The 62490-nt window shown below is 34.2% G+C and overlaps 5 protein-coding genes across 6 annotated transcripts; 2 read left to right on the top strand and 3 right to left on the bottom strand.

Moving 5' to 3' along the window:
• Window positions 1-6587: 6587 nt before the first annotated feature.
• On the bottom strand, window positions 6588-15643 carry LOC125830206 (uncharacterized). 2 transcript variants are annotated; one of them, XR_007443131.1, is made up of 4 exons: window positions 15460-15643; window positions 15332-15386; window positions 14403-14593; window positions 6588-7048 (listed from the first exon to the last, which is right to left on the bottom strand). XR_007443131.1 is itself a non-coding variant. In XM_049509410.1 (3 exons), the coding sequence occupies exons 1-3, from the start codon at window positions 15549-15551 to the stop codon at window positions 14492-14494; spliced, it is 249 nt and encodes an 82-aa protein (XP_049365367.1). In that variant the 5' UTR covers window positions 15552-15643; the 3' UTR covers window positions 14150-14491. The 2 variants fall into 2 exon arrangements, 1 of the variants encoding a protein (XP_049365367.1); XM_049509410.1 differs by lacking the exon at window positions 6588-7048 and having other exon boundaries at window positions 14150-14593.
• LOC125830169 (aspartyl protease family protein 1-like) lies at window positions 6659-10992 on the top strand. Its single transcript, XM_049509365.1, has 10 exons — window positions 6659-7008; window positions 7509-7644; window positions 8380-8615; window positions 8985-9209; window positions 9327-9462; window positions 9782-9855; window positions 9918-10017; window positions 10104-10164; window positions 10570-10641; window positions 10727-10992. The coding sequence occupies exons 1-10, from the start codon at window positions 6659-6661 to the stop codon at window positions 10990-10992; spliced, it is 1656 nt and encodes a 551-aa protein (XP_049365322.1).
• A 970-nt stretch (window positions 15644-16613) lies between the features above and the next one.
• On the bottom strand, window positions 16614-37809 carry LOC125830191 (ran-binding protein M homolog). The gene is made up of 10 exons (XM_049509388.1): window positions 37230-37809; window positions 32208-32354; window positions 31978-32064; window positions 27233-27278; window positions 26697-26773; window positions 22715-22877; window positions 20832-20900; window positions 19145-19204; window positions 18576-18662; window positions 16614-17148 (listed from the first exon to the last, which is right to left on the bottom strand). The coding sequence occupies exons 1-10, from the start codon at window positions 37661-37663 to the stop codon at window positions 16873-16875; spliced, it is 1446 nt and encodes a 481-aa protein (XP_049365345.1). The 5' UTR covers window positions 37664-37809; the 3' UTR covers window positions 16614-16872.
• Window positions 37810-38709: 900 nt separating this feature from the next.
• On the bottom strand, window positions 38710-45316 carry LOC125830193 (protein MID1-COMPLEMENTING ACTIVITY 1). Its single transcript, XM_049509390.1, has 8 exons — window positions 45230-45316; window positions 44229-45008; window positions 42240-42655; window positions 42009-42118; window positions 40523-40594; window positions 39552-39658; window positions 39163-39256; window positions 38710-38957 (listed from the first exon to the last, which is right to left on the bottom strand). The coding sequence occupies exons 2-8, from the start codon at window positions 44634-44636 to the stop codon at window positions 38905-38907; spliced, it is 1260 nt and encodes a 419-aa protein (XP_049365347.1). The 5' UTR covers window positions 44637-45008; window positions 45230-45316; the 3' UTR covers window positions 38710-38904.
• A 14241-nt stretch (window positions 45317-59557) lies between these two features.
• LOC125830198 (F-box protein At4g35930) lies at window positions 59558-61794 on the top strand. The gene is made up of 4 exons (XM_049509398.1): window positions 59558-60080; window positions 60966-61040; window positions 61129-61238; window positions 61319-61794. Exons 1-4 carry the CDS (start codon window positions 59694-59696, stop codon window positions 61578-61580), a joined length of 834 nt encoding a protein of 277 aa, XP_049365355.1. The 5' UTR covers window positions 59558-59693; the 3' UTR covers window positions 61581-61794.
• The last annotated feature ends 696 nt before the right edge of the window (window positions 61795-62490 follow it).

The raw sequence follows: 62490 nt of genomic DNA, 5'->3' as shown, positions 1-62490 counted from the left end.
ATTGTGTAAAGGGTGGAGTATAAACATACCTTATCCCTACCTCATGAAAGATAGAAAATTTGTTTCTAAAAGACGCAAGATGGAAGTGTGTGTACAATAACAACAACAACAATAATATATTCAATGTAATTCCATGCAGGAGACAATAAGAGTAAGGGAGGTTATGAGAACATGAAGAAACCTAAATAACCCCTCCTTATATTCCATTATTCTCCCACATCGTTTATAAAACACAAACATAGCCACTTTATAAGTTCTCAACTAGATGACAAGTATGCCGAGCTTGGTAACTCAAGCTTGTAACTCGAGTGAGGGCATTAAGGTGATGCGAACAAACTAAAAAAAAGTGTGACGAAGTCTCATGTGGGTGTTATATGGTGGACCAGCATAGATACTGGCTTGTCGTCGTTTGCAGTAGTTACCTACTGTGAGCATTCATGTCTTCCCTCCCTCTTGAATGAATGGACCTTGCTTAAGGTAGAGTTTGGTTTTAGAGGTGCTCATTTGTAGCATATAACCTTAAGCTGACTTCACAGAGCAGTGGCTCTTCCTTGCTTGGGGCAACAACTAAAATGTTGCTATCAAAGACCAGTTTGCTAACAAGTCCTAAACCCTAAATTGTCATCAAGGCTTCTCATAGTTTGGACCATCACCTTTTTTATATAGAGCCAGACATCAAAATTTTATAGGACTATACAAGACGTGTTTAATTACAATTAGGGTAAACGTTCTTGGAGGTTACTCAAATCCTAAACTCTAGTTCATGTCTAACTTATCCCAGGATTATAAGTTATCTCATACTTCATAAACAAACAAAAGAATTGAGGGGTACTAAAAACTTATTCCAGGATTATTCTTTTTTTATCACACCAAACAACCCCTAAGTGTAATCCTACACGTGGGATCTAAATATAATAGAATATACCCAGACCTTAGCTCTACTTCCCGATGATATGTAAAGAGACTATTTCCGAAGACCTAGATTACGTATGTTCAAGTACAACATGGGATACTGTCTCGCTGTGTGTGACATTGCATGAGGAGAGAGTTTGGTTTAGGTGCTCTTTCGTAGTTTGATCAAAGAGAACATTTGTGTATTATCTAAATTAATGTTTACAGAAAAATAGATAGATTTCATACTTAGCTTATTTTCTTATATTTGGTATGCAAGCAAACAATATATATTATGCTAAGAACATTTGTGTATAATCTAAACAAATACTATAGAAGATAGTGTGGAGGTGGGGTGATGGGGATAGGAACTATGGGGAACGTGGAGTGAAGATGAGGTGCATTGGCAATGTGGAATGCCATTTTTTAAAGAACTTGTTTTTTTAGTAGAAAATGTTTGTCATCATATCGAACACACCCTTAATAGTCAAAACATACCTAAACCATTCCTTTATCGTAGTTTCACAACTCTAGCTATCTGTTGTTCCTAAGTTTGCCTTCTCACATAATTTATAAAAACATCATATCCTAATGATTAGCTGAACCTAATTAAGAAAAACATTTTCTGGTCCATTTTACTGATTTCAACAAAAGGTGACCATTAAAAAGAGCTTTTTGAACGGTCTTTTAGGCCTTACCATTCAACCATGTATGTGAATTTGGTATTCCTTTTCGAACTTCTATTTCTTCTATTACAGTGAGAGACGTAGAATATCCGTTATTTCCCTTTTTTCAAACTGTTTTGTAATGTTTTTACTTTCCAAAGATCTTTCCGAAATAACATCTCGAGGTAAGGTCTGCATAGTCCTTAAACACGTCTTAAATGAGCTTCTGACGAGTTTAACAATAACATACTCAGTGTAATCTCACAAGATGTGGTCTGAGAAGAGTAGAATGTACGGGACCGTATCTCTCTGAGAGAGTATTTCCAAAAGAACCCCAACTCAAGTAACAACAAACACTAACATATTGTAGTACTAGCCGAGAGTTTTGCTCAAAGACAAGTTTGCTAATAAGTCCAAAACCCTAAAATGGCAAGACGGCTTCTCATAGTTTGGACCATTACCTTTTTATTTTAAAGCTTAGTGCCATATTGTAGTACTATTTCTTGAGAAGTAAACAACATATCTAGTGTAATATTACATGTGGGATCTAGGAAGGGTAGAGTGTACGGATATCCAGACCTTATCCCTATTTCTTGTAAAGACGGTGCGTGTGTTCAAAACAACAACATCATACTCAATGAAATCTAAAAAGAATATATAGAGTAAAGACAAACTATATCTTACCCCATTGTGAGGTAGAGAAGCTATTTCCGAAATACACTAGGCGCGAGAAGAGGGTGCGTGTATAACAACAACAACAACAACATATTCAATATAATCTCAAAAGGGTATAGTATAGACAGATCTTACCCTACCTCATGAAAGATATAGTCTGTCTTTTAGAAAGATAAATAAGTTGTTTCTAAAAGACGCTCGGTGCGAGAGTAATCTCATCAGTGGAGTCTAGGAAGGTTAAAGTATAGGCATACCTTACTCTTATGATCCCACAAAAGATAAAGATGGGTGGTTATGTTTCCGAACGATCCTCGGCACAAACGAGAGTGCGTGTGTACAAGTACGACATGGGAAGTCTAAATTACCCCTTACTTCCATTATCCCACATCGATTATAAAACACAAATAGAGCCACTTTATAAGTCTAAATTACCCCTTACTTCCATTATCCCACATCGATTATAAAACACAAATAGAGCCACTTTATAAGCTCTCAACTAAATAACAAGTATGCTGAGCTTGGTAACTCAAGCTTGTAACTCAAGTGAGGGCATTAAGGTGATGTGAACAAAACTAAAACAAATGGTGAAAGTCTCATGTGGGTGTTATATGGACCAGCATAGATAGTGGCTTGTTGTTTAGCAGTAGGAAGAGTTTGGTTTAGAAGATGCTCATGTGTAGCACATACCTCTTGCTGTCTTCACAGAGCAGCGGCACTTCCTCTTGCTCTCTCAAAGACCACTTTGCTAACAAGTCCAAAATCCAATCCAAAATGTACTTCCCATAGTTTGGACCATCACCTTTTTATACGTTTTTGGATGCTACTCAGCTCTAAATTCCAGTTCATTCATAATTTTATGGTTTATGGAACTCTACAAGATGTGTTCGTCTTGTCAATTCCAATTAGGGTACGTTTTTGGAGGTAGTTCATGCATAATTTTATGGAACGTGTTCGTCTTGTTTATTCTAGGGTACGTTTTTGGAGGCTACTCAACCCTAAACCCTAGTTCATGCATATATAAAGGATATTATTTTCACTTTAAAAGACATCTCGAATATTCCGTAAACTCTTGGAATATTCATAAGGAGGTCAAAATATGTCAAGACTTTTCTTGATAATCAAATATAAAGAAGATCCACAAATTATTTCATGGAGATCAAGTCCAAACCGTCCTAATTCGAGAAGTATGTCACTACTAATGATCCTCGAATCACGAAAAAATCTTAAGAGAGAAGAAATTTGAAGGGATAAATAGATTTGTACGCGCAATGTTTTATATTTCTTTATATTTTATTTGTGACTGTAATTTATTCTCTATCACTTTAAAATTTGTCGCAAACATAATTGTTTAGCCGTTATTTTGGATCACTTATAAGCATGTCTTAGTTTTTTTGGAACATCTCCTCTATTTTTTCTTGAAAAAAAGAGAGCAACTTTCACATGTAACAAACATAAAAATCATATTTGTATGTTATAGCTATAGTTTGCGTAATTGCGCTCCATAGCAAATTTTATGTTTGCTATGGAGTTTTTGATTTGTATAATTCGCTACAAACATCCAATTTTATACAAATTGTTCAGTTTTGTATAAAATCATTTATACATTGTAATTTGTATAAAGATCTGTATTTGTATAATTATAAGTGTATAGGATAAAAATATATGTATTTGTATTTGTACATACATTTTTCTCTCGCTTTATACAAACACGAACGCATTTTATACATTTTATACCGAAATGTATAAAATGGCTAATTGTATACCGAAAATGGCTAATTGTATATCGAATCAGATGGCAAAAAAGAGGATGTTTGCTGCGAATTACAATTAAAATAAACTATGGCTATAATATTTAATTTGAATTAATAATTTGCTATTTCATACAATACTAGTAATTAAATTTCAGCGTACCAACTTGGACCTTATACTATATGAAAAAATCTCATAATCTCGTTATAGTTGTTGTTATATTATTTTGTTTCTTATTAGATGGTTGATATTAGCTTTGAATCTTAGATTCACGTCAGGAAAGTCTCACTTCAGGAGGTAAATGACTTTCTTGTTAAAGGCGATCTTATTCTTAAGATTCGAAATTGGGTTGATTTAGGTTAAATATATAGTCAAAATTGAATATATAGGTTAATGACAGAAAATGATAACAACATTTTTTTAATGCAAATACTACAAAATAATCAATAAATAGCAGACTGTGTATATAATAATAACATACCCAATGTAATCTACAAGTAGGGTCTGGAAGAGTAGAATATATGAAAAATTAAGAGAGGTGATTTCCGCAAGACCCTCAGAGCAAGAAGAAAGTGTGTGTATGTACAACAACACACTCAATGTAATCTTACATGTGGAGCCTCGAGAGGATGGAGTGTATGCATACCCATACCTTACGCCTACTTCCTGAGAGGTAAATAGACTATTTTTGAAATACTTGAATAACGTTAAATGATTTATCAATTTCTTTCCATTTGTATTTGTTGAATATTTCCATTCAATTTAAGTAGAGGTCAGAACGTAGGAACATAACTGTTTTTGCAAGACCCTCGGTGCGAGAAGAGAATATATAACAATGTAATCCAATAGGTGAAGTCCGAAAAAAGTTACTATACGCAAAAAAGTTACTTATTTTTTAGTAGAAAATGTTTTCCACCGTACCAAACACACCCTAACATATCAAAACATACCTGAATAAGTTACCTTTTCAAAAAAAAAAACATACCTGAACCATCACTTTTTGTAGTTTCACAACTCTAGCTATCTATTGTTCCTAAGTTTGCCTTCTCACATAATTTAGAAAAACATTATATTATATTATGATTAGCTGAACCTAAGAAAATCATTTTCTGATCCATTTTACTGAGTTCAACAAAAGGTGACCATTAAAAAGGGCTTTTTAACAGTCTCTTATTATAGTGAGTGTAGAATATATGTTGTTTTCCTTGTTTCAACTGTTTTGGAATGTTTTTACTTGAGCTAAAGATCTAACATCTCCACCTTGTAGGGGTAAGGTCTATGTAAACACCACCCTCTCCAAATGGATTATGAGATTACACTGAATATATTATTGTATAATGAGTGCGGAGTACCTTTATTTTGAATTGTTTTTGCTTATTAAGCATTCAGATGATCACATGCAAATGCTTGTCACAGAATAAACTTGAAATTGCAGTATTAGACTCTTATGCTTAAATCCAGTTTTGTTATTAGGGATTTAAGCGCAAAGCACAATTAAAGTATAGGCTTTAGTTTTTTTTTTAAAAAAACAAGCAATAAAGGGAAAAAACAGAAATATAATATCCATAATATTTTCCTTATAAACAACTAAAATACACTTATTTGCTGATTATACACATCTTAAATGAACCTTTGTCGAGTTTAACAACAAACATACTCAGTGTAATCCCACAAGATGTGGTCTGAGAAGAGTAGAGTATACGGGACCATATGGACCTTACAAAGATAGAGAGACTATTTCCGAAAGACCCCAGCTCAAGTAACGCAAATCAATGAACACATAGAAGGAAACAAATAATTAAGCATGTACAAGAGGAAGCATCACATGACATACAACCAACAACAAAGTCAATCTTCCAATAATTCTCATCTCACTAGTTATTCTGGTAGGTACTACCACCCTCCCAAGTTCTCACATACACCATTAACATTAAAAACCTGGATCCCATTAACTCTGAGCCCAAAACATGTAACCCACTATGTCTCTCTCATTCTATCATTATTCCCCATTTGACAATAACCTACTACAACTTGTAGTAAAAGCTTCAGCTGGTGGGCACACCTTCCACATCCTCCACATTTCTATTCATATATCTTTATCAAACACCATTTTATTGATTCATAATTCTTCCCTTTTTGTTTCTCACACATTATATACATGTACTATACACTATGCATATATATATATATATATATATATATATATTCCAGTCTTTTTTGTTCATTTCATATCAATGTTCTATTGAGAAAACCTTGAGGAGTTCTTCCCGCAAACTGCTTCTGGTTGAATTACAACTACTTTTTCGCAGACATTCACTTGCATCACGTCATCTTCAACCAAACCTCCACCCTAGAAGCCCATGGGATTCAATGATATGTGCTTGTGGGTCGGAGTGAATATTATAGACCAACATATCTGGTAGTTGACAATCGTTCAGACTTGGTAAAGGTTATCACAACACCTATAGTAGGACAAGAGGACTTGTTAGCTCTGGAGATTGACTTAGGCAAATCTCATATTGGAATAAGAGGACAAACATAGGGCCTCCTTTATAAGGCAGAATCATCAGGAATTCAACTGTTGAGAAGTCTTCGCAAAATCGCAAGGCTCCAAAGATTAGACCAGAACAGACAATATCTTGACAATTGAACTGAGCCATTGGGTTGATTTGATTACAATGGATGATTTTTGTTGTACTGGTAACTTCATGGTATTTGTTATTTTCTTGGCTTTACTGTTGCATAACAGCAGTGAAGCATTTGGGACATTCAGGTTTGATATACACCACAGGTATTCTGATCCAGTAAAAGGTATTTTAGACCTTCCCTGGTTGCCTAAAAAAGGTAGTATTCAATATTATTCAGCTTGGACACAACGTGATCGCCATATCAACAGGCACCGGCTTACCAGCACCGTTGATACTACTCCCAACAGTCGCCGTCTTACCAGCACCATTGATCCTATTCCACTACCGCTCACGTTCGCCGGAGGAGGAAACAAAACAGTCCTACTCAGTTCGTTGGGATTGTAGGTTCCTTCTCCTTCTCTATATTAGTACTGCAATCACCTATGTGTCAAAAGAACTCTGGAACTTCTGCTTATGATTATCTGTTTTTGTTCATTTTGGGATATCCAATAAAATTGGAACGGTACAGAGAAATTAGTATGACCTTTGTGCAAGTATGGCACGTGTCTGTTTTCAATTTGACCGAGGTTTACTTGTCTATGTAATTTGGCAATGGAAGACAAAGTTTTGTAAGAGAAAGAAGTCGAGGTGGATTCAGGATTTATAATCAGAGGATGCATCTATGCTGAGATAGTGGGACCGGTAGACATGCATCCACTGCTTACGTGTAGGGGATCCTGGGAAGAGGGGACCTGGTACATTAGTTACAGGCTCATCTGAACTCAATAGCTTTGGTTCGAACTCTATATATATAGTTGTTAAATTGCATTACCTGTAGTCATGCAGCAACCAAGTACGTTCTTCCTTCAGGACTAACTAAATGTGTTTGTGTGAGTTTCAGTTTGCATTATGCAAATGTGACAGTGGGCACACCTGGGCTATCATTTCTGGTGGCACTCGACACTGGCAGCGACTTGTTTTGGCTACCATGTAACTGCAACAACTGCGCTCACACACTCCTGACAGGTTCTGGAAGAGTATGTCAATCGAACTTTAGTTTTGTGCATTAACTGTATATAAAAGATTTTAAGCTTAAGTTAACCTATAACAACAAGATACTCTTACCTATCAAAAAATGATGACATACCTATAAAATAGGATAAAAACTGGCCATAGCCAGTTAAATTGCACTTGTTATTTGATAAATTTGCAATTAAGCTTGAGATCTAGTATCAAAGAAGAAACTGCGCGGACAATTTTGAGGAACCAGTTGGAATTTGAATAATAATGTTTAAAAATATCACAGAATTAAGTATGTGCAGAAGTGAGATTTTATGCACGTCATATAGGATTGAAAAAAGAGTGATTGAATGATCAATGAAGCGGGAGGATAGACAAGAGGTCTTGGGTTCAAAATCCCAATGGAGGTGTAGAACACTAAGAAATTTCCTCCCATTCTGCCAAGTCTTGGTCGGCAGAGCTATACCTATACTGGTGAGAGATAGGAGGTACCAGATGGAATAATCAAGGTGCGTGCAATTAGGCCGAACACCTCCATCATGAAAAAATATGGTTGAAATGAAGTTTTGGATCACCATTCATTGAAAAATTGAGGTGCTTACTAGCATTAGGTTTGTGTGCTACTGTACTACACCAAAGTTGGCTTCATGGACTAGATTTCCTTATTTATGTTTTTTCTTCCCTTATTTCTGTTTATGTCATTGCTTGATGACACTTATCATAATTGTTTACAATTTACATTTTTGGAACAGCCTACAGACCTTAACATTTACAGCCCGAATACATCATCAACAAACAAAATTGTTCCCTGCAATGGCACTCTATGTGGGCAAGGAAGACAATGTTCAGTGGCACAAAGTGCATGTGCTTATAGAGTTGCATATCTCTCCCATAATACCTCATCTTCTGGGGTACTGGTCGAAGACATCTTGCACTTACAAACAGATAGTTCTCAACAAAAGGCTTTTGAGGCACCAATTACATTGGGGTGAGTGTGTATTATTTCGTGTTTCTCTTTGGAGAATATTAGGGTAATAACTAACACAGGCCAGTGCAAGAGGAAGTGCAAGCTCAAGGATCAGATGCGGATCTAAGGGTTCAACTTTCCATCTCAAACTATGCATACATGTGCTAAAAGACATTTACGATGTATACACATTATGAAATCAAACTGATTATGAACTTACTGACTCTAAATTTTTTGTTTGCCTCTTCCTAAAATACCTGTGAAATCAACTAGTCGAGTGATAATTTCAGAAAGTAGTTTCGATTTCCCAAATTTGATAAAGAAGCATTGGGTTGTCTAATGCTTTTTCTTGTCCACTACAATCTAAATTTACTAGTAGTCCTATTTCAGGTGTGGAATGAAACAAACTGGTGCTTTTTTGAATGGTGCTGCTCCCAATGGTCTATTTGGACTCGGTATGGGCAATATATCTGTTCCTAGCGTTTTAGCCAGCAAAGGTCTTGCTGCGAATTCTTTTTCTCTGTGTTTTGGGGCTGACGGTATTGGAAGAATAGATTTTGGAGACAAAGGGAGTCTGGACCAAGGAGAGACACCATTCAATCTTGAACAGACACAGTAAGCATTCACCTTGATTCAAAGTATTTAGCATTTTGATTCTGTTTCAAGCTTGATTAAGATGTGGGAATACAATCTAAACATCTATATTTCCTTCTTTTCCCTCTCTAAATGCAGCCAAACTTATAACATTAGTCTGACGGGAATAACTGTGGGAAACAAGAATATTGATGTTGATTTCACAGCCATAGTTGACTCTGGCACCTCATTCACATACTTAAATGATCCTGCTTACAAAGTCATTACAGAGAATGTGAGTCGGGAGCAAACACTATTGCAACTTATTTCACTATTCAACTAAGCAATTATTTTCGACACGTAATACAAATCTATCACATATAAACACTAAAATTCTATCATATATGTCTGAAAAAAACACTAAAAATTCAATAAATATAAACCATAATTTCAAATGACGATTATTTCAGAGCTAAAACCTTAAACGTTGAACTCATCAAGCTTAAATCCTAGATGTGCCTTCGGTCAGGACTCAAGAGTTGAATGTATGGTCACTAATTGGAGATTTTGTTGTTTAATATTTGACAGCTAAATGTATTTAGTATATTTTGCAGTTTAATTCTCAGGCACAAGAGCTACGTATTCAGCCTATGGTCCAGGTTCCATTTGAGTACTGCTATGGGCTAAGGTAAATTCCTTCTCTTAATTCCCTATAAACTCTGAAGAAGTTAACACCATCTGTTGATACAGGGTAAATCAAACTTACTTTCAAATTCTTGATGTAAATTTGATGATGAAAGGTGGCAACCAGTTTTACCTTTTTGATCCAATTATAACATTGTCCCTTCCGGTAAGATAGTACTGCTCTTAGTATGTTAGAATTAGATCATACTTGTTTTCATTTTCTAATTTCTAATGACCCTGCTTAATCCTCAGGACGGTTCCACAGCATATTGTTTAGCTGTTGTCAAAAGTGGGGATGTCAATATCATTGGACGTGAGTATCTATTAACTAGTAATGAAATTCTACTTACTGCAACCAAGGATCTAAACTCTTACAAATAGCACGTGCCAAGAAATATTAATAAGTTTTAGTTTTCATCATTTTTTCTAATGATGGTGGTGTTTGGGCCAGCTTGAGCGTACTTTTCACTGGGTACCTGTTACCTCCCACTAGCATAGGTATCAGCTAACTCTACCCACCAAGACTTTGGCAAATGGGAAGAAATCACCAAGTGGCTTTTATCTCCACTAGGACTTAAGCCAGAGACCTGGTTTTCATCTTATATTATCTCCATTGGGACTTAAACTGAAAACCTAGTTTTCATCTTATATCTTGAGACTTCACATATTTTGTTTTAGAGATGAAACATACAACACTGATATGAGGACCCCTTTGCAGAAAACTTTATGACCGGCTATCAGGTAGTTTTTGACCGAGAAAAGATGGTTTTGGGATGGAAGCCGTCTGATTGTGAGTTTCTGTTTCCTTATTTAACATTAGAACCTTCTGTGTATGCAAAACCAGTTCAAGTCTAAAATGGAGTCCTTTTTCACAGGTTATGATTCTAAAGAATCCAAAAGTAAAACTATTCTCCCCATTAACAAGCAAAGGCCTACTGAAGGGTCTGGTCCTACCCGTGGGCTGCCAGAAGACACCAGAGAAAATGGAAATGATACCATTAGGTCGACACCGGATTTTACATCATCAACATCTGCGGGCAACTATGTAACAAAGAGCTTGACATTCTTTTGCCAACTTGTAGTGGTTCTGTTTTTTTTTTTTGAGAAAGGTAACTTGTATTATAACCAAAAGAATACATAAGGAGTATTCTAGTAATACTTACATCCAAAAGTTGCTAAAAGAAAAGAACTCCTATGGAGGTCATAAGAACTCTAAAATACTAGGAATATCCTCTGCATCTTGAGGATATTCATGTTTACACCAAAAAAAGAAAAGAACCATGCAGTTCAACTTCAAATTCTGCATAGAGCAGCTCTTGTTTTTAAACCATCTCTGGTTCCTCTCCATCCATATAGACCACCAAATGCAAGCAGGGACAATCTTCCATCTCTCTCTGTGTCCTGACTGATTCCCATCTCTGTTCCAGCAAGCTAGAGCTTCTTTGATGTTCCTTGGCATAGTCCAACTGATGCCCCTTAAGTTGATGAAAATCTGCCACAACTTCGCAACCTCTCTACAATGTAGAAAGAGATGATTTATTGTCTCGACCTCACATTCACAAAACCAACACCTGGAACAGATTTGCATGCCTCTTTTCATGAGGTTGTGTTGAGTGAGTGCAGCCTGATTGGCTAACAGCCAAGTGAAGCATGCTATCTTGAGTGGTATCTTGACTTTCCAAATCATCTTCCAAGGCCATCCACCTATATGAGTACCAGGTCTTTGTGAGCTTCTATAAGCCGAGCCAACTGAAAATCTGCCTTGCTCATCTGGATTCCAAAATAGATTGTCCTCATCTGTGTTTAGATCTTTGTACTGCCCTAGAATGTTGAGTAGCTCAACTATCATTTAGATGTCTTCTAAACCTTAGATCCCACCCTTGATTATCTCTCATTTCTCTGATCGTAGCCTCTTTTTGAAGGCTCATGTTGAACAAAATAGGGAACCTATTTCTCAAAGTCACCTTATCCACCCATTTGTCTTCCCAGAACAAAGTCCTTCCACCATTCCCTACCTTGATTTTGCATTTGTTAAAAAGTTTGATCCATAAATTTCTAATGGATCTCCATACTCCAGATCCATAGGGTTGTGTGGACAGGTTGGTGATCCACAAATTCTCCATACCAAACCTAGCCTTTATTGTTTCCTTCCAGAGAGCTTGTTCTTGTGAGGCAAATCTCCATAACCACTTCATAAGTAAGCTTTGATTCTGGATTTTCAGATTCCTTATCCCCAAACCTCCTTCCTTTTTGCTGAGAATGACTTGGTCCCACTTCACTAGATGGAATTTATGATTATTAGGATCACAATTTCCTTGCCACAAAAAATTCCTCCTAATTGCATCCATTCTATCAATCACATTTGCAGGCATATGGAAAACAGACATCATATATGTGGGTAGAGCATCTAGCACACTGTTGATGAGTGTGACTCTTCCTCCCAAGGACAAATATTGACTCTTCCAGTTCACCAGCTTCTTCTCACACTTTTCTAGAATGTTGTTCCAGATACCTTTTGACCTGCTCTTGTCACCCAAAGGCATGCCAAGGTATGTTGTGGGGAGATCCCTTATCTTCCCCCCTAGAATATTTGCAAGCATGTTTATCCTAGGCACCTCATTGACAGGAAAGATGAAGCTCTTTCTCCAATTGATGTGTAGGCCTGAGATGGCTTCAGAAAGGATCAGAATTACTCTCAAGTACTTTAGTTGAGAGCTGTCTGCATCACAAAATATCAATGTGTCATCAGCATACTGTAAGTGGGAGATGGCCAGACCTTGTCTGTTATTCATATTAGCATTGAATCCTCTTATCCATCCTCTTGTTTGGGCTGTTCTGAGCATGTCATTTAGGCCCTCCATCGCCAGGATAAAGAGGAAAGGAGATAAAGGATCTCCTTGTCTCAGTCCTCTCTCTGATGAGAAAAAACCAGAGGGGGCACCATTTATCAAAATAGAGAACTTCACAGTTGTAGTGCAAAACTTAATCCATTTTAGCCATTTTCCTCCAAAGCCCATTGTTTTCCAAAGACTTCCAGAGGAAGCCCCTATTCAGGTGGTCGTAGGCTTTTTCAATATCCAATTTGCATAAAATGCCTGGCACCTTACTGTTCTTTCTCTCCTCCACACATTCACTTGCAATCAAAATTGCATCCATGATCTGCCTACCTTTTATGAAGGCCATTTGTTGGGCATCCACCAGATTATAGACCACTTTCTTAAGTCTTTCGGTTAAAACTTTTGAAATGATCTTATATATGCTCCCTATTATTTGATTATTTGATGATTATTTCTTCGTAAGTTCTTTATTCTTGTTTATAGTGAGCTCTGTGTAAGTGGCGCTATAGTAACTTGAAAGAGTAAAAAACACACCATTTTTTCCCATACTGCAATGTTGTTCTGTGATTTGTTTTTGTCAACAATATGGAAACAGACGATAGAGTGAAATAGTTCATGCGACTTGAGTACTCACTCGTAGTCTCGTTCATAGGAAGCTGAAAGGTCTCCTTTTGTACAAAAACTGGCACCAAGCAGCATCATTCCCTTGATTTAACGGTGATGTTTCCCACTTTATTAGCTAATGCATAGGAAGAGCTAAGATCAGACCTAGAGCCTGTTTGGATTAGCTTATTTTATGCATTTTTAAGTCAAAATAGTTTTTAAGCACTTTTGAAGTGTTTGGATAAATTTAAAAAGTGCTTATAAGCACTTGGTTTTAAGCTTAAATGATAAAAATAAGTCTAAAGTCAATCCAAACAGGCTCCTAGTATGGAAGGAAAATAGAATATGGTATTCCTAGTACTTACTGTGTACTTCTTCAAACACCAACTTAATTTGCATGAGGTTTTAGAGTTCCAATGCCAAATCTACAGATTTCACTTGATAAGCAGCTACTTTAAAGGCAATACCTCTTCCCTCTCTATATTGTATCTATTATCCCGATTCCAAGGTATATCAAAATTTGGAAGGCTGGGATTCAGGATCTTGAAATTCTAGTTAAAACACTAACAGTGAAGAAGCCAAAGATTAACTGATGGCATCCCACTAATTGCTCCTTCTGTAAGTATTCTAAGGCCAAGATACAGCAACTCAACTATGTTTCGGAATGCAACATTAGAACTAGGTTTCCTTATTTACATGTAAACTCTAGAAAACACTGATATTATGCTTACTAATTTAAAACAGAAACTAGTAACAGTAAATGAAGTTTAAGTCATGTTATCCAAATGCCAGGGTGTTTGTGTTTCGTGAATTCGAGGCATACCATTAATCAAAATGTATAAATCACGAGACTTTATACAGTAATATGTTACGATTCACGCTTATGGGAAAACACAATCTATGCCCAAGTGTAATAAGCATGGATGATTGAAATGCAAAAAATTTGCGCAAAACTACCTCATGAAAAGAAGAGAAGAAAATAAGCTACTTCCAGGTCTTACTAATCAAAGAGTAGCACTTCTTATAAGCCACATAGTGAAGTACAGATTGCCACAACTAAGACTGCAGCGAGGAGCAGGTTGACATAATAAAGAGGTTCAACTGACGTAACCTGACATAATTCTCTTTAACATCTTCCATCAGCTTATGAACTCCGTTTGTCAATGAATTGTGTTAAGAACTACCTCTTTGATCATCAGTTCAATTACCAGGCAAATCAACAGAGCCATCAGAATGTGATGCATCATCAGTCTCGATAATCTTGCCATCCGTTGGTACAAGACGAGGAATCCCATCGACTATCTAATTGAACACAAGGAGACTCATAAGCAAATCACGACTTAAGACACCAGCAAAATATAAATCATGAAGTCAAATAAAAAAACCTTCAGTTGATCTGACACAAATGTTCTCCTAATTTCCTTCGTTTGTACTGACGATATTTTTATGGAAAATGTTCTTGAATTAACATTTTTAATTATTTGTCATGAAATAACTTTCTACAAAAAGTGAAGGAAAGTTATGTCCCAAGATTTTAAACTCTTTATACTCCCTCCATTTCAGTTTGTGGTATAGTAAAGATAGTCTAAACAACTTACTTTATACTCCCTCCATTTCCATTTGTTTGTCTTACTTTCTTTTTTAGTTTGTTACAAAAAGAATGTCTGGCACCTCTTTAACTTTCTCCATATATGTTTAAATCCACAAGATTAAAGAGCATTTCAATACATTCTAAGTATTTTTAATTTAAAAACACAAGATTCAAAAGTCTTAGTATTTATTTTATTGAACTACGTGTCAAGTCAAAAACAAACAAATAAATTGAAATGGAGGAAGTAATATAATAAACTTATTATTCAGATTACTGGTGCTTGACATTATGAAACGATACAATCTATCTAGACATTTGTATACATCAAATCAATACAATATAATACATTATGATATGATAGATAGCAATTAGCAACCATCAGTAAACATTATTCCCATTGACAAAGTGGAAATAAAACTCAATTGTCCAAAAAAAAAAAAATCACTCACCGGATATGAAACACCAATTGCATCACTGATTAGAGAATTCGTCTTCTCGCAAAGCCTTAAACGAAAGAAAAAAAAATTCTGAGTTGAGAAAGAAAAATAATTTCAAATTTAAGTAAAAAAATTCAGACCTCAAAGGTTGCTTAGAAAGTGGACAGACAAGAATTTCGAGGAGCTTCTTGTTAATCCCATCTTTCAGAAGTATTCTTCCAAATTTCACCATTTTTATCCAATTTGATTCTCAACAATCTAGGGATTTGAAATGATGGGTTAACGGGTCAAAAAAAAACAAATCAGCTCAATTTTGATTTCTTAACTCTTGCCCCCACACCTACCTATGTTATGGAAATTTATCACCTTTATTTTAATTTGTTTAATTTATTCTTCCACTTAAAAATTAACTCAACTTTACTTTTTTTTGGTATTTTACACGGCGTTAGATATCTGTATTACCCGATTAGATTTGTACTCACACAGTTCATCTCCCAACACAAAATTACTTGATTAGATAACTTTTTTTTTTGTTACATAATGCATTGCATCTCATTAGGCCATTTACGTATTATAGGACCTATTTAAAGGGGTTTCAATAAAAAAAATTATTCTTAAGGATTCAAATTCTGAATATTCTCTAGTTATGGGTAGAAAGATACTAATCCATCACTTGACAAGTAAGATTGGTAGTGAGAGATTTTTATTACACAAGAAATTTAAATGCTTTTAGAAAAATGGGATTAACATTATTATATTTAAGTGTTCCAAAAAATAAATATAGACTATACTCCTACCTTTGCGGAATAGAAAGAACTATTTTCAATAAACCCTTAACTAAAATAATCTTCTTTTTTTCATAAAGGGAGAGGGGTGCACAGACCTATAGAAAAACAACTTTTGTTTCACAAGTAGCATTTCGCATTAATTGTGTCCTTCGCACCCTTAAACACATTCATCTTCACCGCCACCCTACACAGTACACACCCACCTCACCTCCCAAAAGAATTATCTAAAAACTATATACAAATGATTTTAAGCACAATTTACCTTTTCTTTTTTTTCTTACTGTTTGGGTTCTTAAAATTCCTCCAGTCTTAAAAACTTAAAGCCCCTTTTAGGGGTTTCTAAGCAAAGAAACAATGCTACCAATCTGTTTTCTTTCAACAAACAATAATGATTTCCAAAGAGTTGTGTAACAAGAAGGACCAGCATACACAAAAACAACAATCTACTGAACTTGAAAAATGAATCTGTACAAAAGCTATCCGATTGAACCTCGGATAGCATTATACCCCCAAGTATAGAATCTGACCATTCAATGTGCACGAACTATATAAGGTTTACTGTCGTAGGGGGTATGAAAAGAAGACAACCCCGTAATCAAGAAAATGAATGACTACTACAAATCAAGAAAGTACATAACAACTCTACACAGCACGTGTGCTGGTCACCGAGAGGCATTTCCTCTTGGATCGTGACATGAAAGACATTGGATGAGTGAAGCATATACATGGGTTGGGAGTGATGCGAATGCAAACCAAGACTACCTCTCAGCCTTTCCTACCACTATTAAGTATTCTATGAAGATGGAAACCTTCACCCTGATCCCCATTAAACGTTCTCTTCGCCAAGAAGCAAGCACTTAACTGCCTGAGTAGCCTGTCAAGACGTGAATGTAAGCACTCTCTTGAATCTTTCACGCTAGGATTCGTTGACAATACCATTGCATTGACAGCATCAGCCACAATTTCTCGCTGTGAATCTCCTAGAAGATACCCAACAGAGGATTTCTGTGGTTGTTCATATGCCAGTAGAGCAGCACAGTCCTATGATGATATAGACAAAGAGAAACAGTAAGAACAAATATTTACTCAAGATAACATTAGATGCAAAGATGTAATATGTCTAGCTTAAACATTCCCTGCATTGCAAAATTAACACATTTTATGGTAAGAGTAACTATTGAGCTTCTGGATCGTGAAAAGAAGACGGTGCTGGACAGTACAAAGCAAGGCAAAGAAGACTTTGTTGGAATATTGGTAGGACACGTACTAGTAGTTATATAATCCGCAATAAACGTAGGAAACATGATAGCTTCTTTCCCTCTCAAAGGAGACTTGGAGAAGGAGATCCTTCGTCACCTTTTTATTTCCTTATTGTTATGGAATGGAAGGGCTCAACGGGATGATAAAGCTTGTCAATCAACGAGGATGGGTAAGGAGGTTCAAATAGTTCAAATAATAGTGGTAGTATGGAACTATGAAATTTACTTTATGTGGATGCTTCTTTGGTGTTATGTGATACTAAGTTGGAGCAATTAAGGCACCTAAAGCTTAATCTTAACTGTTTTTGAAGGTGTGTCTAGACAACATGTAAAGTGGAAGAAGAACCTATCATTTTCAGTAAATGAGATGACTGGAATTCAAGTGCTGGCAGGTATACTTGGTTGAGAGATTGGTTCCCAACCAACAAACTATTTGGGGTATGCCATCTGAAATTAAGTTATATATTATATCTATGATATTCTAGAATAATCATACAGAACCTAACAAAGGAAATTTTGAAATCTTTTCTGAATTTTTTTTATTTTTTTTTGGATGACAAGGGAAACCCGCAGCCACTACCCTTTGGGTGCGCACAGGGTAAAACCCCAGCTCCTATGCAATAGCTCGCAAACCACATAGGAGAGGTAACCCGCACTAGGCAAGCCTGGTGCGACGATCTCGACCCAGAAGCAAACTTCTTGCTTTCGCTAGCAAGGGGTTTCGAACTTGAGACCTCCAACATGGAAGTCCCAAGCCCAAACCACTGGGCCACCCCGAAGGGTTCCTTTTCTGAATATATTTGAGGTGAGCTGGGTAATGGTGATGACTGTGAATGAACTCTTTTGCTGCTGGTTGGATAGAGGTATAGGAAAGGACTGAGGAAACTGCTGATAACAGTCCCTGCTTGTGTGCTGGATCATATGGAAGGAGAAAACCTAAAGATGTTTTTGACGAAAATTTTACTGCTCTACATAGTTTGAAATTAGAAGTGTACTTCTGAAATCTCCATGATGTAATATACAAATTCTATGAGGATAAGATAACAGAATCCATTAGCTCAGTACTACAATGAACAGATTTATGCAAATGGGAAAACATTGTATACCCTTTTTCACAATGTCCAACACATGTTAGTGAGGATGCTCCTATTAATACAACGCTAATCAGTAAACGCAGCCATAAAAGGTTAACAGAATTTCCTGCAGTACCTTGACCAAGTCATCATAGTCTCCCAACTTATAGAATTTTTCAAATTCAGTCCTGCCATATAACACAGCTTCTTCAAGCTTTCCAACCTACAGATAGCACATAAGACTTCAGATTCTATCCTATTTATATGACTACACGGCACCATAGAGCACTAATGAACAGAAGATTAGCCAACAACTGACATTCTTATACAATCCCAGAAAAGTGGAGGAATAAGATAATTCGAGGATGCATCTAAACAATGTCAAAGGAAGCACCAGAATGTTCATTTCTTTGTGGCCTCATTGCCTTTTTTTGCCACATACTTATGAGCTTTCTTTCTTTTTCATGCACCCACCACCGTTTTACTCTCTACTTGAACTTTTGTTTCCTGCCTGATCTCTAGCATGAACCTACATTCTTCTCAATATGATTTCAAACTAAAAAAAAAAGATTTGAATTTTCACCAAGAAGTCGGAAAAATTAAACCATTTGCTTAGGGGTTGCTGCAGTCATTTGTCCTGTGGCTACAGGTTCTATACAGAGAGAGAAAAATGAAGCAGCAGAACCATGTGCAAAAACAACTTACCCGTACTAGCTCAATAAAATTTTGACAGTGAAGCAGAAAGCATATAGCTGATGTGCCATCCTAAAAAGCATAGAGCAACTTATCAGGAAAAGAAAAGTGAGTCAGAATAGAACAAGTTTTTTGTCACATAGTGGACAGAAGAATGGAATACTAGTTCATCGTGACTCAAGCTAACTAGCGAGCAAACTGAGACTTATTGAAAAGCTAAATGTCAACCATAGAATTAGAGTGCCATATATATCTGCAAAAGATTTCCCTTCAACTTTAAACTACTTTCATTGAAGGCTATGGAAGAAAGAAGAGGAAAAACATCAGGAAACAATACGTAATAAGCTTTAATGACAGCAACTTCAAATTTCTCTAATTTGAGTTATTCTTTGGTATTAAAATGAAGCTGTTTATTTGAGAAGATTTGATAGAGGTGTATTGAAGTTTAAAACGTTTAGCACTTGATCGAATTGCTAATAACTAGCAACAACAACAACAATTCTAAGTTTTGACGCTCTATAATTGATTTTCAAACTATTGTAGTGTAATTCAAACTATAGATTTTCAAACTATTAGTGTAATCCCACAAGTGGGGTATGGGGAGGGTGGTGTGTATGCACCTTACCCCGACCTCGTGAAGGTAGAGAGGTTGTTTCCGATAGATAAATACAAAGAAGAAAATAACAAAATGATGAAAGCAAGAACATCTTAGAAAATTTCTACAGCATCCTCTCTTATAAGGAATAATTGTTCATAAGAAAATTGTGATATATCACATAATTTATTTATACATTCCAGTTTTAGGTGTTAAAGTGATGTGTTTTTAACTTAAAACTCATATAGCTTACTGATACAAGTACCATGTGATCCACACATTCAAATAGCTTGATTGATAATATATGCAATTATTTAAGTAACTATATTTCGAAAGTAGCTTGATTGATAATTTATACAATTTTTTAAGTAACTTTATTTTGAAAGTAGTTAAATTAAGACAAGCTTCGGTAAGGAATTTTATTTGGGGGTGAGGAAGGGGAAATGGGGGAGAGGATTACAATGTGGGGAATCGAACCCTCACCAACAAGGTGGGAGTTCAGGTAGCCAACCAACTAAGCTACTAAGATTCCCCAAGCTTCGGTAATGTAGTAGTTCTTTTTCTTCCTTTTCTTAAGCATAAAGAAATTCTTGTGAATGTTCCTCTAAATAGTTCAGCACAACAGAGATAATAGGTACTATATATTTACATTTCTGGAGAATTCCTTAATTAATAATTTTTGCAAGTGTCCTAATTTTTCTTGTGATATTGAAGAAACAATCTGGAGTAATAAACAAAACAAACAAACAAAAAAGGGAAATTCCATATCCCACATGTACATCTTATGTATATACACAACATTAGATAGGAATAAGTTGACTGCCAAACATATATATCTATTAAAGTAATGTCAAGAAACAAAAGAAGGTAAGATTTTTTTCTCAAAACAAAAGAAGGTAAGATTTGAGAAAAATAGAACTAAAGTAGAAAGTAGAAAACAAAGAGCATGAATTGTGTATAGATACTTAAGGATGCAAAATTATACATCAATACACATCAAGTATGGAACTTCAACAGCATCTTGTGCAAGAAGGTCAAGGGAGGTGAATGAAGTTGCAATAGGAGTTATATGATGTTTGACAATATCAGTCAACAGAAAATTACCTGGACTATCTGTGGATACAACTCTCTTAGTTTACCAAAGGCATCACCAATTTGACCGCTCCGAATTAGCTGTTTAAACAACAAAGACATTCCTATAAGTATCATTTCTACGTCAGCAAAATGACAATTTACATATAGCAGGTTGAAGGGGTTAAAAAGTCAACAGATGGAAATGCTATAATGAACTTTTTTTGGACTGCACTCGGGGAGGAGAGTTAATTACATTGTTTTGTGCAGATCTGAAACCAACCAAAACTAGTATTTAGCAAGAAGAGAACAATAAAGGAAGGTAAAAGTTACTGGTTGTTCGTCAACTAACCCGTCCAGCAGAATGGAAGTTTTGGATACTATATCTTACCAGAGACTACATTTATGTGTTAACTTTGCTTTGTCAAAGAGAAAATACCTCCAATCTTTTAATATGGTAAACCCCTGCTTTACTCCCGGATAATTCAAACACTCAATCTTATGGTCAGATGTGTAGGGTTTCTTCCACTAAGATATTCCTTCACTTGGTAAAAATCTTTAAACTGAGAGCCCATTTGGATTGGCTTAAAAAAATTAGCCTTTAAGTCAAACATATATGACTTCTAAGTCACAAAATAAAATGTAGGGGGAGACCTACTTTTGGTTTTTAACTTTTTTCAAATCATCTTAAACTTATTTTAAGTTATTTATAACCTTGTCAAACACTTTCAAGAGCTAAAAATAACTTAGAGGTAGGCTTGACCAACTTTTAAGCCAATCCAAACAGGCTCTGAACAAACACTACCCTTGATCTCAGCCAAAAGGCTGAGTAAAGATATTCCTTCACTTGTCAATAGTCTTAAAACTCTAATGTGTACGAAAGCTTCCATTACTGATACGTATATATCTTTTTTATATATATATTTTCTTCAACCTTATAGATTTTTTCTTACAAGGGATTGAAGGAAAGACCATCTGAAATATCCTCCAAAAGTTAAACTAATGTTCCATCAAGATATTTGAAGTGGACAAAAGGGCATAGATCAAAAGATTTCACATTTGGATCACTTAAAAGAGAGAAAGGAAGCTATTTGCAGGGAATCATCCTCAATAGCACTACTAAGTGACGAGTAACCAAAAATTCATTGAATATCAAAATTCCAGACTGAACTCACGACTGAAAAATTAGACACTGATATCACCTAATATTGTCTCCATCTTTTCTAATTCATAGCTCATCACCTTGCTCAAAGCTTATATAATTCTTCTCTTATCCACTTCCATTCAGAACAAGCACCTGTATATTCTTTCACCAGATGACTTTCTTTGTCTTGACAAACTGTTCAGTTAGTTATTTCCACTTCCATCAAATATTGAAATCAGTTAATAGCAAGAAAGCAGCAGAAAAGAGGGAAAATTTGCATCCTTTCTAGAATAGTTTTTTTCTTAGGAACCATGTGACAAAAGGGAAAGCAAGAGGAGAGTTGAACAATATCCAGTCCTTCATGTTTAATAAAAGCACAAGAGAAGGGATAAGATATACACAACATAGAACATCTTTTCACCAGCCAACAGAGCTTCTCTCACACTATACAAAGAGCACTCTTATTTACCTGTTTAATTTTCTACCCGCCCCAAATAATAACTAATCCCACCCAATTTGTCTTTCTTCCCCCCTCTTTCCATTATATATTTTTCGTGGTTTCTTTTACAAGGGGTAAGAAACAGTAGAGGGGGAAATAAAAGAGGTGAAAGATCGATCAAATTCTCTCAATCCAGCCACTGAAAAAAGGGAAAAGAAAGTGGTTGTGCAGGCACCGACAGCAACTAAAACCAAGTGACTAATGTGTACATCATGGTATCACCCATTAACATTATTTATCATGGTAGAAAAAAGATGCTTCCACATTTCATACCTGACGAAGAACCTTTCTCTGATTTAATGAATACACACTGATGTCCTCTGCAAAGCCATTTTCTTGAACAAAAGAGATGGGTGGAAGAGTACTTCTACTTTCAACATCAAACGTTTTCAGTGTATCTTCATATCCATAATGTTGTAAATATGCGCGAACAATTCTGTTAAATGAAAACACGTTAAGAAATAGAAATGCATTTCCAACAGTAGAGGCATGCAATGTGTAGAAAAAAACTAACATTTGTAACATAAGTGTTTTAATTACTCTGCTAATTCAACATAGTCTGAACACTTCACCGCTCCATTTCTTTCAGGTCAGAATTAAGATTTCCAGTAAGGTAAAAATAACTCAAATCTACTTAATAGATCACCCTCCTGGGAATCCACATCGTGAATTATTATTTTTTGAGAAAGGTAACATTTACTTCTATATATCCACAGGTATACTACATCAAAGTGTAGTTCCCCTCCAAAAATTTATACTTACAACAGCCCTAAGATCTTTTAGTTACAGCCAGTCAATAACATTAGAAACATCTTCAGAATTTCCTATTACTACTTGCTTACACCAAAAGTAATAAAGACCTAGGCAATTTATCTTTATCTTCTGAATATTGTTGTTCTTTCCTTCAAAACATCTTTGATTCCTTTCATTCCAAATTGTCCACCAAATGCATGCTGGGACAATCCTCCATCTCTCCTCCTTTTTTCCTGCATTTCCATCACTATTCCAGCATTTTAGAACTTCTGTGATTCTCCCTGGTTTTGTCCACTTGATCGTCCTCTTGTGAATGAACATCTGCCATAATTGATCTGTCCATTTGCAGTGTAAAAAGAGATGGTTGACTGTCTCCACCTGTTCTTCGCATAAATAACATCTAGAGCAAACGTTGTGTTTCCTCTTGTTCAAGTTTTCATGTGTCAAGACTTCCTCCTTTGCCAAAAGCCATGTGAAATAATTCACCTTGTATGGCACACTCACCCGTGAATATTAAAAGGCACACTCACCCGATATCTGGAAGACTCTAATGTAGCTCACCAAAGATGTACTACCAGTCTAGCACTATTTCTTTCATTATCTTTGATTTTGACTATCAAAAGAAATTATGACTTTGGTGTTTCAATTATCGAAAATTATTTGTGATGCCCGATTAAGCACATTTAAATATATAGTCCTGTGAGAAATATATGAAAAGAATATTATTGAATTGTTGTCTCTAACATTATTACAGAGACCTTATTTATAGACATTACAATAGACTCCTTTCCAACTAGAACACCACAATACAATCTTTTTCTAAGTAGGACACTATATACTATTCCTATTCCTATTACCATTCCTATTCCTATTCTAAGTAGGATTATATATACCTATTACAATTCCAACACTCCCCCTCAAGCTAGTGCATACTAATCATATGTATCTAGATTGTTACAAATGTAATAAATAAGAGGACCGATGAGGAGCTTGGTGAGATATCTGCAAGTTGATCACTTGACTTCACAAAATTGACAGTCAATCTCAATGTGTTTAGTCTTCTCATGAAATACAGAATTCGATGCATAATGTCAGTCAATCTCAATGTGCTTGGTTTCTCATGAAATACTGAATTTAATGCATAATGTCAATAAAACACAGAGCAATAAAAGTACAGTGTAAGGTTGTTTGACTTACGTAATCGACATACAAGGCTACTAAACTCCCCTGAACAACAAAATTAGGTGGTTGCTCCAAGTAGACTTCTTCACAATGCATCGGTCGCCGGAAAGTGCTCAAAATCTAGTATAAAGTATATGGATCATGTTGGAATCAATAGATGAGTCGATACTAAACAAGAAAGTCACCGAAAAATTGGTCGAAACATGCTCATACACTGGAGTATTAGATTTGTTGGTTCAAAGTGGTCACAATCTAAGAAATAAAATTATGTGTAGGGTCGGAATGATGGCACGACCCAACTAGAAAAATAGAAATTATATAGGGAAGGTCGAATTGATGGCACAACCCTATTGAAAAAGAGAAATAATATGGCTAGGGTCGGAATGATGGCAGAACCCTACTGAAAAGAGAATTTATATGGTAGGGTCGAATGATGGCACAACCCTATGCAAATCAGATTTGAGGAGTCACCGAAAAGACGAATGGAACTATGCAAATCAAATCAAGGAGTCGCCGAAAAGACACACGATGCTATGCAACTTAGCTATGAGAAAGTAGTTCGAAAAATTCCACGCTACTACGCAAATTAAATATGAAAAGTAGTCTGAAGAGATGCACGGTGCTACGCCAATCAGATATAAAAAAAGTAGTCACCAGTAGGATGGCACGGTGCTACACATATAGGATATGAAAAAGTAGTCACCCGAATGATGGCATGGTGTTACACAAATCAGATATGAAAAAGTAGTCACCGGAATGATGGCACGGTGCTACACAAATTAATTATGAAAAAGTAGTCACTGGAAAGATGGCACGGTGCTACACAAATTAAATATGAAAACGTAGTCACCGAAAAGATGGCACGGTACTACAACTTTTACTAACATAGTCATTGGCCAGACGGACGGCATATATAGGTAATAGCCGCCCGCCGGCAGCGAAAGCTCTTTGATTGTTTACCAAGATCGTAGAGGCTCTGATACCATGTGAGAAATTTATGAAAAGAATATTACTGAATTGTTGTCTCTAACATTATTAGTGAGAGACCCTATTTATAGACATTACAATAGGCTCCTTTTCCAACTAGGACACTACAATACAATCCTTTTCGAAGTAGGACACTATATACTATTCCTATTCCTATTACCATTCCTATTCCTATTCTAAGTAGGATTATATATACCTATTACAATTCTAGCAAGTCCCATCTTCAAAAATTCCCAAAAATGTATTGGTCAAACCATGTGGTTAATCTAAATGATCTGTTGAACCATGGAGGCTTAACTTTTCTCTCAAAAATGACAATCCTGACCTAATACAATTTTGAATATGAACTGATACATTCCTTCTCTAAATCTCATGCCTCACAACATAACTAATACCTGCTCCAGATAAATGCTCTAACAATAATGAACAATGTCTTTTGAGCATTTTTTCTTCTTTTTTTAAAGGTATGTTTCTCTGGAGCATTATTATTACCTTTTATATAGTTTATTAGAGAATTTTACAATAATTTTAAAAAAGGGTAATCACCTTTGGATTGTTGGGTATATTTACTTGAAGTCTGAACCTACAGGAGGCCACGTCTTAAACTCATTCAGCCTCATATCTTACCAAAACCCTATGAGGACAATAACTGGATATCTGATACAGTAAAGACACTGTTGCAAAGTACAGATGTTCTATATGCATCTATAGACTCAGCATAATATGTTTATAGCGCATATGATCAGCATTCTACTTTTTCTTCAATGTGTTTTAAGACTTCGTTATCTACCCTTATCTTCAAACCTAAATTGAGACAATACAAAAATCATGCACCCCTTTTGTCTGGAAGAAAATAGATATAGTAACTTCAATGAGCTTCATTCATTGTCCTACCTTTTTTTCGGTCCAACTTGAGCACACCTCGACTATTCCACCTGGTACATGCTACATTCCATCAAATGCAAGTACCGGGCATCTTTGACCAGTGACCACCAAGGCTTAGACAGCTGGAAAATCTCACTTCGTGGTTATTTACTCCACCAAGACATGATTCTAAGACTTCATGGTTCTCCCCCACTTCATTGACCATTAAGTACACCCTAGGCCACTTTGTCAATCCATGCTAAAATGTTATCCACTTCCCTTGGATCAAAACCTCTTTCTCTTCACTGTTTATTACTTGCTGAATATTATACTAGATAGAAAGTATTCTAACACTCTGCTTTATTCTTATTAAGTTCTAAAATTCAGCAAAATATTATATTTACTAATAGGACCCCTTCTCTTTATTTAAAAATTATAGTTGTAGCAATCAGACGGATGGAGTACTTACCCATAACTGGCATTCTGAGGTATAGACAATTTTTCAATAGTTGAATGCTGCTTTGCCCTTTCCTGCGCTTCATATGCCTAAACAAAGAAAGCAAAAACCACAGTGGATTAATACTTAAATTATGCTTACATGCTTTTATCCCCTGATTTCTGTAATAGTGCTTTCAATTTGTTTCCTGTAACACAGACCAGCAACTGTATTTCAACTAACAATTGATAGACATATCTTATGAATCAGCAGCAATGAACGGACAATCAAGAGAAGTTGTCACAGACCATAACCTACCCAAGGCAGAAAGATGAGCGTACAAACATGCATTTGTCATATTTAAGGACTGATACATAGTAGTAACAATCAGCCTCTACTGTCTGTTTGAGATTGACTTCAAAATGGAAGCACGCAGCAATGCAGCATCACAAGCATAATTAATAGGAGAGGAGACCAACAACAGCCCCACCCAGAGAAGGTAAAAAGCCCAATTACATGGCAAAGCAAAGGAGAACTATTCAACTAAATAAAAAAAGAAAGATCTTTACCTTAAGATCAAAAACAAATGGATGCTTCCCAAAGTTGACAGTGACCCTGTGATAGTAAAATCAACAAATAACTGCAAGAAGTCAGACATGCTAGATTTGATGATCCATACTACTAAGTCAGAGTTAGTGTACACTAGCCATGGATCAGCAGCTATTGCTAATCAACCTAGAACTATTTATAGAACTACAGTTTTTTTTCTTTTTGACAAATCATATTTCACTATTATATGTGTATAGCAAAGGAAGTTATGCACAAGTAGTCAAATACACACACTAAGCAACTATCTCTGCAACAGGAAATTTCCTATTTACACCAAACGAATAAAATACAGAGGACCTTTAACGGTTACCAGAGTTCGAATAGCAAGGTAAACTCCACAAATTCAAGAACTCGTGGACATTCTTTCTTGATGCTTTATTGTAAAGCATGATTTGGCTGTTGTGAGAATTAGATGGTATGAATTTGTGGATAGTCTGTTCTCAGTAGAGTAGTGTCAGATCACTCACCTCTATTGTTACAGTGTGGAGATTGGGCAATCAAACTCATATTTCAAGTTTGAAAACTGGTGCCTTCATACAGAGGGGTTCAATGCTAAGGTCAGGGATTGGTGAGAGTCTTTTAATTGCACTGGCAGGCCTGATTATGTTCTAATGGCAAAGTTAAAGGCCCCAAAGGGAAAGCTGAAAGAATGGAGCAAAACCACTCGAGGAAATCTGAAAATGCAAAAGCCAATGCGTTGAATCAACTGGATGATCTGGAAGAGATACAAGAACAGAGATCTCCTGTGGAAGGGTAAATAGCTTCTACGTTGGCATTGACTATGAAGTTTGAGGACATGGCCAAGCATGAAGAGATAGATTGGAGACAGAGATCCAGAGCCTTGTGGCTTAAGTAGGGAGATAGAAACACAAGTATTTTCCATAGAACAGCAAACCAACATAGAAGAGTCAACACCATTGATAAATTGAAAGTCAATGGAGTTGAGATTACCGAACCTGAAGAAATTAAGAAAGAAATTGTTGAATTCTATGAGAGGTTATATACACAATCAGGAGAGTGGAGACTACTGTTAGACATGAGAGGTTGCCCCAGAATTGATGTAATAGATAGCAGCTTCTTGGAGGCATCTTTTGAAGCTGAGAAAATACTAGAGTCTAGAGAGTATCAAAGCATGTGCAGGGGACAAAGCCCCTAGACCAGATGGCTATACAATGGCTTTCTTCAGTCATTGTTGGGACATAATCAGACATTAGTTGGTAGCCGTTGTCCAAAACTTCCATGCTAGAGGATGTTTTGAGAAGAGCATTAATGCCACCTTTGTCGCACTTATTCCTAAAAAATGGGGGTAATTGAACTGAATGATTTCAGACCCTCTAGTTGGGGGAGTGTACAAGATCATCTCAAAACTTTTGGCATAAAGATTGAAAAAAGTCATTCACAAACTTGTTGACAACAGATGGCTTTTATTAAGGGGAGACAGATTATGGATGCACTGGTGATAGCAAATGAACTGGTGGATCAAGAGTGAAGAGCAAACAGCCAGGCATACTATGTAAAGTGTAAACTAGACAGAAGATGGGTTTTTGGGTCTAAATGGATAAGGTGGATCAAATATTGTATCAGTACAGTCAAATTTTAAGTTCTTATTACTTGAAGTCCCACTGGTTTTTTCCCTTCTCAAAGGGGTTTGAGGCAGGGGGGTCCACTCTCACCTTTCTTGTTCATTCTAGTAATGGAGGGGATGGGTAACCTAATCAACACAGCAAAGGCCAAGGATTGTATCAGAGGCTTGCACAACAGGGCAGGAAACAACTTAGAAATCACTCATCTACAGATGACACCTTAGTTTTTGTGAAGCAGTGAGGGAACGATTTCTGAGTTTAGCCATTTTCATAATTTTTTAAGTTGTTGCAGGCCGTCATATAAATTGGGGGAAAAGCTATATCTACCCATTAATGTAGTGGTACAAATTGAAGATCTGGCCATTACATTGGGGGACAAGTAGGGGAGCTACCCACCATCTACTTGGGCATGCCTTTAGGTGCAAAAAGTAAGTCAATGAGCATTTGGAGTGGAGTGATAGAGAAGTGTGAGAGAAAATTAGCAAATTGGAAAAGCCAATACTTATTTAGGGGGGGAGATTGACTATGATCAACAGTGTGCTGGATGCCCTACGTTACATGATGTTTGTTTTCCCAGCACCAGCTGGTGTGATAGAAGAGCCTTCTTTTGGCTAGGAAATGAAGATAAGAGGAAGTATCATCTTGTCAAATAGGAAGAAATGAACATAAGCAAGAAGATTGGGGGTGGGGGCATCAAAAACATGAAGTTTCAGAACCAAAGCCTAATGATGAAGTGGCTATGGAAGTTTGCATCTGCTGAGAACTCATTGTGGAAGGAAGTGATTTCTGCAAAATATGGAATGAGAGGTAACTGGATAACGACAGAGGTTTCCTCTCCATACAGATCTAGTGTATGGAGATCCATCAGTGATTTATGGGATCTGGTGCTAGAAAGATCATGCTGCAAGGCGGGAAATGGCAGAAAGGTGGCTTTCTGGAAGGACAGATGGTGTGGCCAGGTTTCACTAAGCCAAAGGTTTCCTGACCTCTGGAACCTATGTCAAATACAACTGTAGCAGAATTATGGAATGATGAGGGGTGGAATTTACACTTCAGGAGAAACTTAAATGATTAGGAGATGTGTAGAATAGCTGAGTTTCATGTCACCCTAGCACAATCTAGTAACCTGTCTGGGGGAGATGATATGGAAAGTGTGGAGCAAAGGGTGTTTCGCTGTTAACTCAGCCTATGAAGATCTCAATACAGCTGGCATTGAGGAAGTAGAATGGCCTTGGAAGATGATATTTTAAACTAAAGTACCCTATAAAGTAATGTTTTACTTGGTTGCTAGCTAAGGAGGCAGTTTTGACACATGAGAACTTGAACAAAAGAGGTTTTCACCTATGTTCCAGGTGCTTTTTGTGTGAAGAGCAAGGAGAGACAGTCAACCGTCTCTTCTTACACTGCAAGACTGCAAGTGAACAAACCAGCTGTGGCAAATGTTCACCAACATGAGAGAGATCAGATGGGTGAAATCAGGAAGGATCAAAGAGGTTTTGAAGTGCTGGAATAGGGATGGAAATGCAGGAAGAAAGGAGAAGAGATGGAAGATTGACCCATCTTGTATATGGTGGACAATATGGCTAGAGAGGAACAAGAGATGTTTTGAAGGAAAGCAGAGCAGCATAAAATGATTTAAATTTAATTGTTTAGCTCTGAATTATTTTTGGTGTAAACTAGTAGTCTTAGATAACTCAGAAGCAATCAACACAACTACAGACTGGTTGTAACTTGGTAGTATTAGGATCCTATGTAATTATAACACTTTTGGAAGGGAACTACACTTTTGAGGTAGTATACCTGTGGATAAATATAGACTAACAGTTACTTTTCTCAAAAAAAAAATTGTGGATAGTATGGAATGAAAGCAAAAAAATATTGAATACTAGTTTCTTTTTGTGTAATGAGACGAAATACCTACTAATATCAACGGCTGCAATAACTTGTTAGATAACCGTGGGTAGAGCCAATCATTATTTGTTTTACATACTTTGACTCCGGCTTAGTTCTATAATAATTAGTGTAATTTCTTATGAAGAACTCATCTATCATTTTTGAGCCATTATCAACCAAGAAAACTCCTAAGCCCCTATCCTAAACTTAAATAGTGCCCAATGAAAGAAGAAGCTACCAGGAAAAGTTACTGTTATTTCTTCTAAAAGATGAAAGACAAATCAAATTGGAAAAAAAAAGGCTCTTACATCACTAGCTTAAAAGAAAAAAAATTCTAATGCTTCTGCAAGATGATGGAAAATTAGCAGATTGCATGCCTTAGTTTTAAGATTAGCCAAGTGGAACGGACGATATCTTAAAATGGATGTGTACATAAACCAAGCCCTCATAGAATTACTAGTGAAACTCATGTTTTCTTTTTTCAGGTGGTTAAATGTAAAAACATATGTTTCTTTAATTAACTCCATGAATAAGCTCCAACACTGTTTAAGCATTTCACAGAATATGTGAAACTTGACCAATATAAACAGAGAAGTAACTGGGCGAAATTCAGAAGGCTCACAGTTATGCATCCACATTCTCTATATTCAAGGACATGCATGTGTCAATAATGATATACACTCCTTGCTCTACCTATCGTTGGAAGAGCACACAGCTGGGGAAACTAAAAGAAAAATGACTTAAGAAGCTAATTCTTTGAAGTACAGCAAGTCCAACCCCAATTTGGCTTAATTTAACAAGAAAAGGTAGCATCAAAGGAATAAAAACTCAGGGATAGAGTCTTTGATATATTTCATGAAGAAATAAAGAGGATTGGGACTGATCAAAAAAGAAAAGGAGGATTGGAATGGGGATAAAGGACTACACTGATAATAAGAAAGATAATGCAAGGTTGTGCAGACCAAAATTGCAGCATGAGTCAGCATATTTTTTAACAAGGAACGATATTCAGATACATAAAATGAATGGCATTCCAAGTTATCTTATCAATCTTTCAGATGAAGGCAAACCGGAGGCATACCCCCCCCCCCCCCAAAATGTCAGTATAGCAAGTACTTTGAGAACACAAAGCCTGTAAAGATGAATTTTGCCACCCGTAATTTATATTAGATGAATAGTAAGGAAAATAAGGAGTACAAGGTATAGACGATAAGGATACATATACATACACTTCATGTTGGCTGTGAACTGCAACGGTAGGAAATAATGGCCCTTTTACATCCTTGAAAACTGTTCCTACAACAGTTCCATTTTTCCTGCATTAAAAGAAATAGCACAAATTCTTGAGTCCAGATATTGTACTGCAAACAGTACTATTTTTAATAAACTCAACAAAAATCATCTAGCAATGTAACACAAGCACCTTTGTAAAAGAGGTAAAAAATAGATAAATTCTTACGTGAAAAAGAGTTCTTGAGAAGCATAATTGATGCCGCCACCAACAGTATCACCTGTTGAATAAGCTGGGCCAAATGCCTCTCCCTTTCCTTGTCCACGGTAAAGCAGTCCATCATCACCATGATATCCGTAACTGTTTGATTCCCAGCTGACAAACATAGAAAGATCAAAAATAAATTCCGAATGAAAAGTATTGAACGACAAAATGTCACTCCTCCAATGCAATCCTTTCAGTCTATGTCGCATAAACAAACAACTAATGAATTGGAGAAAAGACAAATGGTACCATGTTAGACTATTGGTATGTGCTAAGATTCATTATACATGTCTAGTTAACTACGTGAAATAGCTCTTATCTTTCCCACTCCGTCTAATTTGGCAAAGAACTCACGTAATATATAGTGGAGTGTCTTTTATTGTTGTGCAATAACTAAGAAACTTCCCTTATTTCATATAGTTTGAACTTTAAACACTAATAGAAAGAGTTCTCTATGTACTTTATCATCAATGTAGTAAGGGTTTAATCTCTTCTTTCTCTCATTCTCTTTTTTTTTTTGACAATGGTTAACAGTATATGCATCAAGGATACTTGCACAAGCTGTGGGGGTTCCCAGATCAAAAGGGTACAATAGAAGAAAAAAAAACTTCCTATATGTAATCTAGGACATCAAAGATAGATTTCATATTTTCTAGACATTCTTGTTTACACCAAAAATAGTAAAGCACAAAACACTTTATCATTAAATTCTGCATAGAGTTTCCTTTGTCTTCAAAGCATCTTTAGTTCCTTTCTTTCCATAGGGTCCACCAAATACATGTTGGGGACAATTCTCCATCTCTCTTTCTGACTGGATAGCCTTCCTACTCATTTCATATAGTGTGAAAGCGAAAGAGATAAAAGTCTTAGCGTCAGGTCATCCTGGAAATAGTTTTTTCTGGTCCAGAATTATTTTGTGCTCGTTGCGTCATAATTGTGCCCTTTCTTGTGGTCAAATCTCACGACACTTAAAATTGTCCCAAAAGAAGACTGGATTGGTCAAGGATCTCTTCAAAGTTTGTTTCCTGGACTTTATTCAATCAGTATGCATCCGGTTAGCAAAATCAGTGAGATGTGGTCTCAAGAAGGGTGGAATTTGGTATTTAGAAGGTTGTTAAATGACTGGGAGATAGAAGGGGTAATTGAACTACTGAATATGATTGAAGGCTTTCCAGGCACTAATTTGGAAACAGACAGTCTATTATGGAGACAACACCCAGATGGAAAATTCTCTGTCAACAGATTGTACAAATGGGGTCTATCAGTAACTAGAGGAAGGAAAACAGGGCCATGGAGTGTTGTTTGGAAGAGTGTGGCTCCCACTAAAGTGAAGTGTTTTGTCTGGCTGGTAGCTAGGAGAGCCTGTTTGACGCATGAAGCATTACAGAAAGGGGCATCAACATAGCCTCTAGATGCTTACTATGCAAAGAGGCACTGGAAACCAACAAACACTTATTTTTGCATTGCAAAGTAACAACACAAGTATGGGCTTTATTCTTCAATTTAGCTAGCATAAACTGGTGTATGCCAGAACACACAGCAGATTTATTGAGTTGTTGGATCAGAAGGGGGGGCAGCAAGAGTCAAAAGAAGTGGTGGAGGACAGTACCTGCTTGTATCTGGTGGAATATTTGGAAGGAAAGGAATCAGAGGATTTTTAAAGGAAAAGAATGCTCAATACAGAAGATTAAATGGAAAGTAATTACTTCCTTAGGTTTTTGGGGTAAAGAACAAAATATAGAAGAGGAAATCCAATTAGTTGATTTCGTAGGTTCTTAGTAAGTATTTCTGTTTCTTTTTTCTTCTTTTTTTCTCTCTTCTTTGTTAATACTTTTTGGAGGTGGCCAGCATAGCCCTTAATGCTGAGGAATACAAGTTACCCGTTTCAAAAAAAAAAAGCATGGTTGTTGAAACCAAAGCCAGAACACAGTTACACAAATGCCCTCATGCACCGCTGAAGTCTGTTTCCATTTTAGTACATTAAACCCATGATGTAAAAGTTGATTGGGGTTGCATCATGAAGAACGTCAGTGTTCACGCTAGTGCACTGCCAAATTAGTAGTACCACATCAATAATCTTGTCAATAAACCCAACATGTCATCATCACCCATACTGGGGAGTAGACCACTGCACCCTACCACATACAAGTATACAACTAGCTGGGGAAGCTTTTCGTCTTTTGAATCGAACAGAGTAAGTCGAATAGGCTTCATAGGAACTTTTGCTCTAAAGGAAAGAGAAGAACCAACCTTTCTAAATGTTGGATTGTTGGGTCATGAATAATAATAAGGTTCAATCACTGTCGAGCATCTACACATACTGTCACTTTTGCAGGAATCGACTAGTGTGATTGAAAAATTGGAGATATTAAAGAGGAACTTTCCATGGGAGGCAGGAGACAGGATGAGGAAACATCACTGAGTCACCGAGAGATTGCCACTTCCCCTAAAAGTAGGGAGGACATTGTGTGAAAGACCCTAAAGCGTTCAACAAAGCGTTGTTGGGGAAATAGCTGTAGATATTCTGATCTGAGAAGCACACTTTATTGAGCAACTAATAACAAGAAAGTATGAAACTGTGTACAGAGAAGTATGTACTAACCACACCACATTCAACTGTACTGACAGAAGAATATCATGAAGGAGTAGGAAGACTTTTACATTACATGTAGGGTCTGGAACAAAAAAAATAGCTTCTGTGACAAGCAAAAGATAACAGTACAGCAGATCCAGGGATCACAAGCAAGAGCTCTCTGGGGAATGAAGTTTAGGAGAAGTTTGAACAACTAGGAGGTAACCACATCCTGGAGTGTGTTGAAAATGCTTTATAAACAAAATTTATCACATAACAGCCAGGTTTGTGGAGGTGGGGTCGAGGAAAGGTGGATCATTTTCTTTTAAGTCGTACTATCATTAATTGTTTGTGAGGGGGAGGGTGAATCTACTACACTTGTTCTCCAGATGCCTAGAGTTTAAAAATATTTGTTTCTTCGCTTGGGTGGCAACAAGAGGAACGATTCTGGTAAGTAAGAACTTGAGAAAGAGGAGAGTTACATAAGTCAGCTTCGGTTGAAAATGTCAAAACATCTTTGTTACATCGTTTTTTACTTCTTTTTTTGCTTTAAGTTTGTTGGATAAAAGAAGTATTTTAGTCTTGTCAGCCAACAGAAAATGTAGAGAATTATAAAGAAACTTATTTTTCATTTTGTCAAATTTTATTTTATTTAATATTGGACAAAGATGAGCCTCAATGGAGCAACATGGACTCTGAGGGTGAAACTCCATGTCGTTGGCCCCAACTTGTTTGAGACTCTGGCATAGTTGTTGTTTAGATGGTAAAATCCAACCCCCCAAACTACGTATCAACAAGTACAGCACAGGTTGTTTCCCACTTTTGCTACACTGGTGACTCGAACACTAAATCTTGTTTTGCAGGTGAACAGTCCTTACAACTAGGCTATCCCTATCTTGTCAATGGACAACAGTAATTCTAAAATTATAGCAATTCACTAGTAACTCAAAAGCTGCTCTATATGTTAGAAGTTTCACCAATCAACCAGAGCTGTTGTCCAACTTCCCTAAACACATCAAGAGCCAAAAGGAGCTGAAGTTTGATCTACTTCACTAGCAGAAAAGTGCACGTCTTCTCTCACACAACCTTTATTATGAGATTGTTTACCCCCTTGATGTCCATTAATAAATTTATCTAAATCTCCAAGAAAGCTGGAAATCAGTGTTAAATTTGGTTAAGAATAGAGAGATTGCCACTTGACTGATCCTGTAGATTTTCTCACCCTCTATCTATTCCATCACACAAGAATCAAGCTATTGTGATTATAATTGAAATTAAAAGGTAAGAAAGATTAAGAAGTTAAAACAAGTAATTCTTTCATTTTCATAAAGGAGCTATTCAGTCTATATTACCCCCTCTATCCACAGAGGCGGACCCACCCTTGAGGGTGTGGGTGCATGTGCACCCGTTCACTTCGGAAAACTTTTTGTGCATATACACGTATATTCTGAAATAAGGAATATATAACTGAATGTGCACCCTAAGACATATAAGTTGAATTGGTGTAGTGGTCAAACACCTGGTCGTTGGCATCTTAGCAACTCGCTGGTCACGAGTTTGATTCTGCTTGTTGCATTTTCTTTTTGTCAATTTTAATTTTTTTCCAAAAAAGGCCTAATAAAAAACCTCAAGCGAGATTCGAACTAGCAATCTCAGAGTGTACACTAAGGGTCAATAGCATCAAATCATAGAGTGAATTATGTTAGATTTTTTTAATTTATATTTATATATACACTCGATTTTATACTTGTTTGACAATATTTTTCGATGAAGTGTCGTTGCTTCACTAACTCACATTCGACTTTAATAGTGCCCCCGCCGTCTTCAAATTCTGGGTTCACCTCTGTCTATCTATCCCGTCACACTTGAGCACAAGAACAAGCTTTGCGATTTAACATTGAAATAAGGTAAGAAAGACTATACCTTTAAAATAAAAGATGATAAAATAAAAGGAGCTATAATTACAATCAAAATTAAAGCCCAAGAAAGTAGAATTCCCAATTTGTCGCAATTTGAAGCCAATCCTTATTTGGCCTTAGTACCAGCCGGAAATCAGTGTTAAGTTTGGTTTAAAATAGAGAGACTGCCATCGACTGATCCCGTAGATTTTCATCCCCACCCCTAATCTATCCCATCACACTTCAGGACAAGAATCAAGTTCTTGTAATTGGGATTGATACTAAAAGATAAGAAAAACTAATAAAGTTAAAATCAGAAGATGGATTAAATTCTTTCACTTTCATAAAGGAGCTATATTTTCAGTCAATCTTACAATCAAATTCGAGTATAAGAACAAAAACAACACCCCCTCTACCTATCCCATCACACTTGAGTTCAAGAATCAAGCTTTGCAATTAGAATTGAAATTAAAGGTAACAAGAAGCTATAATTGAAGTCAAAAGAAAGTAGAATACCCAGGTTGTCGACGCAATTTGAACGCAGGAGTAGTAAACCCAATAGCAACTTGACCTTTAGTACCAGCATTTTCCACAAACATCTCAAAATAATAAACAAGTCTTTTACAAGGTGCAGCACGATTAGCTTGAACAACTCCAACATCATGTCCATGAAGATTCACATTTGGGTAACGCACAGAAAGTTTATCTGATCCAACAATCGAAAACCCACCAGAACTATTCAAAGTATCCAACTCCGTTGGCAACTCTTCTTCACACTCTTCTGAATCAATTTCCATCAAAAATTGATTTTCTGAAACACCCATTACTGATTCTGATTTTCTAACAGCGGCTTTGGATTTCAGTCTCCATTGTTCTAAGAAATAGGTACCGATTAGGTCATGGGTGTCGGAATTGGTATGAGAAAGCGAGAGAGTTAAGGATGAATCCATCAAAATAGTGAAAAACCCAGCTCCTAAAATGGATAAATTGAAGATATGGAAGAGGAATTTGGAGTAATTGAGATCGATTGAGAGGTTTTTCTGGTTCTTGAATGAAAGGGAAGGGAAAAGAGTAGCGTTTAGTGAGAGAGAAGATAGGATTAAGGGCTCGTTTGGTATTAGGGATAATGAATGGGTAATTAATCTCGATAATAATTGTAAGATGAGTTGTTCTGGGATTATAGTGATTTGTTATAATAATCATGAGATGACTTATTTCGAAATAACTTGATCTTTAATTCTAATTACACTAAAATATTTTATGCATCTTCATTGTTGATCAGTATGAAGAATAAGAGTGATTCAGTCTCAAATATAATTATAAAGTTACAATATATAAATAGACATTTAAATTTGATCGTAGTTAGGCAAATAAGCACTTTAACGTATTACCTTTGGACATCTCAACTCGTCTAGTACGAATGGTTTAAGCATCTAATCCACAAAACATCCGTCTTCCAACGCCGTTCATATTTGTAACCAACACTTAAGAGTTGTTTGATAATTGGTTAGAGTTATGCAGGTATTAGTAAGGCAAGATTAGTTATGAGTGAATTTATGTATTATTTTATGCAATATTATTTATTTCACATTTTGTCCTGCATAAAATAATGCATAAATTTCCTTATAACTTAAATATGTGTTAGTTATACAAATTTCTAACTTGTCAACTAAACGTCGTATTAATTTTACGCATGAATAACTTATTTTCTATCTACCTACCAAACATCGTATGAGTTACACGAAAAAATAATACACGAGTAACGTATTTCTTATCTAGCTACCAACTAATCCATAATTTGTTTATGGCATATATGGTTAGAAAGTTTTTAACCCAAATAGATACGAAGATACAGTAAATTAACACCAGCCTACAAGTAACCAATTTAGGATGAACACTTTGTTAGCCATATAGGATATTGTATTGTACCCTTGATAGATATGTGAAGTGTGGGGGAAAATAAAATCTTCACATTTCATCCAAATAAATGAAAAATTGCATAAAGCAAATGAATTAACAATGGAACCATTGAAAACTAAAAAGATTATCTTTGTACACATTAAATCTGGATTACTAAGAATTACTTTACAAAATGATTGCAAATCCAGAGAGAATCTATATGTTCCATCTATCAGGTTCTGCAAGTTATGCTCTAATATGTTTAGCCAATTTCAATTTCAATTTCAATTTCCTATGTTTCCATAAATTGAGAGGGTGGCGGGCTCGTTTTCGTCTTCTCTGTACCTGCATGATGTAGCATAGCAAATCTGCATCATTTGTGAAGAATAAATGTATGTAAAATGAGCCTAGTGCAACACATAGTGTTAATATATACGATGACATTTCATGTTTAGACTTCGTTAATACAGAAAAACAGCAGCACTCTAGTTGAAGGCATGAACACATATTACATATGGCATATGAAGTATGAGACTCCAGCAAAACATACCATTAGCCCCACGTATTTCCACTTCACGCAATTCTTGGACGAGAGCACAGCAACAGCACATTAAATGTGAAAGAAAATCATCTATGATGCCTCCCTAAAAAAGAAAAAATAATCAGCAGGGTGTCTATATTTCGACTTACTTTAACACCAGTTCATACATGGAGGTGCTTGTCCATCATTCAAATCCTATCAAGGGATACAACATGACGAACAAAAAGAACATTCAGAAGCATTTATTCATCTATTTCTGCATGGAGAGGATTTTTCTTTCCCTGTGAAGGGCTTGTGAAAAGTATTTGCAAGTTTATTTATCATTTTAGGGATATTACATTTGCGATCTTGTTCTAATTTTGGGACTAATATTTAGCTGTGCGAGATAGGGTATTTACCGTGATGTTTAGCTTTTGCCGAAGTTTCTTTCTGATGCAGCAAGTGTAACAGCAGCAGGACAGTATCAACGAGTAAGCCATTAATTCATTACAAGCGTCCGCTGAAGCTGCATCCAAATGGTATCAACAGTGAATAAACATAAAAGGAAAAATGGCATGTGGATACTGTTACAAATACATTCCACATAGTTGTTTTTCCTACAGAATAGGCTTGAACTACGTCAACCACAACCTTAAGTACCCAAAATTGTCGCATGCAATTATCTTGTTTTTCCTAGGTGGTGATAACAAACAAAAAACCTCTGCTACCATGATTGTCGAATTGTGTCAAATGTCTAATGTAAAATAGTAAAATGTTAGAGATACTTTTTTTAAATAGCTGGGGAAGGGGAAGGGCAAATGGGGAGGGGATTACAAGGTGCGGAATCAAACACTCACCAACAAGGTGGAGTTTAGGTAGCCAACCAACTAAGCTACTAAGATTCCCCAAAAAAAATGTTAGAAATACAACACTTTTACATATTTATTTTAGTCCTATGGCATGTTCAGGAATCAGGATGCACAATGTCCTACATCAGTTATGTAAAGGTTTTCAAATAGCTTTATGGGCTTAAGAGTACTATGTTCTTTTGAAAATTAGTTTGCTCTTGGAAACAACAAAGAAACACAATCTAAAAAGGTGGCTATGCTAATGCAAAGATGGATTTCCCAGTTCTCCAACATCTCCTAAATAGTAATTAGTCAAATTAACAACAAAACAAAGTATGTGTTCTTGCAGTGTACAACACTTCAACTGCTAGTTCTGAATCTAATATAGTAACTTGCAAAAATAAAGGATGTTACTACTTTGACCATTTTATTCATTTCTGGAAAATAAAGAAAAGAAGATTGATACCGATTAACAAAAACTGTACATTTTTATCACCCGTGACAGGACAAGAAAATTTCAGGTAGACTATAAAGTTACTTACATATGTCTCTGTTGGCTGCAAAACTGGCAACTTTAGAAAATGTACCACAAGGAAAGAAAAAGGTTTTAATGCCTGCAAAGTAAAGTGACACGACTGTTACCTTCCTAAAAAAGTAAAGAGACACTATTAACAACTATGATATATTGACATTGGACGAAAATATAATGATAGTCTCCAGGGATGGATAACAACTATTTTCCTAATTACTTAGATACAAAAGAGCAAAAACAAAATAAACCAAAATGAATTGGCTTGAACAAGAAGGATGATATGTTCAGATGGCAAATTAATCTTCCTTTGGAGTAAAGAATTGCTCATTAGCACAATCATCCTCCCAGCCAATATAGTCTTGAACAAACTTCTACACCAAAAATCAGAAAATAGGACAGTAAATTTATGAAAATGAAAACAAACAAGTCAGGCAATCAACTAATTTCAGGATTCTCCTAAATTTAGAGGTATGTGAAACGATAGAACACAGACAACAGTGAAGTACGTGGATACATAATGTGTTTATGCTTTAGTAACAATAGCAAAAAGAGCAGTAATAATTAATAATAGGACAAAGTTATTAACAAAAAGTAAAGCCAATTGTACTTCAGTATCCTATTTCAGCCATTGGAATCCCTCTAGCCTTGGTCAGCTAGAATAGAAATGATGTCTCTAACAAGAATGACACAAACAACATCCAAACTTAAATTAGTTCTTTCTGAGGAGTAAATGCATCTGTTATTGACAACTTGAGCATGATTTAAATCTAAAGTAGTGATACACACAAACATATCTAGTAACAATTTAACTTTAAACTTTCCCATTTTACCCTTAATGAGATTATTATAGCCACACAAATATCTATGACTTATTTTAGACTACAAGTTTCAAAGGTCTTTCTTTCATTCAAACTCAATGCCCAATCGAATATCATCGCATAAACTGGGATGGAAGGAGTATTAGTTTAGCATTGAGCTTTCTGAATATCTATCCAACTACCAAAACGGCTATATAGTAGTAATGTTGTCTCTGCACCAAAGTACTAATGAAAAATAAATAGTGCTTCTGATCCTCCCCCCCAGTTTCTCCACCAAAAAGTATCCTTTTGTTCCTTTCAACTCAAATCATCCAAGAAAAGCATATGAGCTAGAGTTAGATAGGCGAAACATCAGCTCATGATTAAACTCTTTAGTTTATGAATATTGAAACAGTGAGTATATCATTCCTTTTGATCAATAATAACACAATATTTCCTCAAATCACACGCAAAATTGGACAAGTTAATAGAAGTACATGAACACATGAAATGAAGTTGTCTGCACAAAATTTGCTATTCTGGACATTTCACATCTTCATGTATGAATATTTATCAATAAATTTTAATTTAAGAAGCTGTGTATCTTTCCTTTCAGCAGAATTAGATTATTAAAAAGAACAGATGAAACAAAGTAATGCAACAAAAAGAATAGTAAAGCAAGGATGTAGTTAAATGTACATAGGAGAGGTTCTGAACAGCATCCCAACAGATCTGTATGCCACTCTTCATATCGATATGAACCCTTTGAAGACAGCAGTTCACGTTGTGATGAAACTGAAGAAGTGTTTCTGCAGATAAATATACATAAAAATGAAAATGGTTGAGACTATAGGTACTAAACTCTCATCAGTGTTATGACTCCCTCCACATTTTATGAGAAGATCACTACTGTTTGTAAAGAACGGCTACCTTGAAGTTGACTGTTTCTCATCACTTTTAATATAACTTTTATCACTGTGTTCCTTGTCACTATTGGCATCTGAGTGACTATGCTCCAATTTTTTGGTAGGCTCGGTGGGTGAACTCTTCTCGGAAAGAGACTCAGCTGCAACTACCTCTGTGACATCGAGAAGATGCTGAATGAATTCACACTGATTTACATCTAAATTAGCTTGTGAACGTTGCAGTTCTAGCTGAAGCTTTTCATTCTCCTTCTGAATTGCCTCAGTGATAGGCATGCTTGGGTAGGAACGGGAAAGGGTCTTCTTTAACACTATTGTATCATGTTTAGAGGGATCTCGTTTTAAAATGACTTCTTGCACCTTCATGTCTTCAGCCTCCAAAGTATATTCACACTGGTCCTTCTCAATGATTTCAAATCTCTCCTGCCAAAATATGTAACACAAAGATTTATCAACTTTGAAGGTAGATATAGATACCGATGATGCACCAATTGTACATGTCTAATTAATTAAGCCATAACACAGGTTACCCCTTCAAATTCTGAGCAGTAATGGGCAAAACAAGGTAGACACATACTTGAACGGATATATTAGAAGACAAGCAAAATATCTGAGCAGATTACTCTAATTGTGATGATGCGTCTTTCTTAGAAATACAAAATCTCTCTCATGCTAAAACTTGGTAACAGTGGATGTACAGAAAGAAATAAGACAATACTGGCCCTTCATTGCAACAGACACAAAACTGCTTCACTATTTTAAAATGCTAAAGGGTTTGCTCTCTAATTCTTGTTCTTGGAAGAGATGAGCTATTAGGAGAGAGCTTTTTAATGACAGATGACAGTGGTCTCAGGGCCAACTTGCACGCACCTCAACTATTCCACTAGATACCTTCTACCTCTCACCAGTACAAGTACCGAGTAACTCCGTCAACCAAAGAATAACCCTATATTTAATTGCTAGGATTTGAACCTTGGTTTCCATGGTTTGCACCACTTCATTGCCCTAGACCATTAGGCCACACCCTTGGGTGTTGGAAGAGATTAGTTATCCAGATAGACATTCTTTTTACGAACTACTTTTTTCATTACTATAGTAACCGATCTTAGAATACTGTATAACAGAGAGATAATTTAGTTAGTTCATAAAAATTAGTCTATAACGTCCTAGTCCTCGACTTTAGTTCATGACCTGTAAAGTGGAGACAAGAGAATAAGAGTGTGTAACCCAGTGGAATGCAGAGGTAGAAGTTATCAAAAATCACGTGACAGCAGATTACTATGAATTCCAACTCTAGACTGTTGTGCTTCACTGGAGCTACCTTGTTCCTTAAAACTGCTTGATACTAATGTCTTGCGGTTTTTGTCCATCATCTGGTACCTTGAACTAGACCACATCACTCACACATGACACACCTCATAATCTTATGCAAAATGAACAAGTTATCAGAGCCATCTATCTTGCAGGAACCAAAATGTTTAAGAAACTTTCATGCACTAATTTCTGTCCTAATTGATCGCACTTTACTTTGACAGGTAAGCTAATGTAAGAATATATTCTAATTACTTTTGACAGGTGTTGGTATTTGGCTTCATGATGCTAATACATTGGCGTCTTTTACACGTGTTACAGCATACAGCAAGGATTTTATTCTTCCGCACATTCTTTAACGAAAACGAATCTACTTAGCATCAGAATACAAGGATTTGAATAGCAATTAAAATCCTTGTGAGATATTATGATAGGATATACATGCAATATTAGCAGGAAAGAAAAGCCTCATATTATAGTTTTGGGTATAAGACCAACATCAAATGATGCAATACCGGACAAATAGTTCCAATTTTATATCATGAATTGATGACTACCTAACAAACTTAATATATAAGTAAGAACAACTACATAGGTGTGGATGGATTACGAATGAAATAAATAGAATATGAAGACATGTAACTTGAATCCCTGATGCTATGGATAAAGAGCAAAGTTTCAGTACCCTGACTCGAGCATTATCCACAAGCGTGATGAGAGGAATGATCTTCAAATACTGGTCAATCTCATTCTGAGCCTTCCGGAACTGGTAGACAATGTTCCATCCCATAGCCAACAGATAAAGATAGCTCCGATCCTGGCAGCTGTTGACCAAAATGTAAGACCTCCTTAATGCATCTTCAAGATATTCCAATGGCTCGGAGGTTTCAGGATACTTCTTGAGTTCTGTAATTCTAAGCTGCTCCAATAAATTACCAATTAATTTGAGATGCTGCGCAAACTGCCTGCAATTCTTCTTGTGCATTCGAGCTGTGCTTGCAGCTTTTACAATCAAACCAATTAGCTTCACAGCATCAAGGCCAGCAAGCTGGGCACCATTTGCAATTTCCCCGAAGTGTTCCCATGTAGCCATTCTCAATCACAGATTATTCCGTCAACACCCTATATAGATTCAACTACAAGCACATGCCCATATCAAAAGAATGACCATAAATGAACAGCAGCTCACTCAAAACTCTTAATGTTTTAAACTAGTAGACTTTCCCCAGCTTAATCTTTTTCTTTTCTTAGACAAGTTGATAACTAAATTATCCTATGTTTATTGATTGTATCAGGCAATCCAATGAATCAGTCAATGTGAGTTCAACTGACCCAGACACTACCGCCATTCAAAAAATGGACGAGAAATAGATGATCCGCCTGCGATGTCCTCTCAACAGCTCCCACATAGTCAGCTTAACAACAGATCTTGCAATTACAGATTTTCAATGAAGATCCTGATCAGCTGAAATTAAGTTCAAAAATGAGTCAACCAGCTTTCAAAGACAGTCCATACTCCATAAAGCCTCTCATTTTCCATTTTCAACAAAGAGATAAAAGGCGAAAAGGAAGCAAAAACAATAAAGCAAAAGAAAATGTTTGACTCGACACTTTATCCCAACAACAAAATGGATTAGCAAGAAACAGTATTCAACATAAAAATCATTAAAATTCCAAAAGTGTTACCTGAATCAACGGTGATACTGCCGTCACCTCACTGTACTCCACTGGAATTTCAACTCATCATATGACAGCAGATATCTACCTGATATACTGTACAACAATTAATTCTTTGTCATAATACATGAAACAAATTGAGGTGTGTGCATATTTATTTATTTTTAAAAAAAACATAGTAGTATTATTTTACAAAAAATATATTATTATTTTTACAAATAATATACGCCAATTCTATACTATAAGCACACTTTCTTTGGCAAGAAAATAGAAACCCAGATGAATCTTTGCAAAATGGTGCACGGAAAAATCCGCCGGAGCTAAAAATACGTAAAATTGAGAGCAAAAGAACTTGGTTTTCTGTAAAATCACAACCTTACAAGCATTGATTTGCGGGAAGCAAGTTTTTTTGGCAGGAAAATAGAAAACCCAAATGAGACTTTGGAAATGGTGGCCAGAAAAATCCGTCAGAGCTAAAGAACATAGATTTCTGGAAAATTACATCCTTATAAGCATTGATTTGAGGGAAGCAAATTTTTATGGCAGGAAAATAGAAACCCAAATGAGTCTTTCGAAAAATGGTGCACACAAAAACTCGCCGGAGCTAAAAATTACATAAAATTGCGAGCAAAAGGACATAGATTTCTGTGAAATCACAACCTTAGAGAGACATTGAATTGAGGGAAACACCTTCTGGATTTGTAATTTTCTGGAACTTTTCCAAGTTACAGTGACCCCAAATCTCTGACTCTGAACCAGAGAAAAGAAGAGAGAGAATGTGTGTGAGAGAGAGAAAGAAGGGTCACTGGCTTCGGTGTTGTTTGTATGGGAGCTCCGGTTTGCTGCACTATACAAACAGAGAGAGAGCAGAGTTCACAATTTGGATTTCAGTGGAAACAACACTACAATGTCAGAATGACAGTAAAGCAAATTTGGTCTTTTACTTTCTTTTCTTCTTTTTTTTGGGTCCAACTCCGATATTCATATTAAAGTTCGATTATTTCCAATTCGTTTCAACAAAGCCTAACTATCAAGAATTTTCTCATTCCGATATTCATATTGAAGTTCAATTATTTCAAATATGTTTCGACAAAGCGCTATATAATAAATTATCATTTTATTTATAGTTTCTTAAAAATTGTGCAAAGTCAATAGTGAACAACTAGGGGTGTTCACGATTTGGATAAAAATCAATCCAAACCGATTTTATTTGGGTTTGATTTGGTATTAGATTTTTAAAAATCGAAAAAAATTGAGTTGGTTATGATTTTGTTCGGAAAAAAAAACAAAGAAATAACCGAACCAAACCGAGAAATTATATACATATATGAGTCATTGTCTCTTCCTTCTAGGCCAAAATAATGAATTTTGAAGCTTTATTTGTAGTAAATTCAATAATCGAAAGTTATGTAATGTGAAACATTCTAACTATTTTTCATTTGAATGGATTGTTGTCACTTTTTCACGTTTTAAATGAATTGTTTCTTTTATTTTTGTATATGGTTAATAACCGAATCAAACCGAATCAAAAACCAATAACAATCAAACCGATAAATATATTATATTTAGTTTGGTTTTGTTTTGATAATTTTAAAACCGATTTAGTTGATTTGGTTTTGGTTTTAACCAATAACCGATCCAAACTGACTCATGAACACCTCTATGGACAACTATTATTAGACCAAGAAAGTATAATTAGAGTAGTAATTTTAATATTGATCCTTGCATAACATATTTAAAATAAAAAAAAAGACCCAAAACTAAAAGCTTATGCATGAGCTGTAAAGTGTTTAGGCAATTAGGTCTTGGGGATGGGTAAATTAAGAAGGGATTTGACTTTTAATTGTAGTAATTAATTAAAAGAACAGCTAAGTCATAGTACTAAACATTTTGCAGCCAATGAATGTGCCTCTAATTTAATTTATTGCTTATATATGATAGGTGTATGTGTGCAAAACTTTACCCGCATTCGATACTTAAAGAAAGAATAATTGATATCATCCTAAGTAAGCGTTTGGCTATGCGATATCACATCAGGATATGAAATCGTGAGATAGAATTAGCGTTTAGACATGCGATTTTACATTGATTCCATATCATGAGATGTGATTTCATATTCTCCAAAAACCATGATATGGAATTTCATATCATGATTTGAGATATTTTTAATACAAAAATTGATCCACAAGTTTATATTTTGTTAAAACAACCCCACATTTATATCTACTAACTATTTATTTTATATGTAAATAAAATTTATAATGACATCATTACTTTTAAAATTTTATTATTCTCATCGACATAAAATTTATTATTCTCACCAACATATAGTCATTTTGATATGAATATACCATATATCTTATGAATATACCATATATCTATTAATTAGATATGAATACTTGATATGAGCAAGTTTTTAGAGTGTAAGAGTACACGTTCCGTCAATTTTCTCTCATTCATTTTTTTCTGGTTATTTGTTACTACAAAATTAGGGATGTATTTAACGATAGGCAAGACTTTTTGAGAATTTAATAACTTTTTCGTAAATACGATATTTATATCACAGCTGCTAAAGTCAAATTGCCCCTCTTAATTTGAATTCAAATCTCCTTAATTTCACCTACCTACAAATCAATAGTTGAAAAACATATAATCTATACACTTAATCGTAAAAATCATGTGAATGAATATATCACATAGTTTATATTTTTGCCTTCTTTGAAAAAGATGATGAAATGTATAATGAGTGTAAATTAATTTGAGGTAGCAAATTTTCTTGACATATTATCCTGTTGAGATATGGAAGGGTAAGGTTTGTAGGGTCATAAAAAAAAAACAATATTATGCCTCCAAATTTATTTATTAAAAATAAATAGATATAAGTGAATGTGGTCGAATGATTTTTTTTTAAAAAAATCATTTGTAAAAGAATTTTGGCTTAATTTAAGCAAACAACTAAAGAACAAATAAGGAGGATCATGTTTTTTTATTTCTAATAAAAAGAACATCCAATTTATATTGTGTATGTGTTATCAAATTTTACAAAAGACATAATTATTAAATTATTTTATTTATTTATTTTAATTTTAATAAGTAAAATTATTTGATACCTATTATTGATAAAAGATAATAAAATTTGTATAAATTTAATCGAAATAATAAAAACTGACTTAAACAATGCAATCATGCAGGAAAAAAAAAAGAAGGGAAAAGGCATAACCCCCCCCCCCCCACCCTCCCCGGAACTTGTTTAAAAAATTACTTACACGTTTAAATTATGGGAAAATTGTATATAATAGCAAATTACTAATTCAAATTAAATGTTATAAATATAGTTTGGTTTAATTGTATCCCACAACAAACTGTTGCTATTTCGCCTTTCTCCAGGTGAATCTCGCTCGCCACTCTCGTTCTCTCCCTTGCCTCTCTCGTTTTTTATACAAACGCAAGTGTATAAAATGTGTTTCTGTTTGTATAAAGCGAGAGAAAATTGTATATATACATATATTTTTGTTCCCCTCTCTCCCCCCTTCTCAGATCTAGCTCGCCACTCTTCTAGATCTCACCCGCTCACTCGCCTCTCTCACTTTATACAAAACGCAAATGTATAAAATGTGTTTGTGTTTGTATAAAGCGAGAGAAAATTGTATATATACATATATTTTCGTTCCCCTCTCCCAGATCCCTCGCACACTCGCCTCTCTCACTTTATACAAAAACGTAAATGTATAAATTGCGCTTCTGTTTGTATAAAGCGAGAGAAAATTGTATATACACATGCAAATACATATATCTTCGTCCTATACACTTATAATTATACAATACAAATATTTCCCTGCCCTGTTTTTATTTGTCTTTCTCTCTTTTTCATTTTATCCATACACATATTATACAATTGATCTTTTGTATACAACTGAACTGTTTTTTTTTGTATATGTATAGCAAATTATACATATATATGTTTGCTATGGAGCGCAATTATGCAAACTTTGTTATAGCATACAAATATGAATTTTGTGTTTGCTATATGTGAAAGTTGCTCTTAAATTATCATGACGATACTCACTCAATCTTGTTTAAAGTGATATTAATACCACCTTCCGAAGATAATCTTAGTTTTGTGTGAGAATGAGTTATACATGCGTTTTGACACGTAAATAATATTATTTTAATTTTTTAAAACATTTTTTCCTTAATATTTTCTTAGACTTTCGCAAAAAGTAGAAACCTCTCACCATACATATCTTTCTTCTTAAAATCTATTTCTTCTTTCTTCTTCATTATTCATAAATTGAAGGGAAAACAAGAAATTTGAAGAGAGAACAAGAGACAATAAGAAGATTATGAAGTTTAGTGATGTTGGTGGTGGCGATAGGTAGTGGGAAACACCATTGTTGCTGGTAAAACAAATAAAACCTTTTAAGTTTGTAATTTTTTTAAAAAATATATGGTAATTATAGATGAAAATCAAGCATTTCAAGATTAGTATTCTTTGTGTGTAAAATCAAATATGCTATTGATGGCTAGAGACAAAAATAACATTGTGATGGTTGTAGGTGGTGCGTTGATGAGAATAAAGAAGACAATACAAAGATAGAAAATTACTTTTTTCGATGGATTTTTGAAAAAATTGGGCAATGTAATCATGAATTTTATGCATAATGTCATATGATTTTCAATAGAAGTCATTATATTTCTCATATTTTTTTCCAGTGATCTTCTCTGGTGAATCCTCTAGCGAGTTCAAGTAAAAATCATGAACTTTAAGTTAAAATTATCAACTTTCCGGTGGAAATCAACATCTTCTCCACTATCTTTTATTTATTTTTAGAGTTTCTTTTTAAAGTAGAGTGATGGACATGTTTATATGAGGATAAATTGAAGAAATCATCAATGGTGATTAAGAACTGTTAAAGAAGAAGAACTCAAAAAAAAATTAAAAAAAATGTAAAAGCTTTAAAGAAATTGGGGTCACCAATTAAAAGATAAAAAGGAAAAAAATGGCATAATTAATATATTAGAAATTATAATACTTAATTGTATAATGACAATAAAATAATGCCATGTGTTTAAATTTGTCATTTTAACATAAATTTTTTTCTCATGCACCTTAAGGAATGTGAAGATACTCTTTCTATCATGTCACTCTTTCAGGGGTATTAATATCACTTCAAAGAAAATTAGAAATGTAATAAATCACCACAATAATTTAAGCGTCTAACTGACTTTTCACAACAAATTCAAATTGAAATTTATGCATTTTCCTAAAAATAAATTGTGTGTCATAACAATGGTCACAACACTACATAGAGATGGATAGAAGGGGCACATGTGTCCCATCTCTTTTTGCCTACTTAATTAGCACTCCCCCCCCCCCCCCTCCCTTCCAACCGGCCCCCTCTCTCTCTATATATATATATGAGTTCGTGCAAATTCAAGCTCAATATATATTATTTTATTTGTTTAAGTTTATGTGGTACAAGTAATATTAGGAGAGATAATTAAATTTTTATATAATTTTTAAATATTTTAAGTTCTTAATTATTGTAATTTGTGGTACTTTTAATATAATTTTCAAATAATATATGTTACTCGCTCTGTCTCAATTTTTATGGCACATGTGAAAATATGAAAGTCAGCCAATTATGTGGTACATGTGAAATTTCAAAAGTTAATCAAATTTTTAATATGTATCAATTTAGGTAACAAAGTTGAAATTTTGAGAGTTAATTATTATTTTTAATCATAATTTTTTCTATATGCTATTTAGATACTTTAAGTTTATTAATTAAGTGTTGTAACTGATAATATTTTTACATAATTTTTAAATATATGAATTTTACTTTAAATGATTAAAATCTTTTATGCCTGAATTTACGATTAAAATTTATAATATTAATTTTTAAATTCTTACATACAAATTGTGACAAAATAAATATATCTTTTTTTTTATTTCCCACCCAATGTCCGAAGCCCTCATTAAAGCTTCGATTAAATTCGAATCGCATTGCATGACCATTTGGGGGTGGCAATACAATTTAATTTTAATATTATTTAACATCGTCAATTAAATGTTGCATCAACAATTGATTCTTTATAGTATCACAAAAAAAAAAGTAATATTGTGTATGAAGAATAAAATTTCTCTTTCATAAGGATTTTGGCGTAATTCAAGCAAACAACTAAAAAACAAATAAGTAGGATCATGCTTCTTCTTTTAATTAAAAATAAAAATAAAAAGACATCCAATTTATATTGTGCAAGTGTCGTCAATTTTTAGTGGAGATAAATGTATTAAGGGGTCACCGGCGAGGGTTATGGTGGAATGAAAGCTCTCCTTCATTCTTAATCCAGAGGTCTCGAGTCTGAGTCTTCTTGGATACAGAGTAGTCTTTGTCAGGGAGCGTTTTATCCCTCAATGTGGGACTTACTGACGCGAATTCAAATTTAGTTAAACTCTAATGTGAATATCCAACAACAGATGGAAAATCAACAAAATATTAAGTGATCCTTTTTATTTATTTTACTTTTGATGAACAAAATTATTTAAAAATATTTATAAATGATAAAAAATGATAAATATTTTTTAAAATTACTCAAAATAAACGAAAGTTAATCTGAACATCGCAATTATTTGGAAAAATTGTGCAAGGGTCTTAATAATGGGACCAACACCGTGTAGAGAGGGATGGAAGAGGCACATGTGTCCCATCTCTTTTTGCCTACTTTTAGCACTTGGTCCTTTTCTCACTAGGGTTAATATAATATTATATTTTTAAATTATTCTTTTTTAGTTTGTCCTCCTAACCTTAATCTCAATTTATGTGACGCTATTAAAATTTTGAGAGTTAATTAATTTATTTTTAATTATTATTTTTTATATGTCATTTAAATATTTTGAGTTTTACCTAATTTAAAATATATAAATTTATTTCAAAAAATTTAAACATGTTATGTTCAAATTCATTATTAAATTTAAAAATCTGAATCTCAAATTTTAAATAGTATCACATAAGATAAATTAGTAAGGTAAAGAATATTATTATGTCGTAAATAACAACGCATAGAGTATTATTTTCACTTTTATCTCGTTTACACCCATGTAAATTATTATATATATTATATCAAAATTAGTAATTCAATAATTGATTTTCAGTATTTAATTTCAATAAATAAAATTCAATACATAAATTATTAGTGTTATTTATACTTCAAAACAAATTATCATGAAGGATTGTGGATTTGTGATGAGATTGAATTCCTCTATTCTTAATCAGAGTTTTTGAATTCAACTATTGAATATATAAAAATAAAATACTTATAAAAAGAGCGCTTTCTCTTTTAATGAATCTTGCATTATATCAATTTAAATTTCTATACGAATATCAAACATCAAATCACGCGAAACAAAAAATAAAACATAAAAAATAAAATAAGAGAAAGACAAAAAGACAGAAATATAGTTGTGGACTAATCGTGCCAATTTATTTATCGTTTATGCATGTCTTGCCAAATAAAATAAAAAAACTCAATAATATCGGTGGCCCTTTTAGATTAGTGCTGTCATTTTTGTACGTGTGTTTTGTGTTAGATTTAGGGGTGGACATAAATACCTAAAACTCTAATTGAATCTAATTACTTCAGTTCTTCATTTGGTTCTTCAATTTTTTGATTTGGTGTTCTGTATAAAGGTTTCAGAATTTTGATGTATTGAAGATCCGAATTTTTATTAAAAAAATAAAAATCTTAAAAAATTATATATATATATATATATTCTCTTAACTAAAAATAAAGAGTTAACTAACAATTAAATCATTCACGAACAAATTAAAGTAGCAAGAAATGTACAATTCAATAGTTAACTTCAAATATTAATTTCCAAGAGGGACCAAAACATATTTTTATCAATGTACGTTATGTAAAATAATCTGTCTTCATCCTTTTTTTCTTCAAGAAATACTAGTTCGATGCACAATGTTCTTGACAAAAATAAATACAGTATTTTAGTGTTCCATGGTGAGACACAATATTTCTTAACATACTTTAAAAATTTTAAGTATCTTATACTTTGATTTTGTCCTCATTTTATTTTTCATTCACATCGAAAAACCAATTTAAAAAACATCGAACTAAACCAAACCAAAGTAGAAAAAACCGAACCGAATTAGTTTGATTTGGTATACAGTGCACACTTTTCTAAAATCGAAGAATCGAATCAAAGTTTGATAAAATCGAATCGAAGAACCGAACGCCCACCCGTTAGATTGTTTAACATTAACATATTTTTCTAAATCGAGGATTGATCAAAAATAAAAAAAATTTAATAAAGAAATGATTTTTTTTTATGCATATATTCGTTTTTATAAGATTATATATTGGGCTTTTTGTTGTTGTTGTTTCGACAAATGCAAAAATATGTATAGTTATGTTTATTTAACGAGGTGATTAACTGGGTTTGGGAGGGGGGGGGGGTTACGAAAATGTTTTTTATTTTTTCATATTTGTTGATCAGAAAATACATTGTTAGAAAAATAAATTTCTTAAAAATTAAGAAAGTGACTTTGCTAGTGGAAGTAACGGAAACAAGTTCCATAAATATCATTCCACATTAGTTCTATCTTTTCCATTCTCCAACACACTTCATTTCACCATTAACTTTTTTGAACCAAATTACATAATATCTGTATTAGTGTTAGATATTCCCTCTGTCCCTAATTACTTGTCCACTTTTGAATTAACACACCTATTAAGAAATCAATTAATGACATAGTAAGTTTACCATTTTACCCCTATTAATTATGAAGTGGATGAAAAGTTCAGCATTTTTCAAAGTAATTAGTCATTTAATTGAGGGTATAATAGATAAAAAAAAATTGTCCTTTCTTGATTTGTCAAAATGGACAAATAAGTAGGGACAACTATAAAAGAAAAAATAGACAAGTAATTAGGGATAGAGGGAGTAATAATTACCCCTAAAATTAGTCAAAATATACCAAACTAACTTATACATCATGATTATACGATTGGAGAAAAAAAAAACTCCTATCTATCGAACATTTTGGTCAGAGTAGCTAGAGGGTGATAATGAATGGAAATGGATGGTCCAATATAATTTGTCCAATTCCTTGAAGTACCCCAATTTGCCTTGTATTTAGGGCATGCAAGGCCAATGAAAGTCTTTGAATTCCGCTTCACGCGGTGCGTTAAAATCAGCTTATAAAATTGTGATTCATCTAGTATCTTTATATTTTAGTAGGTTAGTAATTCACTTATTTTATTAATTGAGTTTCGTTTAATCCACTTAATTCCACTTATTTTAAAATTGGGCTAATATGCAATTAGATTGACTCGTGAGTAATTTAATCTAAATAATTTTAAAAAAAATGTATATATATATATATATATATATAGTCATAATATAAAGAGAATCCGCTCATTTGACACTTCTATCACATTGCTAAAAAATGAGGTCATTGTCATTTGATGCCCATACTAGTATTAGGCAATTATAGGGAGAAGTGGAAGAGCCCGTTTGGATTGGCTTAAAAAAGTAGCTTTTAAGTAAAAAAAATAAAAAATCAAACTTAAATGTATTTTAAGTCAAAAAATAAAAAGTAGGGAGAGATATTTTGGTTTTAACTTATTTTTAATCTCGTCAAACTCTTGTTAACTTATTTAAATCATTTTTTACTTATTCTAAGTTATTTTTATATTTGTCAAACACTTTCAGAAGTAAAAAACCAATTTAAAGGTAAGTTTGACCAACTTTTAAGTCAATCTAAACACCCTTAAAAAATATATAATTGGGCTTTTAAATTGTTATGTTACCAAACATTCTACTTGGACTGATTTTCACCAATATTTCTCTCTTGGGCCACCATTTAGTTTTGGGCCATTCGCACAAATATCCATATTCTATTGGGTTGGTCTTTAATTAGTTTTTCATAAATAGTTATAATTTGGATTGAGGTAAGAGAGAGACGATGAAGATTGAGAAAGATAGAGGAGAGAGATAAGTGAGATCGAGAGAGAAGAGAGAAGCGACTAGAGTGTATTTACGATACAACATGTATCTCAATTGAAACTAAAATACCAAATCTCCTCTTTCTCTATCTATCTATCTTTCTTTCAAATCTCGTTCACCTCTCTCCTCTCTACCCTAATCCGTAAATAGATATAGTAGGTATCAATATACACAATAATGATACAATGTTTGAGTATTGTATCACCCTAAATAAATATACATACACTGCCTTTTTTTATTATTATAATAGTTGTATCAATTTTTTTGTACGCAAAAACAGTTTGATAATAGTTGTATCAGTTTTTTCTGATACTCAAATATATTTTTTCTGATATATAGATACACTTATTGTATCAATATGTATCAATTAAAGAAGATACACTTTGATAATAAGTGTATCAATTTTTCTAATACATAAATACAATCGAGTGTATCAATCTAAGGAAAAAATAATCTTCAATAGCGAAGAATAGTTTGATACATGTTTTCACCTAGTGATGCAAACATTGAACAACAAATTAAAAACTCGAAATGGAAAAAATAATATATTAACATTAATCCAATAAATAAAAAAACAAATCAATAATTAACAACTACCCAAACTAAATAAAATGGTTCATCATTTATAACGCAATTAAATAGACTAGCTTAATATATCTAGATTTAAAAAATTATTTCAATTATATTAGCCACAATATTTATTTGGACTATTATCTCAATTTTAATGCACTCTAAATAATTGTATGAATTTAAATGCTTACAATCTTAACCACAGTTTGATTGGCAGGCTTACAATTTTGAATCTTAGTAATATTTATTTTTTGTTATCCAGTTAAATCTTATTTATGCTCCTTTTAATTTCAATAACATTATATTTAATATATAATTTTATAAATAACATTCAAAAAAATAAATTTACACAGATTTTAGCCTTTTAACTCTTTAAGATAGATTCTCGATTATGGTTGGGTATTAGTTGGTTCGGATCAATTTTGAATTTTATTGGTTCAACTTATCGATGATCGATTTATAGACATGGTAAATCGTTATAAAACCATTCAGATATTGTCTTATCAATTATTGATCGTTATTGATTTAACCGTTAAGATCTGACATCAAAAAATTATTTGAAAATCACTTAGAAATAAGGTGACAAACCAAATGAATCATGCACATGAGTTTGACAAATTGCATCTTACTCAAAAGCAAACATTGTTACATTGTAGAATAATTGTGAGTTTGAGATAACCAGGAAATAAAAGTATGAAACTAAACTCTAAATCAGGGACTTTATATACCAAATGGTATAAAATAATTATTTAATTTACTATCGAATCGTTATCGATTAACCCATTAAAAAAAAACTCAAAACGTTAAAAATCGATAATCCAATAATTAAAAAAAAAATCAAAAGTTCATGTACTTTTCTCAATTTAAAGGATCATGAATTTTGAAGTACAAAGGACAAATTTCTCAATTTAAAGGATCATGAATTACATTTGACAAATTATTCATGTACTCCTAAATAATGTAGCAAGGACAATAGGTGTGATGGAGCGTTGGACTGTCATCTTTTGTGTGAATGAAATAAATTTTTCATGTTTTCATAAAATATTATAACAAGGATCCAAAATTCGAATTTTCAAATTATGAATTTTTAATCGTAGCAAAAATAATTTATCGGACTTATAAACAAAATCCAAAACTTATAGGGATTTTTAGGGATTAAAAAATGTCTTAAATCTATCATCTTAAACTTTATTCATATAAGAGAATTTAAAGCAGGGTTCGAGTTTTAATATAAAGTCGATTATTTTTTATGAAAAATGCTTTATTTTTTGAAGTGAGATTATTTGTCCCAAATTCAAATTAATCGAACCTTAGACAGATACTAAACACATCGGATAAAAAGAAGAAGAAGAAGAGAATCCAAGGAAAAAGAAGTTGTATAGTCCTTTTAATATCCCTTTTTCACATAGGATCCTTTCATACTTAAATAGGATCTAATTAAAATATTTTAAAGCTAACAAATTATTTTTTATTTTTTCCAACTTTCTAAAAAATGTTTCTCATGTTTATTTTTTTAATTTTTCTTATCAACATTTTGTTCAAGGGTGATTTATGGGGTTAACGAACGTGAAAATATTTTCGATATATTTTGTTAAAAAATACTATATACAATTAACGAAATATAATAACTCTAGGATAAGATATGAGAATGTTTTATCCCACATTTAGTAATAAATATCATCAAAACTATTTTATTCCACTAATTATATAAAAATGATGAATCATCAATTCCACATAAAATGTGAGATTACTAATCTAATGAGATATTCTTGTTTACATCTCGCATATAAAAAAATTCCAATTTTACAATCGAATAAATATATAACTCTTTCACCTTTAATCAGAGTATCATATTAAAACTTTATCTCAATATGAATATCAAATACACAGTTGAAAACCCAAAAAATGATATAAATATATATTTTTTTCTTATATTTTCCTCTGTAAATAATTTTTAAAATACAGATAATTGTCAAATCAAATTTTCCCTCCCAAGATATTTTTTTTAGAAAAGACAGATAATATATATATATATTTTAAAAAATCACAAAATTAAATAAATAAAATTTAATTAGAATCCAAGTTTGCCGCCATCAACGCCGTAGGAAAATAGACCACGTCAGAATACTGACCTCGGATTCCTACTTGAGCCCTTAAAATACTGTCAGTACAACCAATTAAAACTTGCCACGTCAGCTGTAATCTATATATCATACCCCACGTGGGCCTGGCCCACTTCCCAAGAGTCCATAAAGTGGGGCCTAGGTTCATCAGTTATTTTTATTTTATTTTAGAATAAAAGTATTTACTTTGGTCCCTTAATTATGAATGAATTATGATTATGATCCTTATGATATATGGATTAACACATTTAACTTTCAATTTTAACTTAAGTATGAGTTTTTGTTCCTTTATATAGATGTATGTGATATTTAGTACGTGTTTGACCATACATTCTAATATTGGAGTAGGGTGAGTAGAATGGAGGCTCATACTTGAGGTACTATCTTATAAGAATATATCAGCAAAATTTAAAGATAATTGAGCTCTACAAAGTGGTGATTAGATCGATATTGTTGTATGAAATAAAGCTTTGATCAGTAAAAAATGCACACGTTCTTCAAACGATTAATGTAATAGTTATAAGGATGATCATATGGATGTATGAAAATGCTGTGATATATATATGATTAAAAATAAGGGTATATGGGGTAAGGTGAGAGTGACATTTGTGACAGACAACAAAATGAAAGCAAGGATGAGATGATTCGACCATGTGGAGATAAAGTGTGTCGCACGTCATGTTGGAGAAGGAGGGGACTAGCCTTAGTATTATTATTTTAGTAACCACATTATTATTATTCTTTTAGAAATAAACCTCTATCGAAAACAGTCTCTTTATTCCACAAAAGTATTATACAAAGTATGTTTGTTTTGTTTGATAATATAGTATTTAAAATAGTTTTTCGCTTTATTTAGAATTTATTAATATTCTAAGGACTAAAGTACTAATATCTCATTATATTATATGGTAACAGTTGTTGAAAAATTTGGCGGGCATTTACAACAAATTCAAATATTTTATTTTAGTTTTTAACCAAAACCCTAGATATTAGAAACTCCCTCTTCTCACTTCCCTCCTCTTCCCTCTCTGCATTTTGCTAGGGTTTTCGCTTCTATCTGCTTATCGGGTCGATTTTTTAGCATCATTTCAGGTTCGCCATTTTTCTCCTGTATACCTTTGTTGTTCAATTTTGTTTTGGATTACGTTCTTATTTTTTTCAATTTTTGTGTATTTTTTTTTTTGTTCATGGAGGTTCTGATTTGCGTTTTTTTGCATTTATGTGTCGTGTAAAACAGTTCCTTGAGCGGAGGATTTATCGAAAACAGTTTCTCAGCGGTGTAAGGTAAGGTTTGCGTGCACTGTAGCTTTTCCGGACCCCATTTTGTGGAGTTCTTTGTGTACGTTTGTGGCATGTGTGAATTGCTATATGTTTAAGTAATTGTATGTTCTATTGCGTTTAGCTGTGAACTTTGATTCTATTTTATCTTGATCCTGTTTTTGGATTGGATGCTCTATTTCATCCAGATCCTGTTGTTGTAACTCTGAAGAAGTTAGTTATGTCATCCATTTGTTGTGGTTTCTGATTTTAATGTTTTGTGTTGTTAATTTGTTTATTAAAAGTTGGAATCTTTCCTGTTTTGATGGCTATGTCTTGGAACTTTTTAACTTTTCAGGTCAATGTTGAAGAGCAATCAGAGTTAGATTCGGTCTTGATTTGATAAATAAGCAAAAGAATTGATTAAAGTCGAGACTTTGAGAAATTAGGTGATGATTTGGTTAAACTGATTGGAAACTAGAAAGTAAATCACAATAATATGGGTAAAGTGTCACCCAAAGATGGTCAATCCAAGACTCCAAAACAGAAAAGGCGGTCAAGGAGTACAAAGGGAAAATATTTGAAACCAGGTGCTTTGGCTCAGCTACGTTACACTAAGGCATCAGCTGCTAAATCTTGTACGGATCTTGGGAAGAAAAGGGTGGCTGTAATAACTTCAGATGAAACGAACGATAAAGCTGCACTTCAAAATAATGTTGTTGATGAAAGTCCCATATTTTTATCACCTGTGAAGTCTTGTTATGCTTCTGTGAATACGCCCATTGATGTATCTAAGCAGTATAAATTGCAAATGACACCAAAGACACCTGGTGCATTTGAGTGCACATCAGAGTCAAGGCTCGAGTCTCTTCCAATGGATTTACTGGTATAGAGAGTTCTATTCCTTTTTCTTTCATTTTATTGTTGATCATATGCTATACTGATGCATCAAATGTTCTGATTAACATCATTTTGCCCACTCGCATGTTTTGAACTGTGGACGTTGGATCTTGTGTTACACTTAGAAGAAAATATGACAACCATGGTGGTTAACAATCTCGAATGGTTCTTATGTCATTTTCATTTGAAGTTTTGAATTGTTTTGATATTTGGAAAATATAATATTTAGCATTTATAGTATTAATTTCATTAATTTTCTTTGGAAAACCTTTATGAATTGAAGCCACATAAATGTGTCTCATCCACAACATCATATCAGCTGGATCTGTTTATAATTTCCTTATTTGTTGATGATTGTCATTCTTCCATAACAGCAGGAATCCATATCATGCCTGTATTTTAGTATCCGTCCACATTTTCTTTCACCTGTTTACCCCTCCTGTTGTCTCCCTGGTTAGCATCATGTAGAAGACCTGCTTACTTTAAGGTCAGATTTGTAAGTTACTCAAATTTAGAAAACTCAAGAGTATATAGTGCTTATGAAAAAGAAAGTAAATACTAGAACAGAAACAGTTGGAAGGACTGGGTTATCAGCTGAAAATAGCTTATCTCTGAATGGTATGATATATATTTCAAAGACCAGTGGGTGTTGTGATACATGAAACATTTGCTGATATGTGTGCTTTTCTTTATGTTCTCTGCATTCACTGAAAAATTGAATTCAAGATCTGCAGGGCATGGGTCTTAGTGTTGCCCTGTGAGTGCTATGCTTGGTGGTGTGATTTAGGAAACTGATCTTTTATGTATTTTGTTTTGCTCCTTTTAATTATCTGAACTGAATAGCTGATAGTTTTTTTACTTTCTGATTGAGGTCAAACTACTGTGCCATTTACACCACGACCAACTTAAAGCAGTTTTCCATGTCTCTCAAAAGATCAGGAAGGCAGTGAGTCTATATCTCTCTTTCTCTGTGTTCATCTCTTTTTAAAAATGGGTTATGTGTTGGAATCTAATCAATGGATCAAATTCATTAGGTAATTCAGGCAAGGCTTTTCCATTTTAATTATACTACTCCGGATAGAATGCGGCAGGAGCTGTTAAGAACCATGACTCCTGCCCCCACTGATCACTGGCCATTTGTAAGGTAATATTTCATCTCTTATCCCCATATCCTGACGGCTATAGACATATCTGTTGAATTTCTCATATGCCTGTCACTTGCAGCAAAGAAAACGGAAAAGGTGCATGGATCAACACTCCTCACACTCCTAAGGCTCCAAAACATGGTCCACGTCCCTCACCCCGTCTCAAGTTCCCAGAGATGAGGCAAATTGCAGCTGTTCTTTTCCAAGAGTCTACTATCCCTACAAGATACATGGTTCCATCTGTTATACCAACGTCCCTATGCAAGTCGTTGGGTTCTAATAGAGTTCTATTCTATGAGGATGAATTATGCCAGGCCGTTGCTCAGAATAAACTCCGTTGATTTCCGGTGTTCTCCTCTTCTAATATATGTATAGTAGAAAACTATCTCGTTTTCGTCTTTGGTAGCAAAATGGACAGGATGCAGTTTTTGTAATATTACCCCAGGGCACTCGTTGAAGGTGGTTGACGATTACTAGGTTTAGATAGATTTGAAAGTTTTTGCGAATAATATATGGAGACTTGGCTTGTGTATAGTTCTCTATAAGTTCTATTTATTGGGGTTTGGGAGTTGCTTGTTGCTTGTCTCAGTGTTTGTTACTGCAGTAAATGAAATTTATAAGAAAAATGAAAATCTGAGCCTTTATATTTGAAACTGAAAAAGGTATTGAATAGGGGGTATTCCACATTTGTGGATAACGCTATTAGAGTACACAATGTTACCAATGAGTTATAACAGCATAACCAACGTATCCCATAAGTTATACTTGGCGAGGTGATGTGTATGCAATCTTATCCCTACCTTTGTGAAAGTAGATTAGTTGTTTTCGGTTGATCTTCAACTCCAATGTTACCAATGAGTTTTTGTAATCAAATGTTTTTCTTTTATGATTTTATTGATTGTTTGTAAACATAAATATGTACTTGTGATGCTATAGGTATACAAGCAATCGAGCTTAAGATTGCTCATATTGGAATCAAATGACATGCATTCGGAATTTATTACTCCATGGCTTTTATGTGTTGGAGTCAAATGACCTGAGATGAGGCACTTTCATAATCATTAATTCATTACTATCACAAATCATCACAATTAGTCGTTGCAATTACTATTATTATTAGTGAAAATTTCTAATATGACATATTATACTAATATTTTCGAGTTATAGCAGTAGATTTAGACTTTCAAGTTATAACATTAAAAATTTCAGGTTGTAACATATTATTAAAAAAATAAAAATTTAGTAATTAAA

The sequence above is a fragment of the Solanum verrucosum genome, unplaced genomic scaffold (genome assembly GCF_900185275.1).
Source record: "Solanum verrucosum unplaced genomic scaffold, falcon-dt-bn FXZP01000072.1, whole genome shotgun sequence".
NCBI lineage: Eukaryota > Viridiplantae > Streptophyta > Magnoliopsida > Solanales > Solanaceae > Solanum > Solanum verrucosum.
The sequence above is the reverse complement of the archived record's forward strand: the minus strand, read 5'-3'. Positions and strand labels throughout refer to the sequence as shown.

Bases quoted from the DNA above. Each gene is read 5' to 3' on its own strand.
- LOC125830193 (XM_049509390.1), bottom strand. From the start codon at position 44,636: ATGGCTACATGGGAACACTTCGGGGAAATTGCAAATGGTGCCCAGCTT. The intron at 40,595-42,008 runs GTACATTTAACT...TTTACTTTGCAG, and splicing joins CTGTTCAGAACCTCTCCTAT to GCATTAAAACCTTTTTCTTT. The intron at 38,958-39,162 runs GTATGTTTTGCT...TACATCATGCAG, and splicing joins GGAAATACGTGGGGCTAATG to GTACAGAGAAGACGAAAACG.
- LOC125830191 (XM_049509388.1), bottom strand. From the start codon at position 37,663: ATGGATTCATCCTTAACTCTCTCGCTTTCTCATACCAATTCCGACACC. The intron at 32,065-32,207 runs GTAAGAATTTAT...CTTTTAATGCAG, and splicing joins TCTCAAGAACTCTTTTTCAC to GAAAAATGGAACTGTTGTAG. The intron at 26,774-27,232 runs GTAAAGATCTTT...TTCTTTGTTTAG, and splicing joins CATTTGTTTTTGATCTTAAG to GCATATGAAGCGCAGGAAAG.
- LOC125830206 (XM_049509410.1), bottom strand. From the start codon at position 15,551: ATGGTGAAATTTGGAAGAATACTTCTGAAAGATGGGATTAACAAGAAG. The intron at 15,387-15,459 runs GTCTGAATTTTT...CTTTCGTTTAAG, and splicing joins CTTTCTAAGCAACCTTTGAG to GCTTTGCGAGAAGACGAATT. The intron at 14,594-15,331 runs GTGAGTGATTTT...GTGTTCAATTAG, and splicing joins CAATTGGTGTTTCATATCCG to ATAGTCGATGGGATTCCTCG.
- LOC125830169 (XM_049509365.1), top strand. From the start codon at position 6,659: ATGGATGATTTTTGTTGTACTGGTAACTTCATGGTATTTGTTATTTTC. The intron at 7,645-8,379 runs GTATGTCAATCG...TTTTTGGAACAG, and splicing joins TCCTGACAGGTTCTGGAAGA to CCTACAGACCTTAACATTTA. The intron at 10,165-10,569 runs GTGAGTATCTAT...ACCCCTTTGCAG, and splicing joins GGATGTCAATATCATTGGAC to AAAACTTTATGACCGGCTAT.
- LOC125830198 (XM_049509398.1), top strand. From the start codon at position 59,694: ATGGGTAAAGTGTCACCCAAAGATGGTCAATCCAAGACTCCAAAACAG. The intron at 60,081-60,965 runs GTATAGAGAGTT...TTTCTGATTGAG, and splicing joins CTCTTCCAATGGATTTACTG to GTCAAACTACTGTGCCATTT. The intron at 61,041-61,128 runs GTGAGTCTATAT...CAAATTCATTAG, and splicing joins CTCAAAAGATCAGGAAGGCA to GTAATTCAGGCAAGGCTTTT.